General features: G+C 43.3%; 2 protein-coding genes across 7 annotated transcripts in view; both read right to left on the bottom strand.

Moving 5' to 3' along the window:
* Nucleotides 1-7,389: 7,389 nt before the first annotated feature.
* On the bottom strand, nt 7,390-43,298 carry RPS6KA6 (ribosomal protein S6 kinase A6). 5 transcript variants are annotated; one of them, XM_041396418.1, is made up of 22 exons: nt 43,244-43,298; nt 35,794-35,853; nt 32,041-32,157; nt 29,352-29,433; nt 28,483-28,563; nt 27,900-27,979; nt 24,921-25,027; nt 24,619-24,656; nt 23,442-23,584; nt 22,628-22,698; nt 21,250-21,338; nt 20,764-20,828; nt 19,221-19,323; nt 18,064-18,188; nt 17,653-17,775; nt 17,114-17,203; nt 16,323-16,481; nt 15,662-15,823; nt 15,185-15,261; nt 14,371-14,488; nt 13,189-13,329; nt 7,390-12,337 (listed from the first exon to the last, which is right to left on the bottom strand). In XM_041396418.1, the coding sequence occupies exons 1-22, from the start codon at nt 43,259-43,261 to the stop codon at nt 12,212-12,214; spliced, it is 2,175 nt and encodes a 724-aa protein (XP_041252352.1). In that variant the 5' UTR covers nt 43,262-43,298; the 3' UTR covers nt 7,390-12,211. The 5 variants fall into 5 exon arrangements, with proteins under 5 accessions (XP_041252352.1, XP_041252351.1, XP_041252350.1 ...); XM_041396417.1 differs by having other exon boundaries at nt 17,653-17,778; XM_041396416.1 differs by having other exon boundaries at nt 24,916-25,037.
* A 22,069-nt stretch (nt 43,299-65,367) lies between these two features.
* Nucleotides 65,368-71,914, bottom strand: part of HDX (highly divergent homeobox) — a 35,941-nt gene continuing 29,394 nt past the window's right edge. For both annotated transcript variants that reach the window (XM_041396612.1, XM_041396611.1), the window contains 4 exons: nt 69,998-70,077; nt 68,342-68,425; nt 66,175-66,297; nt 65,368-65,962 (listed from right to left, as the gene is read on the bottom strand). In XM_041396612.1, the coding sequence (XP_041252546.1) occupies nt 65,837-65,962; nt 66,175-66,297; nt 68,342-68,425; nt 69,998-70,077 (413 nt within the window). In that variant the 3' untranslated portion in view covers nt 65,368-65,836. The remainder of the gene's footprint in view (nt 65,963-66,174; nt 66,298-68,341; nt 68,426-69,997; nt 70,078-71,914) is intronic.

Below are 71,914 nucleotides of genomic sequence, written 5' to 3' on the forward strand. Positions count from 1 at the left end.
GCTGGCAGTGGGCAGGGAGCAGGTTTTCCTGACATCCCACCACGGGCAGCCTCCCTCCATCCCGCTGGCTCCGTTCCCTCTGCCGGGCTGCCTGGGAAGGTGAGGAACAAGAGACCCGTGCGGTGCCACAGCACCCTAAAACAAGCGCTTCTGCCAGCATCCCTCACTGATCCACAGCAAAGAGACTCCCAAATTCCCCCAGCTGCCCCAAATCCAGGCACAGTCCTGCCCTTCCAACCTGTGGCTGCTCCAAAAGCCAGCGTGCCGGCCGTGGCCCTCTCTGGGGCTGCATCCTGCTCCACCTGAAATGAACTCATGGATTCAGCCTCACGTCCCACTGTGTTTGTGGGGTTCCCAACGAAGGAAGGAATGATGAATTTGATTCTGTGTTTGTAGAAGGCTAATTTATTATTTTATGATACAATATTATATTAAAGAATACTATACTAAACTATATTAAAGAATACAGAAAGGATACAGACAGAAGGCTAAAAGATAATAATGAAACTCGTGAGTCTTTCCAGAGTCTGACACAGCCTTTGATTGGCCAATAAGTTAAAACAACTCACGTGAAACCAATGAAACAATCGCCTGTTGGATAAACAATCTCCAACCACATTCCAAAGCAGCAAAACACAGGAGAAGCAAATGAGATAATATTGTTTTCCTTTTCCTCTGAGGCTTCTCTGCTTTCCAGGAGAAGAATCCTAGGTGAAGGAATTTTTCTAGAAAATATAACTGCTACAATGTCCCTCCTCCAAGATTAGCCAGAAAGAGAAGCCATTTTTGGCAGAGTTAATTAAAGTGGGGGATGAAAATGCTGGTTCAAGGCAATAAATAATGAAACTAACTCTTAGGTCAGCTGTGATGTGCTCACACAATTCCTGACATCCCTACAAATCAGCCCAGATGGAAACGTGAACCTTTCTAAAGGACAAGGGATTGCACTAACAGAGTGAGCAGGATCGTTGATATTCTGACATTTGAAATATTCAAAGTGAGGAGAACTTCTCTATTTAAGTGTCAGCCTTAGTTCAGCCAGAAACTCTGCACCTGCCACAGCAAACACAACTCAACCTCACTTTTAGGATCAATCACCCCTTACAGAACATCATGTGTAAGTCCCACACCATCTAAACACTAAAAAAAGAGGTTTTTTCCCAATAAACCAGCAACCTGAGTGCCATCCTGGCCACCTTCACCCTGAAATTGCTGCCAAACAAAACCTTCTGCCTGCCTAAAACAGACATCCCAGGTGAGCACCTGCCTCTGCTCCACTCTCCATTTTTGTGTCATATTCAGTAATTTGCTTTGTTTTCCTCATATTTAGGATTAAGTTATTACATTTCCAGATATTTCCCCATAGACATTTTCTTAAATAGCTTATGTTGCAATTGTAATAATCCTTTGGATGGTCCAGCTGATTGTTCACCTGATTTCTTTTCACTGGGGTAGGGCTGTAAATTAGATCTCTCTTCTCCAAAGTTTTCTTGGATGAATGGTTTCATTAAAAAGAAAAGAAACAGAAATCGATTCCAGTGTTCAAAAGGCTTCAAAGAAAAATAATTTCAAAGTAAAGAGAATTTAGGAAATTTCAAAGCCCAGAGGACTAGGACTTAATCATTTTTCTATAAATCCTAGCTTAAAAATAAGGGAGAAATACAGCAGGGTAAAGAAACTTGCCAAGAAATGCAAAAATTTCACAGGTAGAGATTTTCTAGCGTTTCTTTCCTGATGATGCTTTTTAGAATAACTTTATCCTCTAAGCATTTAAGAATTTTTTTTTTGTTGTTGTTTTGTTTTAAGTCTCCCTTTCTAGTCTCCTCCAATTACTGAATTCCATCTGGCCTTTTATCCCTGCATCCCAAATAATGTTTCTGTCCCCGTGATCAAGCAGCAGGACTCCCAGGTCTCAGCTCACCTTGTTGGCTCTCCAAAGTTTTGTGTCTTCTGCTGAGGAGGAACAGGGGCTGTGAGGTGCAAACCCAAACCTGCTCAGAGCTTACTCCTTGCTGAAGAGATGCTGGGATGTCCACGCATTTGCGCCCTCCCAAAAAAAGGGAATTTTGGAAGGAGTCCCTGTTTTGTTGACCCCACTGCTGAGCAGGAGTTTCCTACAACAGGAGCTGCTGGAAAACACTCCTGCTGAACAGTCTCCAAAGTGTCACTGGCAGCAAATCATCCCCTTCTGAGCCCTGGGTAATTTGTGAGGACGTTTGGGGACCTGTGCTGGGGCATAAATCACTGGCAGCACACCATTGATTCCTGGGGAATTTCAGTGAGTTCACTCTCAACTCCAAACAATTACCACTGGGCTGATTTCAGAAAATGTCTCTTCCCTTGGGATGAAAGCATCTAAATCAAGCTCAGTTTCAAGCCACAAAAAAATTAATGGCAGGTGTTGCCATCCCACTGTGCAGGGAGCTGTGCACATAAATCCCACCTCACGGAATTTTACACGTCACACAAGCCCCAGCTCCAAAATTTATATTAAAAGCTCACCTAAAGTATGAAAACCTCATTCTCACAATTGCATTTTCCCTTAAAGAAACCCCAATATATTAAAATAACCAGAAAGGCATGGGCTTATAAAAACATGTATCTTTGATGTTGTGTTATCCCAGGGAAAGCTTGGATATATCAATTTTTAACAGGGTAAGGTGCTGCTCATCCAGGGAGCTGGGGTTCAGAGCAAAGTGTCTTCACAGCAAGTTCTTGTCACCACCTTGTCTAAAGGACACAAAAAATGGATTGGAGACTCCTGGAAGGACTCATGGAAGAGCATATGGCCACAGCAAAACTATTTGTGATTTAGTAAATTATTCCAAACTTCAATTGATCCACTTTGTATTTTCCTTCTCTTTACTTTCCAACAATTTAGGGCACTTTTAAAAAATTAAATACAAAGGCCTTTGCACGTTTCAGAAAATTAATCACTTTTGGCATTTATTAGCTATTCACTTCTGTCTAAAACATGTTTTATAATTCATTAAAATACCTCAAAAATTAAATTCTTAACAGCCGTAGGCCCAAATTATATTTAAGTAAGAAAATTAAGCACAGTAATAAATAGTGAAGAATTCTGAAATATTAATTTGGCCTGTAGCATTTCAAATGTTTATTTGCAATAATTAATTTGAAACCAAGTTTACATTGCCTTTGCCAGGAGTTTGCTGGGAACTTTGAGTTACGTTATTAATTTCCTCAGATCTGCCCTTATTCCCTCCCTGACAAGCACTGCCAGCTCATTTAAATTAATTCTTTCAGCTATTTTGGAGTTTGATCATTTTCCATGGGGCCCAGGCAATGAGCAAGCTCACTCTTCCCGGGCTGGTGCAGGGGGAATTAGCAGCTGGAGCTGTTAATTAACTTGAGGTTTATTTTCTGCTCCCTCCTCTGCAGCAGGAGCCTGAGCAGCACAAGGAAATCCCTTCTTTTGGGTTGGAAGGGACCTCTAAAATCCATTAATCCAACCCCCCTCTGCCATGAGCAGAACACCTTCAGCTTGATCATAATGTGATTTCTAACCTGGCAAAGCAGGATCTTAACTAATTTTTATTCCTTAATTGTTGTCTTACTATCAGAATTTAATGAGAGTTTTTCTATCATACAGTTTACTCCAGATGCTGAACCCTGGAGTCTCAGAGCCTTTTAAATTGCAATAAATTTCCTAATGAAAACAGTAAACATGCACAAAGTTCTGTTTAAAAGCATACAGGTGTTGAAGTAAAAAGAAAAAAAAAATCACTAAAAACATACACTTGATCTCTACTTGGATCCAAAATATTCCTATTTACCTCAAAAATTGCTCTAGATGAGAAACTTCCAGATTTGCCTGGTGCTGCTGTTTCCAAATCAGAAGTTTTTGTGCTTGGCTGCTCAGGAGGAGCAGAGGAAGGGCTGCAGAGGGAAGTCCCACATCCCTGGATCCCTGTCCTCCCTCCTGGACGGAGCAGCCCCCCGGGATGCTCCCACCAAACCCAGCCAGAGCTCCGGGAGAGGCTGGAGAACACTCCCAGGCACGGGGTGGGATCGGTGGGGTCTGGGCAGGGACGGGAGCTGCACTCGGAGATCCACGGGGATCCCTCCCCGTTCAGGATCATCCCTGAGTTCATTATTCCTGCCCCTCCTTTCCCAGTACTGGGAAATCCCTGCCAAGGTGTGACCTCTGGGCTCAGGGAGATGCTCCAAAGGCTGGTCCTGCTGGTGCTGCTTCTCTGCTCCTGGAGCAGCAGATGTGAAGCTGTTTTAAGAAATTCTTCGGGATATGGAATGAAGGGATCACACAACCACATCCCAAAGGCAGGAAAACAAGAGAACCGGGAGAACAAGACATTCTCAAGAGGGGAAAATAATAAAATAACGAAACAAATTAATTCCAATAGCGCAAATGAACTCCCGTTCCCGGCCGTGCGTCCTTCAGCCGCGGTGAGCCCTGGGGGGCTCCAGGCGGGATCGGTCCCGGTGGGAAGGCTCGGGAATGCTCGGGAAGGCTCCGGGGCCGCTTGCGGGGCGCTGCCTCCATCTCCTGGGTGCTGCGGGGAGCGCAGCGGCTGCGCCGGGACCTGCCCGGGCCGGGCACGGCAAACGCCGGGAATGCCGGCAGGGCCAGCGCCGGGAATCACCGGCACGGCCAACGCCGGGAATGCCGGCAGGGCCAGCGCCGGGAATCACCGGCAGGGCCAGCGCCGGGAATCACCGGCACGGCAAACGCCGGGAATGCCGGCAGGGCCAGCGCCGGGAATCACCGGTATGATAAACACCAGGAATCACAGGCACGGCAAACGCCGGGAATGCCGGCAGGGCCAGCGCCGGGAATCACCGGTATAGCAAACACCGGGAATATCGGTATAGCAAACACCGGGAGTTACCGGTATGGCAAACACCGGGAATATCGGCATAGCAAACACCGGGAATGCCGGCTAAGGCCAACGCCGGGAATCGCCGGCACGGCAAACACCGGGAATATCGGCAAGGCCAACGCCGGGAGTTACCGGTATGGCAAACACCGGGAATGCCGGCAAGGCCAACGCCGGGAATCACCGGCACAGCAAACGCCGGGAATGCCGGCACGGGGCCCGCACGTCCCCGGGACAGGGATTGCCCGGAGCAGCACAGCAGCGCCCGCATCCCGAGCGGGTTCGGGGCCGCCGTGACGCTGCGAGCTCCCGGTGCCCGTTCCCCCGGAGAAGGCAATCATAAAGAACGGCATCCCCTCTCCCCACGCTGCTCCTCAGCCCTGCCCGTCGCTGCTTTCCCCCATGGAATGACTGGATCCAGCCCAGACAGGCAGAGGACGGCACAACACCCGTGTGTAACGCCTCGCTACAGAGCGGCTCCCAGCCCAGCGGCCCAGACCTCCAGGCAAAGCTCTCGGGGCCAGGCTAGGGGCACACCCGGCCTGTGTCAGCACCCCACAACTGCAGCTACACCAGAAAAGGGTTGGTGACTCACTAAGATGGGAAGGGACCTTAAAGCCCATTTCCTTCCACTCCTGCCATGGGCAGGGACACTTGCCCTGTGCCAGGCTGCTCCCAGCCCTGTCCAACCTGGCCTTGGACACTGCCATGGATAGGACAGGCACAAGGCCATCGGAATTATACTGTGCTTCCCCCACAAAAGCCTAAAGAAGCAATAAATCCCCTTAAATGAAGAGATATCCCTCCCTCTGTAATTCCAGCCATCCCTAAAGAGACCAGGACACGAACCTGGATGCTGAGGGCCACAAGAGACCAAAATACACCTGTACAGGAAAAAGGGATTTGCACCATCAGCCAGCATTAGGGCATTACACTTGTTTAAAGTCAGCTTGGTACAGGATTGCTCTGGGGTAAAGCTCTCTGCAAGCCAAAAATCAAAGAGCAGGCCCCAAAACAGCTCTGGAGAGTTCAAGGCTTGCTCCAAGGCTGGAAATGCAAACAACCCCAAGGGGAGGGAGCTGCAAGGGAGCCCCTGCCCAAATAGAGCCTTAAGGGGCTGCAGAACTGACCTCACCTCTACCAAAAGCTTTCTGTGTCTTTCAAGAGGCCCACGAGAAACCCCAACCTCTGAGAGAAGTTCCCCAGAGGTTCTGGAGGGAAATTGTTAAGCAAAAGTTAAAATAAATACAGTTAAATCTGTATTTTGGCAAAACTGCCAGCAGATGCTTGCTCCCTCTTCCTGCTACAGCTGGGGCAAGCAAAGGTGAGAACATCTTTACCTTAAAACATTTTGCGCCCCACAAGAACCCAAAAATGATGTGGGAAGGTGCCTCTTACAGTCATAAATCTTCAGAGATGAATCATGGGGAAAACAGCTCCTGAGAACCAAAATTTGAAGGAAAACAAAGAGCAGGATGCAATTAAGGCACATTGTGGAGTGTTTTTAACACCCAGCTCATCCCTGTCCTTGGTTTCTCCAAACATGCAGTCAGGCTGGTTTTTAATCCATGCCTTATCTCCTCCCACCCAGCAACACCTTCACCAAGCCTGCAGATCTCAATACCCGAGACTCAGGGCTTTAAAAAATTATTTTAGTGGTTTTGTCCAATTTGTTTTTCTACCTGACTTGAATGAAATCAAACCATGAGAATGTGGGAAACGTGTACCTGCTGCCTCCTCTGTGGCTCCAGTTCCCCCCTTCTTCTGCCACCAGTCTTGTGTGAGCAAACAGCACCTGGGAGATGGACCTGAGGCAAAGGTGGGAAAACCTTCCTGTGCATTCAAAAGAATAAAGTATTTATAAACCACTGTGAATAGCAGCAGTTATCAAATACCTCGGGAGGATTTGAAACCCAGTTTTTAATGTCATTCCTGCCACTTGTAATGCAAGTGTGTATTTTCAAAGGATCAGATCTTTGCAGGAAAATTACTTCCTCTTAATATATGGAGTCAAACTTCATAGATTTTATTAGACAAATTTTATAATTTTATATTTAAAAAGCACAGAGGTAGATGATCCCACCCTGAGGTAACACATCAATCCTACCACTGAATGTCTGTTTTGCTGCAAGTATGGCATGAAACACTTGACTGAGTATCAATTTATAAATAGCTCTTGATGTATGTGAGATTTTTGGCAAGGTTTATGAAATAATTCATATACATTTAATTTAGGAATGTTTGCTCATTGTTTTTTATATCCATTTGAAAAATGGATATAGAAGCAAAGCGAACTTCCAAAGCAGAAGTGATGGATTTCTGTCAATTACCAAATGTCCTGAATTTGCAACCCTTTTATTCTAGTACTCAAGGAACTGCCAGCTAATTAAAACTGTACCTTTATGATTATTCAGGGAGTTTGACAAAAATAAATACAATTCTGATGTTGTCTTTGGTGTAATTGAAGGCAGCAGTGCCAAGAGAAACACCACTGCACTGCCAGACCCAGCCTTGCAAGAAGAGGAGAACGTAGTACAATGCAAACTTTAATGTCAATATATACAGAGCTTTAAAGAAAACATTTCTTTTAAAATTAAATGAAATAAATACAGTATGATACAAAATCCACAATATGCTTAAGAGAAGGAAATGACAGTTACAATATCTGATAACGGGGACCTTGTGTAGACTTTCATCTTTGAAGTACCTCAGAGAGCATGGAATTCATTGCACACTGGTCTCAATTAATGCCCTTTATGGAGATTTAGCCACGTGCCAGGAGAGTTTCAGCTCTAACCAGAGCATCAGTGCAAGATGCCAAAGTGCTTGGGACATTAAGACAATGCAATTAATTAATTAACTAGCAAACACTGCTCAAAAGCCTAATGAAAAACACCCAAACCTGAACACTTGGTTCTGCAAAGCAGATCCACCTCCAGCATCTTCGAGAGAAAAACCCCACAAGAGAATTCAGGTTATTCAAACTCACTATTGGTAATAAACTATTGCCCAAAAATTAATAATTAAGATATATAATCAATTATCTTTTAAAGCTTTCAGAGAAAGTTTGTTTTCATTACATAGGAAAAATCTCAAGAAAACCAGCTGCTGATGATTTTGTGGGAGACTTGCTAAATATGCAAATTATTATAATATTCAATCAGCTTCAGACATAATATTAAGGGTGAGGGTTTTCAAATTTGTATCAATTCTTCTATTCCCAAGAAACAGCAGCCTTTGGAGAAGCAAATATTTAAAAACAACTGGAGCAGGGACAGATGTTGATGCAGAAAGCTGGTGTGGCATGAATGAAGTGCAGGGGTGTTACCAACAGCTATCAGTGCACACCTCAAAGAGCTTTGGAACAAACTTTTAAGGAGAATTTTAAGTTTTTAACCCTACACAGCTCCTGTAGGATTACAGGACTCTACTATGATCACAGCTTCAGAAGTTCTCTGGAAAGTCTGAGAAAGAAAAACCTGCTCCTACCTCTCCTCCCACAAGTATTTGCAAAAATTTAGTTCTGGATAGGACTGAAAAGCTTAAGTGCTACAGAAATACAAAAAACTCTGTGTTTGCATTGATGTTTTAGCCTAATTTCACTGATACAAACCAGGAGAATTATTATAACATTGTGTAATTAATTTAACACAGCTCTACAGACCAGTCTCTAAGTACACTGCAAGGAACTCCCACCTGCTGAAGTTTGTTAGAGGTTATTTTAACTATTGGACAGCTGAAGATCAGCTTTGGAGAAGGAATTAAAACACGGAAGACAGAATTCAAGCTCAACATGACTGACCTGGGTGAGGTTTTGGATGCCTTCTCTGGCTGCAAGAACATTCAAACAAGAGGCCTCAACTGAAGAGCAGGCTCAGCCCCCTGCACCTCCTGGCATGGGCAAGGGGAATTCACTGATTTTGAGCAAAATGGGAAAAAGAAGAAAACCACACAAGCCACAGATCAGGGGCTGGACTGCACCCGAGCAGGGAAGCTCTCAGGAAGGGCCCTGTGGCCCACCGTGGTGCCACTGCAGTTTCGGGATATGGAACAGGAATACAACAGAGCTCCTCACTTTATATCCAAGGGATAACTAAAGGTACAAACTGAGATATCCTGGGGTGAAAGAACAGCAAAAGAGGTCCTGAGCTCACTCCAGCTCCAGTGGGAATCTGTTTTCTCTGTGCACCAGAGCTGGAACTTACTGATAATGATCATCACCCAACACCAGAGCAGGAGCTTTTTTAGCAGGAAGCCATGGCCAAAATATTCTATCATTTAAGATTTAGTTCTGTGGAAATTCCTTTAGTCTGAATGCCTACTTCAAGGTAATTATGAGCCTTTATGAAAATTTGACTTTTTTTTTCTAACTCAGTAAGGCAGTAAGAACATCACCAGTGTGTAAACTTGAACTGTGCCCAGATGATATGAAATAATTTCCACCAACCTTTCACTGCAGCCAGAGCACTTTCCCATTACCTGCTCTTCCATCTCAAACCTTTAACTGACAGCTCATGAGCAGACCATGCTACTTTAGATATCAAAACCTAAGCTAAGCTGGGAAAGAAAGGGATGAGAAACATGGAATTCCCAAAGGAGCCTCACAAAGGTGATCCTTAAATACAATAAAAGTAAACTGCAAGTGAACTCTGTGTTCCTGCATATCCCAAATATTTCCAGGACTGATATGCTGAAATAGAGGAAGGGAAGATTTCCCCCTAAATAAGGATTATAATTGGCATACCAGGGTACACTGGCCTGTCAGATATAACACATCCATATGTTTTCAGACAGTAAGACAACTCTGTAATGTTGCTTTTACCCCTGGAGTGCCACTTGCACAGAAGGCCAGCAGTGACATAAAACAGGGATAACTTTCCAGGAAATGTTTTAAATACTCAGCAATGAATCAGAACATCCATCTTGTTTGTGTTCTTTTCCTCTCACCACCTTTGTGCTGCACATCAAGAACAACTTGAGTCCCTTCAGCTGCTTCCAACTGCTCTTGTGCAAAATGCTTTTAAGGTGCTTATTCTGTGGTGCTTCTAAGCAAGCTAAAAGAAAATACCAACAGAAACACTGTTAAATGATTCATGGGTAAAGCCATTAAAGACCAGCTGCTGCCTTACAGGAAAGCTGAAGACAATTCAAGTTTGACATTTTCATTGTGTTCCAGGCCTTGCATTACCTCTTTATCCCCAACTCAGCTTTTAGGACTACATTTACCCACAGTACACCTTGACCTGGGCTCAGGGGGTTTAATGTCCATCACTTTTGCCTTTTTTGGAGTGAATTCAAATTCTTCTGGCAGTCATCTTTAAATTTCCATTAAAATGACCCTGACAGAATGTCAGACAAGAGGTTTCCAAGCATTGTTGCTGGAAAAAGTCTTCATTAAGGAAAAGGAGGATAAAGCAGCTGCAAAAGGGGCAGATTTTGTACTAAAGAATGAGCTTTCCAGGAAGCAGTTGTGGTCTTTGATAAGTTTTCAAGCATTTCAAACAGGCACCTCAAAACTAGGCACAAATGGCCCCTAAAGCTTCCAAGATCTATCAAACACTCAAGAAATTCCATCTGGTGGATGTTCTGTGTGACACAAAGAGCACACCTATGTTTGCTATGTCATTAAGTCTCAAATCTACATATATTCATACCTAACTATTTGGCCAGATAATGTCCATCTTCCCCCACCACAACAGAAGAAAGCAGCTTATCTAAAAGTACTTCCAACACCACCAAGTCCTCCACAGGAATAAGCAAAAACCAGCCAACACCTCTAGTGAGATGTGAGTTATCACCACCACTCCTGGTGCTTGGGCCAGAATTCCCCTGGAAGTTTTTTTTTTTTTTTTGCTGTCTCAAAAAACTGATTTCTGTCAGCCCTGGGATCTTGCACTTGAAAATTCAATGATGACAAATGAGTCTGAACTATGTCTGAGTTTTGGTCACTTCACAGCCTAATGTCACTAATATATTCAATATTTATAATTTATCCTGCTATGTCACTACAACTGCTCAGTGTCTACAACTTTTGAAAACACTTCTAAGTGTATCTCTGAATGAACTACCAGCAGTTAGCATTGGAGTCAGGAAACCCCAAGGTAATTCTGGCCCTGAAATGAATTTCCTCTCCATCCCAGCATCTGGGAACAGCTGAAGTCCTAACAGCAGACAGAGAGGGTGAGTGAGTGCTGGCCACAGGATGCTGAAAGGAATTTGTCCATAACTGTGAAATTCCTTGGTCAGAATTCCCTTATCTGGGCACACAGCAAGGCTTATTTATTTTCCCAAGCTACCCCTACAGTTAGGCAAAGAGAATTTTGCATTTCTGTTCTGTAATATTTGTACATGCGGCGAGAGAGTCAGAGAGAAGCAACCTTCTATTAAAAAAATCAAATAAATAAAAAATAAACCCCAAGTGCCAAGTTGGTTATAATAAAGTGTCAGTTTGTCTCATATGCCAAACAAACCTAATATTTGGTGCATTTAGTGGAAAGACTGCTGAGGAAAATAACACAGTAGTTGTATTAATGGATGGGAAATGTAAATAACAAAGGATTGAGCTGCATGATGCTGTTTTGAAGTGGCACCAATGTTTCTGAGAGCCTGAATTTTGACAGTTTATGCACATACTGACTTTCTCCAGCTCAGTGCAGGACACAATTTGTGGTAACAACCAGGAATGTTCATTTTCCTGTTAGGGACCATAACCAGCATTTCTTTTGGGTCACAAGAGGTCAAATTGAAGTGCAGGATCTTGCACATCCCTTTGGTTTGTATTTCCACAGAAACTCCTCAGTTACTGGCACCATGCAAACACAGAGCTACCAAATCAACAGTGATTAATGAACTCTGGCACATCACATTGCCCAACTCTGCATAATAGTCATGGACAAGGGAAAGGAATTGAGTTGAATCAATGGAGTGCCCAATTACAAAATGAAGAATTTGCCCTTCACAGCAGGGTCTGAAGGTGTGAAGCAAGAAAACTCACACTGACACTTTATGTACAACTTGGTCATTGGCAACGGTCCCCTAAACCAATTTTTTTTTAACTGAACCCAGCAAAACTATACAGAATGTGAAAGAATATTTGCAACAGATCTCAAAGGACAGTGTAGAGAAATTCATTATGGTGTACCTGATGTTCAAATTAACTTAACAGATACGGCCTGTAAAACAAACACAGTATGAACCTGTGGATTTTTTTTTTTCTTTTTAAAAAAAGGACTTTTACAGAATTCAAGTAGTGTAGCAGGAAACCATAGATGCCTTTTGATCACAGGTCAGGCAAAACAGAGCCACTTGTTGGGTTCCCCCTTGCTTGTGTCTGCTCAGGTGTCCCAGTGGATCTATAAGTCTGTGGATGTGAGCTTTTTCATGCTCCGTCGCTGAGCTAAGCTGGAGGCTGCCACAGGCTCCAGCACTGGCTGAAATGTCTTGTGATTCAGTGCAGAATATGTAGCAGCCATGGCTCCCTAGGGAAAAAGGAAATATGTAATAATAATTCATATATGTAGAAGTTTTAATCAGAAAATAAAGCAATTAAACATTAAATACTCAACTAACTCCATTAAAACCAAACAAGACTTATGCCAGGTCATGTGAATTCTCTGAAGTTTGTTAGGAAAAAAAAAAATTTGTTGTTGAATCCTTCCCATGTCTAAGCATGGGTGTCTAACACTTCTTTCCCTTTCTTTCTCTTTCTTTTGTATCTCTTAGATGTCACCTGCTAATGTAGGTCAGAATTTGTATCTTTCAAGCCAGATTAGCACTAATTTCTCAAACACAGCCACTTCAGTGGCCACGCAGGTCCTGACTTCAGAGACAGCTCAAGAAGTACCTTACAGAAAACACACACAAAAATCTCTTCCCCTACACTGAAGGGGAATAATTATTAAGAACAATTATTTACTAATTTAATTTGTAGAGGGACTTTATACAAGGATATGTAGGGCCAGGACAAGGGGAATGGTTTCCAATTGCCAGAGGGCAGGGTGAGGTGGGACACTGGGATGGAATTGTTCCCTGGCAGGTGCCCAGAGCAGCTGTGGCTGCCCCTGATCCCTGGGAGTGCCCAGGAAAGGGCTTGGAGCAGCCTGGGCTAGTGGAAGGTGTCCCTGCCAATGGCAGGGGGGTGGATGGGCCAGCTTTAAGGTCCCTCCCAGCCCAAACCATTCCACCATTCCATGAATTTGTCTCACAATGTAACTTTAATGTGTTGGTACTATGGAAAACAAACAGAAAAAATGAGCTTTCTGCCTGTAGCTCTAAACCAACTAACTCCTTGCACAGCCCCCAGCTGAAGCAGCATCCCAGGTGGCTTTACCTTTACTAGATGTGGGGCATCTTGCCTGTTGAGCTGGTAATGAGGCAGCTGGTCCCTACAGGCAATCCAGGAATGCTTCAGCACCTGCTCGGCCGTGTACCGCTGGTGGGGATCCACGTGCAGCATGTGAGACAACAAGTCCTGCAGGGAAGGGAAACACAAAGATTGCTCAGTCCACAGCCTCTTAGGTGGCCTTTAAAGCAGCAGGGATGGCAGCAATGAGAGAAGCACCCAATGTGGAGGGATTAACACAATGCCAACACACAGAGATCAGCAGACAAACGGGATCATTCTGTGCCCTGACACTGCAGAAGGCTGAGAACAATGTGTGGTACTATTGGAGCAGCTCAACAGAGCCAGCCTTGACTGCAAAGCAACTCACTGTTGTGCCTTTCATGTTTATTATGAATATAATCTTTAAAAGACTAGAAAGCCTATTCCAATGTAGCAGGCAGATTTTATGGAGGAAAGCTATTATTTGCAAATCTCTCTCCTTTTTCATTCTGCACTTTGGGCTCTGCTGCCTCCTTACTACAAATGAATTCAGGGACAGTGAGACACCAGCAAGGAATTTTTCCTTCAAGAAGCCACATAAAGCATAAAGCCAGCAGCAATGGACACTTGTTTTTGCCTGTTAGAAGCATTAGCAACAAGCTACTGATTAATTACAACGTTGGTCCAAAGGAGAGGTGGGTGGGAAGGGCACAGAACAGAGACAGCAACAGTTTGAAAGAAAACCAAAATATGAGCAAGCTGACAGAATGTTCCCTTTGTTTTAGGTACAAAATGTGAAGCATTCTTAAATACACAGAAGTGAATTTCTCATGCTAAGACAGCAAGAGCCAACAAGCATTCTGAATCACTCCTACTGAAATGAACAATAGTGCACTTCCAAAGGACTGGGAAAAAATATTTAAACATTAATATTTAATATTAAGGCTGATCTTTTTAGAAGGTAGCACTGGTGATTAAGATACCCACAGAGTGGGTCAACACCATCCCAGGGAATCTATATTCATTACAGATGGAGTCTTTAAATAAAATGTTGGAGCAGATATCCTTCCCTGCAATAAAGTCTGCAGATAATAATAACAAACTACACTTACAGAGCAGTCTAGCTGATAAGGCTCAGTAGATTTCATTGGAATTCTACAAAAATATAAAACCAAAACACATTTACACCTTTGCTGCATCTGAAACAGTGTCCCAGTTGCCTCCACTTAGAGAGAATTTTCCACTGCCTATCCGTACTAGGATCTCCTCAGGAGTATCATTGGGACCATTGGCAAATGGAGTATAGCTGGGGAGAGAAAAAAAACAAAAACAAAAACACCTTGTTATAGATAAAAACTGAAGAAATTAGTAACATCTCGTGAACCAGAGCCAATATCCCACTGCCAACAGAAGCATATCACAGAATATACACACATACTATTAAATATTAATATTTCTAATATTAAAAGGGAAGTACAGATTTATCAAGAGAATAATTTCCAATAGACAGGATTTAGCCATAAGACTAAAAGCCTGCTCTTTTTCTGCTAGAGAAGAATTCAGCAAACATCTCTCATTTGGCCACTAGATGCTTCCTAGAGCTTCATCAGGTTTGGATGTTGAAGAAACTCCAGAGATCACAACCCAGAGTGTTCTACACAGGCATGCAGCAGGGGCAGGAGACACACAGTGAGTAAAGGGGATGGGGTGGGAGGACAAGAGGCTGGAGGGTAAAAAGAAACCCACCACGTATTTTCAGAGACTCCATTCCCTCCTGAAAACTGGGGGAAGTCTTTGGCACCCCCAAATCCTGCACTGGGAAGAGAAACCTAGATCCTGCTTTGAGCTAAACGTGGTTTATTTGGCTTTGACTCACAGCTGCCTGTCCCACCTGTGTGTCTGTGTCATTCCACAGCCAATGCCTCACCATTTCTATGGAAGCAAGGATTCAGGCAACATTCTGGGATTTAAGGTAAACAAAACAGCTCAGAAATATTCTCACCCTGCCAACATTGTGTAAAGGAGAACTCCCAAGCTCCATATGTCACAAGCAGCATCATATCCCTGTCTCATGAGAACCTATGAAACAAAGAGTGTTAAACACTTGCCATATATTAGAAAAAACACCCCAAAACAACACCACAGCCTAAGGAAGGGTAAGACTATCCCTGGATCATGGCAGAGATTTGATTATTGATTTTCTAATATACAGGTTGCAGTAAACACCAACAACATTTCTTGTTCCCAGATCATCTTTTAAGATTTTCACCAGGCTCACATCTTATTTTTGAGGGTGGACTCTGCTGTTTTTAAAGCAGGTTTATAATAAACACATGCATCAGTGTTTAAAAAGCACATATGATTATATTTAAAGAAAAGTAGCAGAATTGTTGAGGTTTTTTTCCAAGCATTGCTAAAAAGCTTTAGCATTTGATGTACCCAAAACAGCACAATTAAAACACAGAGCAGCCTGAAATACCTCTGGTGCCACAAAGTTTGCAGTGTAGCAGGGAGTCAGAAGTAGTCCATTTTCTCCTCTAAGTTGTTTTGCAAATCCAAAATCACAAATCCTGATGGAATCAGCATTGTTTGAATCATCAGTGTATAAAATATTACTGGGTTTAAGGTCTCGGTGCACCACCTTTAAGCAAAGACATTTGAAAAGTCATAATTTAGGAGGAGCAGGTACATTTGTTGTAATTTACAACTTATAAAAGCTGTTCTCTAGATGAATATACTTATGAGAGAGTTTTAAACAATTATATAACTTTAAATTACCCAAAAATTCTAGTTCAAGTAATGCAATAAAAACTCCTGGCTCATAATGCAACTGGAACAAACACCACCATTTGGCAACAAGGAGAGCAGGACAAAAATCTGCAGTTTCACAAAATGCAGGGTCCAAAGGCTTTGCCAGCATAACAGGGCGAGTTGTTTCTATTATTCACCTTTGTGATAAAATATAAAACCTCTTAGCATGAAAACAAGCCAAGCACAGCACAGAGGGCAAGGGAGTGGTAACTCCAGAGCTGTGCCAGGGCTGGGGGTGGGAGGGCTCACTCACTCACTCCCTCACTCACTCCCTCCCTCACTCACTCCCTCCCTCACTCCCTCCCTCCCTCACTCCCTCCCTCACTCACCCCCTGGCAGTGCAGGTAGTCCACAGTCTTGGCAATGGTGAAGAGCACAGCGCTGGCCTCCCGCTCCGAGAAGAATTTCTGCCGCAGGATCCGGTCCAGCAGCTCCCCCCCCTTCATCAGCTCCGTGACCAGGTAGATGAATCTGCCATCGTCATACACCTGGGGAGAGGTTTAACAGGGCACTCACCCAGAACTCACACAGAGCATCCTGACAAAGGCAACATCTGTAGTTACACATGTCCATAAATCCCCTCCTCCCACAGGAGAGGCAGCACAAACAGCAGGGGCTGCCAGAGCAGGGAGTGCAAGGCAGCTCCTGTGTCATCCTGGGAGCTCTGACTCAAGCTGTTAATTCATCACTCTCAATTCAAGTCGTTAATTCATCACTCTGAGTTACATTTTTTAGTGTAAGAGCTGCTGCTGGAAGAGGAGAGCAGCCTCACACTCCTGGCTGCTCTTCCCTCCCAGGGCCATTCTGGCACAGGCAGGACAACATGCAGGCCACTGCTTTCTCAGGTTACCAGCACACTGGCTGCTCCTTTGAAACAAGAAGAAATACAGCATTTCTAACATTTACATCACTCCTCACTTCAAGCAGGTTAAACAGCCTTTAGAAAAATTAATATCAGGACAATGTTGTGTTTTGAGACAATTCCTCTACTGTTACATACTGCTCTCCCAGAAGATTTTTCTATGTAAAAGAAATTTAATGGATTCCAGTAAACTGCCTATATCTGCATTTATTTTTTCAGCACTGTCTAATAAGAGGCAGCAGAAAAGGAGGTACATACATCCTTTAAAGTAATAATATTTGGATGTTGCCCATAACGCATGAGAATCTCGATTTCTTCTGAGGGATCCCTTTTGCTTTTATCAATTATCTGCAAAATATAACAGAAAAAACAACTTGCATAAACAAAATCTATTAAATAACGACCTTTTTTTTGTATTTATATTCTCATTTCAACATCAGAATAAAGAAATTCTAGAGTTCATTACTTCTTACTAATCATTAGCAATTCATCCTCCAGCTTCTCATCCCATTTATTAATTTCTTGCTCTATCCTTGTTAAAATTCTATCATTAATGCAGCCTGTTCTGCTCCACTGAACAAGGAAATGCACTGGACTGAAGCATCACTAATTCCCTGCAGCCCAGTTCCATCCCTGTGAATCTCATTTTGTTTCAGGTGTTCCCATCATTGTACAGTATTTTCAGCTTCCAAGACTGTAACTTATAAACTCATAAAAACACAGCAACTGGAAAACTCACAAATCAAAGTTTTCAAACCTACTAGCCAACATTTTCAGAGTGGAATTTATGGCAATACCTTCACAGCAAACTCCATGTTTGTAGCTATGTGGACACATCTCTTGCAAACGGAGTAGGAGCCCACACCAATATCTTCCTTCAGCTCATAGACATCAGTGAACTGCGCACTGTTTCCATGAAGCTGCTTTAAAAAAACACAGCAAAGTGGTTATCTAAAGCAACAGGATTCTCTTTGCCATTACACTGCTACCAACAGCAGAAGATTCTCCTGCTTGCTTATGATTTTTCTTTGAAATTCTTCCTCCAGAAAAACAGTAACTCACTTTTTAAAATGAAAAATATCCCATGGAAGTATTTAATGAGACCCATTTTATAATGGTCTCCTTAACAAAGCAAGAACAACTATAAATACTAAACACTGGTCAGTCTTTGGCATGCCAAGGAAGTTTCCCAAAAAGCAAAGCATTACCTGGACTATGGGCAGGATATTGGTGAGGGGTGATATTTTATGGTCTTCTACAGTAGTAGTTGCAACAAAACTAAATCCCTTGAAGAGCTGGTGGGCGTTTGCACTGGGTGGGACCCCTGGAGAATCTGGGGGCACACAGACACACAGGATTAGTGTGGCTACAGCCCATCAGGGCCATTGCAGAACATTCAGGAGAGGTATCTTACAAAAACCATCTTGAGGGAAGGGAAGCAAGCAAGAGGAACACCAATTTTAAATATCAAATAAAACTTCTGGTTTGTTATCTGTGCTCTCTTACTTTAGTAACACAACCAAGTATTCCAGGGTTTCATCTAAAAGGAAAAAGCACTGCAGGAATTTCTGTATGAACACATGTTTTAAGGAAGAAGATTATTGAAACAGAACAACTTATGGAAAAGAAATAAAGATAATTCTCTTGTGCTCAACAGCTTTGTAACATAGAGCAACATCAACAGAATGTGCTGCTCCAGTGGTGAATGAGCTGCTAGCAAGGCACAAATGAGGCAACAAAAGAATATCCAATTAGTAAATCTCCACTGAAAAAATATCCCTGAATTATTCGAATTAAGTTTTCCTCAGGTTGTATTCTGTGCTCCTCTGAATTCACTGTCTGAAATCTCACAGCTCAGTAATTTTGTTCAATTAAGAGCACAGACCTTCTCCAAACAATCATGAGAAGAGGGTTTAAAAGCTGGATGAAGCAGGAAAGAAAAAACTCACAAAAGAAAACCTGAAGCAGACCAAGAAATAATAATGATAATAGTTAATGTTTCTTAAAGCAAGGCATTCTCAATGCAATACTGACCCTAAAAAGAATCACTGCTGCAATCAAATTGCGTTTACTTTAATATTCAATACTTCCCCTCAAACACTGCATGCCTGACTTGAATCATAACTAGAAACCACAGTCCAGCTTTTAATATTCCATTTGTTTTTTTCTTCCTGAGTCACAGATTAGCAAAATGTTCAAAGAACAGAAACCTGCTGAGGGGAACATCCTCCTTCAAAGCACTGGAACCCTGGTGCATCCTTTCCTTTTAACTTTGTCCCTCCCTGGCTTTTCTGTTTGTTGTTTTAGCATTAATTTGACCCTCCTGTCCCACAAACCTCACCCATTTATAGCCATGCACAGTTACCTTTTGGTGTTTTTGCTGTGAATTCTGGATCAAAACAGAAAGTATCTTCTGGCTTTCCAGAGGCAGGTTTGAATGGAGGTTGAATTTCTCTTCTGAACAGTTTCTGAAAGAGAAGGACGAAGATTTATGGGTCACTGAAGCTTCCATGGGTGCTGTTATTTTGTCAAGATAAAGGGGAAAGGACAAAGATCTCAACCCATGTCAGGCATGTCCCTGTGGGCAAGGAACTTCCCATTCTCAAAGCTCTATTCCAGGTGTTTCCTAATCCACCCAACTAAATCAGGGAAAGATCTCAAATCTGCAATAAATCCCATCTGCAGCTAAGGAACAGAAAACCCCATGTCAAAAGATGTTGAATCCCCCATGCAAAATTCAGGAAGTTCTAAGAGCATTTCCTTGCCATTTTTCTCCTCCTTTCAGATCTAGTTTTTGCAGTTTTTTAAATTTAACCTTCCTGCAGAAAAGCATACAGTATATTTTACTTTCAAAAAAACAAGCCAACAACCAATCAAAACCAAGGAAAGGGGACCTAAATTCATCCCAAAGAACTCAAGAGGTAAAATATAGAAGTGTCATAACCACCACCAGAGAGGAATCAATACAAATTGTCAATTAAAAAAAAAAAAAAAAAAAAAAAGAAGGAACTAGAACTGCTGAGCTTTCAAAACTTCCCTGCTGGTATTTATTTCAACATCAGTCCCTTCAAAAGGAAAAAAAGTAAACAATCAAGCCAAACAAGACAACAGCTGCTGAAGCATATTCAGATAAAGCAGTGAAGTTTTACTGTTGCTAAAAAGTTGTTGCTGAACAGACTCTGAGGTAGCTGCTGCACGAACACAGCTAGGAAATCACTTTTCAGAAATAAATACAGGAGATAAATAGATGGATAATGATGAGGGGCTTTGAAGAAACAGGGGAGCACAGCACTGCCCTGTGTGGCTGCAGCTCTGCCAGCACAGCCACATCTGATTTGTTCCATCAAGCACTCACAGCAGCCTCCCAGCAAAGGGGGATTTATTTCACACACAGCACCTTGGCTTTGAGAACCCCTCTGGCAAACACAGAGCATGAGAGAACCACAAGGTGCTGCTGAGAAACTGAAGCCAGGAGTTGTGAACTTGTAGACTTTGGATCATCTTGGAGCACTTGAGTTCATTCCCGAGCTGTGACTGGCATGGGAGTGATGCAGAAGGAAGCCCAGGACAGTTACAGCCACAGGGAGCACTGGACAGACACTTCCTGCAGGATTCCTGGGAACACCAGCAGCCTCTCCCAGCTACAAATGCTCTAATGGACCATTTCAGCTTGAGAATGCTGCAACTCTTACTTATCTAAAAAGTAAATGCACAATTTGTAATTAATAGTCTCTATCTGCAGTAAATACTGCAGCTCCAGATGCCAAGGAATTAGAGAAGCCAGGATGTGCCAGTCAGCAGTAATGCAGTGTTTGCTGTGCCCTATTCAGATGGAAATACTTCTTCAAATGCTACAACACATAGAAAAATTAGCAACAGCTTTATCATTCAGATCCTTTTGTACTCACATTCCAGTCAACAGTAGAAAAAAAAGGATGTCTCTTGATTTCTTCAACTCCATCTGACCCAGCTCCTGAACAAAAGAAAAACTGTATTTAACACACTTTTGGGCAAAGTCTTTGAAGACAGTACTAAAAATTAGTTCACTTCTAAAAAGTTTGCACAGACATGGTTATTTCAGTGAACTGTGAATACAAAAATATTCCAAGGATGTAAAATACTCAGGGAGGCAAAGAGAGGACAAGAAGCCCATAAATACAGTGTCAATATTCTTTGCTGGGACACTGTCAGAGCTTTGGCTCACTCCTGAGTCACTGATCCCACATTTTGACCATTCCTTGGCCAAACCCTGGAAGCCATGATCCAAACTAACAGGAAATGGTACCCAAATGTTACTGATCACCCAGAACTTCAGAGTCTCTAGCAACTGCTTTTCTTTGAAATAACAAGTTAGGCTAAGCTGACTATTTTAAGATCCAAATAAATGAACCAACCTAATCTATTTGATGGGTTCCTTTTAAACAACATCCTCAGGAGACTCTGTGCTTCAGGGCTGAGGAACTGAGGCATTCCCAGCTTTGCTCTAGAAGAAAACAGAGAACAAGTCAGAGGAAGAAATTTATCTTAGTAAAAACTGTCTACATATATTTCACTGCACAGTTTGATGTATCAAGGATCTATTCCAAAGCCTTGTAGAGAGCACATACTTAACTCATCAACTTTTTAAGTTTCCTGTTACAGGAGTGGTTTAAAATAAAACCCCACAATGAACAAACACATCAGACCAAAACCACCAAACCCCACCCAAGCAAGCTTTTTGCTGAAACAGAGTAAAATAATTATCTTAGGAATATATAAGTATTTCATTTCAAAGGTACCTTCATGTCACCAGGAGGTTTTTACCAAAATAAGTACCAGTAACAGAAGAGACTCACCAAATCCCCAATTACCTGCCCTTGAAGTGATTGCTACTATTCCTCCAGGGCACATTGAGCCATCATATAAAAGCTCACTGACTTTAGCATTTATTGTATTTAATGAAAACTTTATTACCATTCCTGCCAAGGCAGGAAATGCTTGTGCAGAACTGCAGCATCTGGGAGCTGCAAGGGAGGCAGCTCGTGGTCTAAGCCATCCTTTCACAGGCAGCACCACCATGAACTCCCACTCAGGGCAAGCTCCAAGTGCCCTGTGCTGGGAAGAACAGAGTTTCTCCCTCCTCCCCTTCCCCATCACCCCTCAGAGGGCCCAAGGCTCTGCCTGTGCCAGGAGGAAACTCTCTGCTAGCTGAGCACAGACAGATGAGAACATATTTGCCCAACAGCTCCACTCCGTGAGCACCAGCTCACCCAGTTTGTCCAGTCCAGCAGCTTCTGTTGTAACTGGGGCAATTTAAGATGAGAATTTGAGCACGTAAGGGCTCTCCACACATCTGTACACAAAGCAACACCTGATCACCTGCTGCTTACAAAACAAGGTGTGCTGTAACATTAGCAAGGGAGTGTAACAACAACAGGAGTGTAAATCAAGCTGCTCTCAGTCACTGCACTGCTCTTATCTTTATTATACGCCTACAATCAAAGTAGAGACTCATCCCTGAGATTTTAATTGCTGGGGATACTTAATGGTATTTTACAGTCTGGGATCTAAAGCTTATCAAGGGGCTTTGCTTTTTGCTCCTGTTGCAGCTCCGTGCTCTTAGAATCATAAAATGGTTTAGGTTGGAAGGGACCTTAAAGCTCATGTTGTTCCACCCCCTGCCATGGGGACACCTTCCACAAGACCAGCCTTCACATGGAGTTATAAAAAGCTGTTAAAACATGTTTAAAATGACATTTTTGGACTTCTGAAAAAGGAAGGAGACGTACTTACTTCAGTATCATATTCATAGTCTCATTTCGATCTTTACCTTGAAACGGCAGGGTACCAGTAAGCATCTCAAACTGGAAAGAACAAATGTTAATCAAAATCAACACTTCTTCCCCCAACTGCTGAAACAAAGTGTTAAACACTGCACTCCTTCCTACCTCTACACCACACTGGTTAAACTTTGAAAAGATTATGGAAGTGTTCCCAAATCTAAAATTCTGCTCTCACTTGCAGTTTACATAATGAGAACAGTGTACATGATGATGGAGAAATATTATACATCAAGAAGCTACTTGAAAGTAATAAAATCTCCTCCACAACCAGTTTTAGATGTTGCCATAGTCCAAAAGGTAAATTCTAGAACAGCAGTTTACTTTTCAAGTCCATCTCCATGTCAGGCTGATGCTCTAACACACCCCAGGAAGGGCAGAAGTGGCAGCAGTTACTGGCTTATCTCACTACTCCACTCCAGCATTCCTTCCACAGGCTCACTCTCACAGAAATGCCATTCATATTCCTTCAAACCAAGCCTTCAAGTCTGTTTTTAAATTTAACTATCAAGTAACATGCAAAATAAATCTACAAAGTGAAGTCTCACACTGACTACAACTGTTTCAACTACTAATGGACAACAAAGGATTTTTCAGGTGCTTGATAAACATTCCTTAGAGGTGAAAAATCCATTTCATTCCACCCAGTAGCAATTCAGCCATTGAACCGTCCCCCTTACCCAAGCATCCCTAACCAGGACTGGACAAGCTTATTCTAAGTGCATTTGTGTGAGCTTAGCAAGGGAAGCAAGAGGCAAATACAGTACCATGAGGACCCCAAAGGACCACCAGTCAGCACTCTGGTTGTGCCCTCGCCTGTTTACCACTTCAGGAGCCATGTACTCTACAGTACCACAGAAAGAATAGGCCTTCTTCTCTTGGTCTACTGATTCCTTGCTGAGTCCAAAGTCTACAACAACAGCACCACAAGAATACAGCCAGTGAAGAATGTCAGGGGAACACAAATAAATCAACAGATGGTAACTCAAAATGCAAGTGTTGAGAGGTTTGGGTTGGTTATTTCCAGATTGTAATTAGCACAGCTCTCCATGAAACAAGGTATCTGGAGAGAGTACATTTCCTCTACTACACACCTCCAAAACCATTCTAAAAGTCATTAAAATCATGATTAGCCATCAAAGTTATTACTGAATTAACTCGACATTTGAAATCCTACACCTTTAGAGCTCTCAAATACTCAGAAGTTCTCATTTTCTCTGTTTACTGCCTGCTTTATTCACACAAAAAATTGGATAAAAGTGAAAATCAGTTTCAAAGGGAATGTGGCCTGCATGGTCTGGTCTTACTGAATGACGAATAAATAAAATCACACTAAAAATATTGGTGTTACATAAGGCAACATGGTTCTGTAACCTGCCTCAAGTTCAGCACAGAACAGCCCTGCATTCCCAGAGTATTTCATTCCCAGAACACTTTTTTCCCTATTGTGAATACACAAGTCCTTGACACTGGCTCAGCTCTCAAACACCCTTTTTTCACAGGAGAAAATGATTGCTCATCAATGATCCCATCCATTATTTCCACTTTCAGAAGGAAGTGACAAATTTAGGATTGGATTGTGTTTAAATATAGCAGAATTTTAAAAGGTATGCATTTCATAAACCTGATTTCCATCACCATTATTCTATCAAGTCTTTGAGGGTTTGAAAAACATTTTCTCTTAGAATCTAAGAGCAGTATCTTAAATTAAAAGATGAAATCTCTACTACAAAATCATCACCTTCAATCTAATTTAAAGCTTTCAGAAATTTATAGTGATTTGTTTTCTAAACAGTCTTTTATATACACCATTTTTTAGAATATATGTATTTGGATTGTTCCTCACAGAACTACTTTCTGCAATTTCACATGCAATTAAAATTGATAATACAGAAACTCAAAAAAACTTATTTACAAAGAGCTGTATGAATGAGTGGTGCCTACCTGTTAACTTGATATGTCCTGCTTCATCAAGCAAAATGCTGAAAATTAAAATTCACATTCACCAAAACACATAAAGATCAATGCTTACATAAAACATTTAAAATGTAAGTTAAAAAAATTATGATACCAAATTCTGTTATTTTTAACTAGCTAGTATTATTTCACTTAAACCACAGATATGTGGTTTACATTTTGTATTTGTTTACAAAGTCTTAACAAAAATTGTTTTAATTTTTTACAGTGGAAAAGGCAAAGCAACAAGCAAAATACACATAATAGTGGTAAAATACATTTTACTTTACTTTTCTGGCTTCAGGTCCCTGTACACAATTCCCAAGCTGTGAAGGTGATCCAAAGCAAGGGCCAGTTCTGCGAGGTAGAATTTCACATCTTCCTCTGTAAACATAACCTAATAAGAACTGTATAGATTTACCTTCTGATCTTGTCTTCAGTTTTTAAAACTGCAATCTAAAAAATATATACTCCTGTCTGCCTAGATTTCAAACTTAGTTTTGAAAGTCCCTTGTGAACTCATAATTCATGAGTTCAGCCAAGAGAAATGATTTACTAATATCTGTTAATTATAAAGTACACAAAGAACTACCTGCAATACTTAAATAAAACCATCAGCATTACTGCAGAGCATTAATTAACTTTTAGATAATAAATTAATTGTTATATTTGGTGTAATTAACACCCAGCACTCCACCTGCCACAAACCCAGACAGTTTTCCACTGCATCATAAAATTTAATACATGGCTGCTGTATTGGGTGAGTGTGAATTCACATTAACAAGATTTAGGAAAAAAAAAAAAGTGCAAAAATGATTTAGGAAAAAAAATGGAGAATAAACCACTGGTGGCAATAACCATGACAGCCTGGGAGTTGAAGAACCTGCTCTGCTCTTAGGAGAAAAACTATTAAAGAACCCTGGTGAGACACTGAAATATTGATGCTACTCCTCGAGCAGAGATGCACTTCTGTCCTCAACACTCCACAGGTTGCTTTAATTTAATATACAAAAACTGAACCTGCTTTGGCTCTTGTCATCTGCTATAGATTACTGGAGGAGCTTGGAATCTTTAAATGGCTGGAGTGAATTTGGGCTTTAAGGGAACTATTCTCTTATTTGCTGAATCCAGCAGGATTCCAAGCTCTTCCAGTAATTTGCAGAACATGACAGTAGCCAAAGCAGGCACAGTTTTTGTATACTCAATTAAAGCGACCTGTGGAGCATCTCTGCTCTAGAAGTGCAGGGCAGCCACTCAGCTGCCATGGAAGTGCCTGGGCTCCCTGGTTCCTGCCCCTGCTCTGCATGGCTCAGGTGTGATCTGCTCTCCAGGCTCAGAATATTCCTGATTTCCATAATGACAGGTGCTGACCTCGGTGAACAATGTAGCTGTGACACTTCACACACAGTGTCACCTTCACACCTCTAAAGATCAGTGCCCATGCTGGGTTTCACCTCTTTCAAAAGAGCAAAGGGAAACCTTGGATTTCATTACTCCTTGGATTTCATTACTCCTTGGAGCAGCCAAAATGCAAATCTCAGGAGATAATGATGCTAAATGCTAATCTGCCATCTCCCCATAATGACATGTAAAGCTGTTCTCTGGGTCAAGTCAAACATGATGCAAGCCAGCTCCATTAAATATTACCAATAAGAACTTCATTACACACTCATCTCACTGCCACAGCTGAAACTCTCATACCCACTTTAGAATTTAAAGACCAACAAAATAACTTCAATAACTTTAATAACTTCATACTAAACCACATTAATTTAAAATAATCCTTGTGTGCAAAGTATGGAGTGCCACAGGGAATTTATCCTCATGTGCATTGTCCATAGGCTGTGTTTTACCACGGACTTTTGAAACCACCTCCCATTCCCACCAGAAAACAAAAACCTGATTTTTTCCTATCTATATACATAAAAGCCAGTACAAAAGGTAACTGAAGTGTTGCAAAAAACAGGTGGAGTCTTGGCAGTAAGAAAACTTGAGAATTACGACTTCTGGCTTCCCACAGGGAACACATCCCTCTTTCAACCCCCAGCATGAGCCCTTATGGACAACCTGGCATCCCTCATTTAGGTGTTCCATAGGGGATAATCCCAGCTGGCATAGTGCAAGGGAACAGCTCTTCCTGCTCTTCCAGATTTCCCTCTGGAATTAGACATTCCATATCAAAGCCTGACCTCATGCCTACCTCCTGCTCCAATAACCCAGGACAAGTCAGTCACTTGAAGTTTTTAACAGCCATTTTAGCTTCCAGATTAATTAATTCTGACCTCAATTCTTAGACATAATTACTTTGCTACCAAGGTCAGCTTCTAACAAATATGCCTTTAAATTCTCTCTTTTGCCTGTTCCTAAAGTAAAATCTTTATTTTTATGAGAAGTGTAAGGGGAAAAAACTCTCCTGGCCTTACATACTGGGAATAAACAACCTCCTCCATGCCATGAAAAAAATCAGATAACACAGTTTGCTCATTTAAGAAAGTGGCTTTTCCTGTGCTTTGGCAATATAAATGGATTTACAGTGGTGAAAACAACTGAAAACCTCACTTGCTGTGAAGCTGTTGAGAAACTGCCATTAAAAATTTAGATCTTTATAAAAGGTTTGCCAAAAGAAAATAACAGTCTTCTAAACATGTTCGTAACACTTAAGGTAACGGGTAATAAATATTTGATGGCAAATGTTTTAAAAAAATAAGAGTCTGTAGCTGTATCCCATTCCCTCCTCTGGAGCTCTCCCTCCAGGAAACAAAAATAGAAATGAAAATTCAAGGTCCAGTTGTGTGTCAGGGCTGGATGCAGGGGAGTGGGCTCAAAGGCACTCTGTGCTCCCACTTTGTGGGATTCAGGATGAGTGTTTGGATTGCAGCAGCAGGCAATTTTACAGTGCAGCAGAAAGCTCTCAGGGCTGCAGGATTCCAGGAGCACCTAGGCTGACTAAGAGCATGAGAACTACACATCCCCTTCCTTTGGTGCTAAATATTCATTTACTTCAGTTGTGTTTCCAAGCAACAAAACATTTTTAGACAAAAGAACTGTCCTTTGCAGATGCCAAATTAAAACTTGGGCTACTCATCAATACACACTCGGGTTTCTTAAGGATAGAACAGAATTCAGAATATGTAAGGAAAGCCCAAAAGTCATTAAAAATTTCACTATGACAAGAAATATGGGGGGAAACAGGTTTAGAAGCCAATCCTGTACCAACAAAACCCAACCCCAGTCTAATAGTGAGTGGAGATAAAATTTTAGGTACTTACCTCTTTGGATAATCGTGTGAATACATCTCCTCCCCTGAGAAAATCCAATATTAAATAGAGCTTCCCTTCAGTCTGAAAGGCTTAAAAAAATTTTAAAAAGTAAATAAAAATCAATAGTTGTATGACAAAACTACAAAACACATCTGAATGCTTTTACAACTAGGAAATTTCAGTCATGGGCAATACTTTTGCTGTGGAAGTGAAATAATTCAGCAGCACACAAAGTAATTTATTGAATGATTTTCTTCACCGAAGAAAATCTTAGTCATGAGAGATGATTAAAATAATGTTATTTTATTTCTCCTTTGTCAAATAGAGAAGCAGCAAGGACATCAACTACTCTGGTTTGGTTTAAATCAATGAAAAGTACAAAACCTCTGCAGAACTTGAACGTAAAGATTGGACAAGTTCTTACAAGAGAGCTCAACCTAAAACTTTTCTATGGCTATGTATTTACACTCCTTTTGTATTTTCCCAAGTTGCTATAAGCTAATGTGAGCCCTGCAATAGTGAGAGAGAGCAAGAGCAGCTGTGCCTGGAGCAGGGGAAGGAGGGGCAGCAGAGCCAAGGGATCTGTACCAACCATAGTGCAGCTTGACGATGAACGGGTGGTTCACTTCCACCAGGATGTCGCGCTCCATCTTGGTCCGGACCCTGTCCCGAACTGAGGGAGACAGGAAACAAAAAAAGTACACAAATGCATTTAGTACAACACAGAAAGGCTTTGCTGGCTGAAGGAATCTCTTCCTTCATCACCTGATTTGTTTTTAATGTTCAAGTCTCCCACAAAACTCCTTTCAGACAGCAGAACTCGGGTTTGTTTCCTGCCTGTCCCAACTTTCTTCTTAGCTTCATTGTATTTCCAGCACATCCCCATATTTTGTGATAATCCATATTGCTTTCAAGAAAAAAGCTCCTATCTATGTTCCCAACTTCAATTTTTGAATTAACTCTCTGTCCTGAATATACAATATTTTTAAGATTACTTTTTCCACTTTAACAGTAACAGCCCTATTTACACACCGTGGACTCGCACCCATTCAAGTGTCTCCTGAAAGCCAAAACCCTGAATTAAATGGTTCTGGCTCCTGGAACAAGGGAATGACTTAATTTTAACCACAGCAGAGTTCTGACTTAACAAAAGACAAAAGGAAAACTGTTTATGAAATTAACTTGTTTTCATATAATGAAAAGTCTAAACAGAATTAAATAATCCAATTTTAAACTTTGAAAGAACATTTCTGACCACATAATTAAAGCTATCTGGCCAGATTTAAAATAATACTTAAACATGAACTCACAAGTTACTAAAAAAAAAAAAAACAAAAAAACCAACTCCTGTCAGAGAAGAGTTATGAACTCACTGACAAATATTTAAGATTTATAAAAAGCTTTTCAATACAGGTGCACTAAACCCCATGGTCCAAAGTCTCAGTTGAAAGACAAACCTACCTTTTAAAGAAGCTTTTTTCAACACTTTCATTGCATAAAGCTGCCCAGCATCAGGCCCAATTATCTTCCTCACGAGGAAGACCTGGCAATACAAAGCCCATTTTTAAATCACTGCAAGCTTGGCAATCAAACCCAAACTCTCACAAAGCATTTGCAAACCTCCCATTAATGTCAGGCAGCTTCCAGTGCTCTGGACCAAGCACACACCTCTGAAGGAAGAGCAAAACTGCATTCCTTGATCAGATGAGAGCTGCAAAGCACCAAGCTCTCTGCAGCATGACACTGGCCACAAACTTTGGATTCTTTCCTGATTTATCACAGAAGTTCTTACAGAAAGATGTTTCTTTCTGTCATTTTCTTGGAGAATGACAATTCTGCCTGGTCTGCCACCTCCCAAGAGGTTTTTGAGGTTTAAGACCCAAGTCTCAAATATGAAACATTCATTTTTATTAATGAATTCTGTACAAGTGGTGAGATGAAAGCAAGGAAACCTCACCATTTAAGATCAAAGCACCCTTTCCCTCTGGAATAGCAACTCCAACAGGTTTTTCTACTTTTTCTCTCCAGAAGAGTTTTAAAGATAGATGGGATACAACTTGACACTGAGAAAAGCATATTAGATAAAGTATTGCACTACAAAAACATGGAGCTACGCTAATTTTTAACCACCAGATCTTCCAATTTACAAAATGGTTTGATGTGCTCTTACTTCTAAATTGCTGTTCTTGTAACAGCAATTATTAGTTATGAATGAATAAGTTTTGCTTACAAAACAGAAAAAAAAACCAACATACAAGTCACAAGAGAAAGCCAAGAGCTCCCTACAATTACCTCTCTGATCTCACCTTATCCAGACTTTCATTTACAATTAATTTATTTATATATAAAAATTATATCTGTTTTTTTTTTTTTCAATGATCTTGTCAGATTTTCCATTCTAGAATCTGAAATGCAAGCACTGTTATGACTAAGTTGTACAAGGCTGGGAAAGGGGATGTTTTTATTTTAAGCTCTGGTTAGAAGAAAAATATCATGTTTCAAGGTTGTCTGGCTTTTTGTTTTAATAAGTTTTGCCCAATAACTGACCTACAACACTGCTCTCCTATAGGCCAAGGTGATAGAAAATAGTAAAGGGAGTAATTTGAACACCAGCAACTAAGGAAACAGCTGCAGATAAATACAATTACAATTATAAAATATTATTAATAAGCACACAGGAATATTTTAATCTTAACAACCAACAACCTGTGAGGACATCAGGAATTACTGTACAAGTTAAAAATTTTAGCTAATAAGACCCAAAATAGCTGCAAACTGCTGAAGCACCACCTATTTGTTTAATTTGCAGACAAATCCTCCAGAACTCCACATGTGCTTTAGAAGGCACATCATTATTGAGAGAATGAAGAGAGAATGCAGTAATTGAGGAGGTTTAACCCTTTATTTCTGTGGAATTATTAAATTCTGCACTGATGTCAAAAGCAGGCTCCAGGAAACCCCCCTGGTGTTTCCCAAGCCCAAAGGAAGGACCCTGGGAGTAGAAACTGGGAAGGGAAAACACCATGAGGGCAACAGCCACTGATCCTCCTGGTTTGTTTTCTCTTTTCACTGGAAAGAACAGAGATAAAGAGCTCTGAGCTCAGGTGTGCAGCACAGAAGAGGCACTGCCAGCATTCCAAAGCTCCAGAGCACATCTGGCCCAGCTGCTGGGATCCCAAGCAGGAGCACTCCTGAGGCTGGCAAAACCCTGAGCTCTGGGAAGCCAAATCTGAGGCAGGGCTGGCTGTGCCAGCTGTGCTGAACCCTCAGGTGACTTCAGACATCTCAAATCAGGAGGAATAAATATATGGAGCCTTTTCACAGGCTCCTACAGGGAGAAGTGTGTGAGGGAATTGGCAACCAACATTACCAGGTAAGTAAAGGAATGTTTCTGAAACCTCAAAATACTAAGAAATATTTGAAGTCTGTTCTCTACACAATCACTTAGGCACAGAATGCCTCCCTAATGTCAATTTCTTCCTCTCTCACTGTACTCTATGCAGAGGTTTGTTCCTGCCTAGAGACACACACAGAGTCAGCAGAAGAACAAGAAAATGGGAATAAATGTACAGCTGATTGACTACTTTAGATGTTGCAAAACACGTAGTTTGAGTCTGGTTTTAAAGAATTAATTACCTTCCTATACACTAGGATTAATATTTCAACTACTGTGTTTCAACACAGTGACAGAGATCAGATTTTCAACTTCATTTCTGCCAAGTGACACCCAGTGGCACATTACGAAAGAGAAATATTGTAACAAAAACCCTGCCATGTTTCTTCTCTGTGCCATTTGAATAATTAGTGTCTTTTAGCTGGAGATCACTTGATAAATACAGCAAACTAGAAAAAGTAAATAAGCTGGGAAATGTATTTCAGGTTAAGTTCCCAACTGCCACAGTCAACGCCCCTACACCTACATAAATACAGATTTTGTGTCTTGAGAAAAGCCAAACTTTCCCAGCGTGTCAAGTCCCATCACCAAAAGACAAACCAGCATTTCCTTCAGAAGGTTCTGTGCATGGCTCTGGAACAAGGCTGGGAAAGGATTCCATTACTCAATACATTTTCAAACCTTCCCAGCAACTCTGCTGGCCACTATTTCCCTGGAATGTCTGGACAGGTCTATGGAACAAGTTTATCATCTTACCTTTCCAAATGATCCCTGTCCAAGAACCTTAAGTAGTTCAAACTGTGCTGGGTCTGCTTTCTCACATCCTTCTTTCACATGGTGTGTAATAGGAATTTCTTTCACACTTCCTTCATCCTGTAATTTCAAAGCAAACAAAACACAACAGTAAGCAGGCCTGCAGTAACTAAGTCTTGCTAAAAGTGCATGTAAATACCTGGATTTCTCTTTGTTTAGTTTTATTTTAGTAAAATATTTGAAATTCTAATAAGGCTTAAAGGAAAACTGCTCAAATGAAGAATTTTCCCATCCATCTCTTCTTAAACAGATGCATCTAAAATTTCTAAACTGAAGGAAAATTCTCAAAGAATGCTCATTTCCGTTTGCCATAAATATTTCAACTACAGAAAAGCTGGATTATTTTACATGAAAGGAATATATGCACAGATTTTTAAACCAAGACTTCTGTGCTTCACCTCTGCTTAGCAGCTTTAGTTTTCCCAGTGATTACTCTTCTCATCTTTCCCCCTTCCTGAAATAAGTCTTAATGAAAGCCAAATTGAATTTCATCATTTGGGGTAATTATTGCTTTTCACAGCAGCAAATAATAACTCTGGTCATCCATTTGTAGCTGGAGGAACAGGCAGCATTTGAAGACCATAAATAAGAGATGAGTCATCTTAAGGACTCTGAGAATTCTTGCATCCAAGAGAAGAAACAGCTCTGGGGTGCAGAGCTCCTGGGAAGATTATCCTGTGTGGGGACCTCCTTCAGACAGCTGAGGATAATTCTGAGCTGGGTGAGTGATTTAATGTTCTCTTGACTGTCTCATGTCCCTCTCATCTTCAGCAAAGCAGGGCACAGCAGCCCCAGTTGTGGAAAGACAAACGTTCCTGATGACACAAATCCCATGATGGATTGCAGCTTTTATGGTGTAAGAGAAGTTTCTGAGAGCCAAAACAAGCAAGGTGTCAAAATAAGCACCCTTGAAATTAAAAGCTGAGGCCCACAACAGCAATCTCAGCTTGCAGGTGGAAAAGGAGCAGCACTCTCAGCCCTAGCAAGAAGATCAATAAAGTTCTTGTACACAATGAAATCACGAGTGAAAATCCCATCTGATTTGCATGACTTCACTTTTGGGGCATCAAATGATTATCAGCTGTCTCCTATCCTCTCTTCAAGCCTTCATTTTGAAGCTTCTCTTAGCAGACACCAGAAACCACGCCACCAACCTCCTGTGAGTTACAGCCCCTCGATGAGAAGTGCAAACAGCACCAGGAAAGGACCTGAGCACTGGATGGCACAGCTGGGTTTTGGAAATAACACTATTTTGTAGTCAGGTGAACTCACTGCCCAAAACAGTGCATTGAAACTTCTACTCAATCAGCTTTATCACAGTTCATACAGAAGCACCTGGATGAAATTCTGGTTTTACAGAAATTCAGAGCAGAAATCTGCTCATCTGAATTTGTACATGCTGCAGTAATTAAAGAAAAAAAAAAAAAAGAAGCAATCATCACACTGCATTAATTGCTTCTGCCTTAATTGCTTTGCTTGTCCAGAGGGGAATGAGAGTTCAAACAAACATCTTGGTATATTCCCAAACTGTAGTCCAGCTGTTACTGCACAGGAGTCCTTTCCCCTCCCCTCTCTTATTTCATCCTCCTTCTGGGAAAGGCCTGTTTGTTCTGCCTGCTTCCCACACAAAGGTGGGTATTAACACCAGACACTGCTGGAAAACAAAGTTAACTCTATAATTCACAACCAAGCCACTTTATTTTCCTCTTTGGTCACAAACTCCATCACACACTGATGACACACTGTAAAATCCCAACTTCTCCTCATCCATCCCCCTTGGTGACTGTGCATTTATGCACTCAGAGGGCAGATACACCTATCTTTTCGTTTTCCTTTACTTTTTAAACACATGCCTAATTTAAGGCAGGTAAGAACAGCAGCATTTCGAAGTCATCTGATGACAGATGAAAGCAGCCAGTTGTCTAATTACACACCAAGTTGTACAACAGACTTAATGGCTGCTTCTTCCTATGAAATATGTAAATATTCTGTTTAGAAGCCTTTTTTCTTCACCATCCTAATTTGTATTCCTTAACACCGTGAAACTTTGCATGAGAAAAGCTCTTTAAGAGTTCAGCCTCTCCTGTGTTTATCACCCACCTCGAGCCATTAGCCTGTGACATCACACGTGGTTGCTGAGGAGACTGAGAGGATTTCTAAATGTGAACTCAGGAGAGAAATGTTTTCCATGCAAATAAAGACTAACTTGAGATGGATTAAATGAGGGTTTTTTTTTTTTTTATAAAGTGTTTTATCTTCACAAAAGATGTCTATATAATTTCACTTACTTAACTACCATTAAGGTACTAAAAATTGGCATGACTGAGGTGTAAGAGACCTCTTCATCACTGCCAAGGAGTGAGCACACAGAGCTGAGCAGCTCCACGCCACTTTCATTTTCATTTCTACTTTGGCCTCCACGAACTACAAATTTGGTTATCTCACTTTGTGTTCTACTGCTTGAGCAGCAAATTTCTTTCCAAGCTGAGGCAGCAGCTCCCACCCAGTGGCCTTGCACAAGAGGGAACTCAACCTTTCCCTGCTCCCAGCAGGTTCACCAGGAGCCAGGGAGCCCAAGGAAACACCGGGATCAGTCCTGGCTTTGTCACAGCTCCCTGGAATGTGGCTCCAGGCATCCCAGAGCTCAAGCAACCTCCTCATCCTGGCTCTAGAGCAGCAGAAAACTCAGACAATCCACTGCTCCTTTCTTTGCTACATGTGAGACCACTCTGACACTTTAGTTACCTACTCCACACCAGGAAATGTCCAGGCACCACGTGGGTTTGTGCCCAGGACTTCATTCTCCAAAACCCTTCCTTATAAATGTTGTTAGTGTAACACAAAGCAGTGGTTACAGCTGGTGACAAGATCCCCTTATCCCACAATCCCAGACTGGTTTGGGTTGGAGGGACCTTAAAGCCCATCCAGTGCCACCCCTGCCATGGCAGGGACACCTTCCACTGTCCCTGCTCCAAGCCCTGTCCAGCCTGGCCCTGGGCACTGCCAGGGACTCTCTGGGCAGCAGATGCCTTTGTGACCCTGCTCAAAAGCACAAGGAGAAGTGTGATGAGAAATGCTGGCCAGTGTTTCCATGGGCAGTCAGGCATTCCACCACACACAGGAGGAGCCTGAAGTTTAGTCCAAGGTTTAGCCAGCTCACAGAACACTCATCTTCAGCATCTCCTAAAGAGGCACTGGGCAAAACCCTGCTCAAGAGGGGCTTACCTGGGATATTTCTACATAAAAGCACAATTAACATACTGGTGTACACATTAATTCTGCTCTAAAAAAAAGCAGAATTAAGTACTTTTAGGCTGAAGGTACAGCAGCTACTCAAAAAAGTACAAAGGCAGAACAAATATTGCAGCAAGAGCAGCATTCAGCACTCTGTATGAAAGGTCCCAGGTTGGCCTGAGCATTTCAGAGGTTGAGGGATCAACAAATGCTCCCTCCAGCACAGGGAGTCTTTCCACAAAGCTCTGCCTCATGCAGCAGTTTCCCAAACAAGGCATTTACAACAGTCCCTACCCAGGTACTAATTTCCAAAGTCATCTTTGAGACTTAGAGTCTCCTCAGATGTTGTCCAAATAAAATGAAGGGTTCAGAAGTTATTAAAGAACAGGGAATGCATCAATTCTGCTGCAACAGGAGGTCATGCTAATGAGTGGCTGAAGTGAGCAGGAATCAAACACTTACATGGTAGGAATATGGTTCACCTTCTTCCATAGGCTCATCTGCCATTTTAAGGCCATTTAGCTGCAGGAAAAAAAAAAAAAAGAAAAAAAAAAAAAGAAAAACATCATTAACACCCAGCAATTACAAATTAATAAGAGCTCAAAATTCGACCAATTTACATTTCAGAGCACACAAGTGAGAACTGGTGGTGGGGTTGCTCTAATTTAAAGCTGTAGTTTCAAACAAACACTACTACTCAGTAGTTATATTTAGCATCTCCCTTATGTATCATTTAGCATCTCCCTTTGTAAATGCCATCATTATTATTATTATGCCAGTGTTATTTAATTGGGATTAATTTAAACTCCTTTAAAAGCTACAGATACCACTCCTACAAGATGACACTAATGCAGAATTCCTCAGTTATGCATGAAACTTATGCTGCAGATGCTTTTCAGAAACCTAAAGTCTTCTAAGGAAAATTAATTTGCAGTTTAAAGGGAAAAGATGCAAAAGTGATTCCAAGCCTTTTTGAAAATACCAAGCCCACAGCTGCAGTAAAAAAAAAAAAAAATTAAACTCAGTTTAAGCACTCCCTAAGTCACAAATAATTCAGTGCTGAAACTAAAAAAAAACCAACCAAAACCCAGAAATATGAAGGACATGCTCTGTTCAGACATGCAAAGCAATCATTAAAAACTGGAAATACCTGACAAAAATGGGTGAATGCCATTATGGATTTTGCTAGTAATAATTGCTAATTTATTTATATATTAATTGTTCAGCACCTCTACCTTTATATGGCACAGGTCTCACACTAAAATACTAACTAGAAATGACAGAAAACTCAAACTTTGTTTCCTGAAAACCAAGTTGGACCAGTTAAATTCTTAGTCTGGGTAATGACTTTTTTTCTTGTACTTCTGAATTTTTCTAAAATCCCTGCCTAAGATACTGGAAGATGGTGTTGCTGTCAGCATGGGAGTTGGTAAAACACAGCACTACAGAGAAATGCCCCCAGATTCCTCTGCTCAGAACCAAACCCAGAGTCTGGAGGAAGAGGTGGGGCTGCAGGGACAGGTTTGTACCTCAGCTCTGTCACCCAGGCAAACCCTCAACTGCTTCCTCTGCTGCTACAGACTCCTGGTTGGAGCAGAGCTTTTAAGAGTTAACTCACAAATTAATGCTTTTGATAAAATTAAATCTCCAGTTTTTGTAGCAAGATACTGGCACTTATTTTTGGATTATATCCTCACTGGAGAGAAGAAAAAAAAAGCAAAACAGATAAACAAATAAAAAAATAGCAGAAAGCTTCATTTATTTTCACTTCACAAGTTTCTATTTATGATAACTCAGTTTAACCAATGGTATATCCAACCCATGCCCCTCATTCATCTCTCATGTGTTGCCACCCCAAATCCAACAGGCAACAATCACTCCTGCATTACCCTGGGTCCAGAAACCAAAGCTACTCACTTGCTACATAACTTATTTCTTTTTTTGCATTTTTTTTTTCACAAATTAGACAGTAGGAGGGACAAGACACTCACTATGGTTGTTATTGTACAAATCAAGTGAATAAATCCAGAAGTGACACCAAAGTTCAGCCCAGCTCTGACCTCCAACCTCATTTCCATGCAATTTCTTTTCACAACACCATAAATGACATTCAAGTGTGAACCAATGTGAAGCCCACCAAAATTGTCCAAAAAGCTTATTTGGACCTAGAAATAAACTGGGTTTCTACTGCAGAAATGTAATAACATTGTTCCTTCATGGACCTCAATTCAAAGTGATTTTATTGTGCATTTCACCTTTTCTTTCCATAAAGATGGGCAACATTTTCCAAGTTTTGTTACTTAAATTTAAGCTGTGGAACCAACACTACAACCAGAAGAGCTGCAGATACACTGATACAGATACAAAAAATGGGGCTGGAATGGGGTTTTGAACCCAAAATCAGTGTGTCATTTCATCTAGGTTGTTCCTGAGAACACCCTTTAGTGCACTTTCAACTTGCTGGCAAATCCAGTACACTAAGCTATTGGATTTTTATGGCAGGTAATCATCTTAATTAACAATTTCCTATCGTACACTTTTCCCCTTCACTGTTGCTCCTTGGTTTGTGTTTGTTTTTTCCTGTCCAGTCTCTCCGTACTGACACAGACTGGGACACCTGCCCATTTCTAGTCCAAAGAATTTGATGTTCAAGTGCATGAATCTGCTTTTATTTCTTGATACACACAACTACACTTCTGCCATATTTGTTTATAAATCCTGGTCACTGTCCATTAAAAAAAACCACAAGGAACAAAAATCTGCAAACTTGTTGGAACAGAACCCAAAGTCTGGTAGCTTGTTAAGTAATTCAGCTAAAAAAAGTCAGTGACAAAAATCAAATCATTACTGTCTTGTACAGTCACTTAATTGGCTGAGTTTCAATAACCAGAAGCTGGCAAAAAAGAAAAGTGACAGTTAATACTTATTTCCCACCTCTGTGGAAACCAGATACAAAATGCAGCTTCCACAGCCAAGTGAGGCTCCTTTTAGTGATTTATTCATGAATATTCATGCACAAACATATAGAACAGAACAATTTTAACCTCTAAGTCATTACTTACTAAATATCTACAAATGCACAAATTTGATTTATTATTGTGAATTAAAAAGCAAAGCTCTCCATAAAAAGAGCAGGTGAAAGAAGCCAATACTAAGATTGTGAAGGAGATTCCTTCATCTTTCAGTCATTTTGCTGTTCAGTGCTGCTCAAGTCCTACAACTGAACATTTTAAACATTAACTCCCATGAAAACACAAACTGAACTCAGACATTTAGGCAAACACTGACGACACTTTCCAAACACACAATCTGGAAATGACACAAAGTACCCCACATTGTTGATTAGTAAAAAATAACAAAAGGAACTATGTAAATAGATGAGCTCAAAGTTTAGGTCAGAGCACCTGGCAGGTCAGACACTTTTGCAGAGGTGCAGGCTGAGGGTCCCAACAGCCTGGCAGGGAGAAAAGTGCCTCTGGATTAAAATGATCCCATGGCTGGGACCATCCCTGCTACCTTGGGAGAATATCTAAATGGCTGGGAAAAGGCTTAATGACAATTGCACATGTTCTTCCTCTGATTAGTACAACAGAACTATTCCCAGTATTACCAAAGATTGGAACCATCTGCCCCCCCATATTAAGGATGTTTTCACTGTTTACATGGTAAATTCCTTAGGACTTGGTGGGTCTACAGGTTTGGGTTGAAAGAAGCCAGGCAAAAGGTCAGCAAAAATGCCTAATCCCAGGAAAAGCAGTGGAAGATATAAAGCAGGAGCATCCTGCCCTGGTTTTACATGTTTTCACTGAGGGATTCAAAGAGAATTTTAAAAATTCTAGAAAAAGCAGAACTGGGAATTTTATCATCATACTATAATTAGAAGTAAAAAGCAGTATTCAGCACCAGTCACCTAAAATCTTGTCTGGCTTCAAACAGGTAAAATTCTACCCAAGGGTCACCAAGAGCTCCTGTATCCTCCACAGCTCCTCCTTCCCTGGGCTCCATTTGGGAAGTTACTGGGGTGTTCCCAGAGCTGCACCCCAGTTCTCCCACATGAACACAGGAATACGTAGTTTCCTTCCCCACAAACAGAAGGAACCCTTCAAGTAGTTATTTCAAAATATTTGAGTGGAAGCTTACATCAGAAATCCCAATTATGTCAAAAAGTCTTTGAAAAAAAAATATCCTGACAGGACAACCACATTTGTTCCTCATTTATTTTTAATTACATCTATAAAGAGTTTGCACCATTAATTTAATTAGCAACACACTGGCCTACTGAGGATTTCCTGAGCTAGGTCTGAGGAGTTTGAGGGTTCTGGGCACATCCACTCCCCACCTACACAAACTCTGGGCCAGCCCCACTCCCTCAATTCCCCCCACAAAGAGGCCTCTAAACTCCCTCACGCTCTTTAACACACCAAGTGAACAAAGGGGATAAAGCAATCTAAAACACCTGAAACCCATAATCAGTTACTAGGGAGAGCTACAAAGTTCTTTTCCTGGGGCAAATAAATCATACATTCAGACAGGACACCAAACCTTCAGCAACATATAATTAGTGATTTTAAAAGAACGTTTTGATCCTTCCCATTATCAGATCAAGGGAGAATTACGTGTGCCTCCAACAAGTCACAGCTCTGACAAGACACAAAGCTGACCCCCAAGCACAGGGATCACTGAATTAGCAAAGGACTTGAGAGCTTTTCATTCCTGCCTGTGTACATAACCTTAACTCCAGAATCAAAGGGCACAAAGCAGCCAGTCTGCAAATTATATTTAATGGCAGGTAATTCTAGAAGAGGATGAGACTTAAACTTGAGGAAAGCAACTATTTCAAATTTTATTCTTAATGTAGTGAAGTACTACATAAATAGCAGAATTCTACCTCTGATGAGTAAACAAACCATGCAATTCTTTAGGGTTCTTGTGAAGTGCTTCCAAAGGTATCCTGCAGGAAGCAAGACGAGCTACCCGTGACAGACTCCCGGGTTCCTGTCAGAGACTTAGAATACTACAGCAGATTTCCAAAATTAATTTCAGAAGTGGTATACAAACCCACCATCAATATTACTGTATTGCAGCATTCAGTGCATAAAGACACTCATTGTTTTCTCTTTAAGAGCATTAACGTGCAAACTTTTTTTTTTTTTAAAGGCAACTTGTTCTCCAAGATCTTTACAAAATCTGTGCACTGTTGCAATGGCAGAGGGCACTCAAATTAGGGGCAATATTTTACTTTCTCTCCTCAACAGAACACCAGGCGATTGTGGAGATTCTGAGAGATGCACTGAACTAGGTAGAGCTGAGTCATCCACGTCACTGCCAGTAATTACTCACAAAGGAGTTATGCAACTCCTAACACTGACAAAATTCAGTGGCCTTTGACAGACCGGGCTCAGAACGTGCTCCAGAGGATGGACTGAAAACACTGGCCAAAATCAAAGATGTATTTATCTCAACTGGCAAAGGGAGCAGCTTATGCACAAGAGCAGCAGAGCTCAGCTCATGAAAAATCCTTTCCGAGGGCAGCAACTTTGAATGCAGCCCCGTTTTCCAGCAGAACACTTTAGTTTTCAGTCACTTTTTTGTTTCAGCCTTGTCTTGCTTGTCACAATCAGGCAATTAAGCAACCGGTTCTTGAAGTATTTATTGCAAAAATAAGTATTTGAGAAGAGGTTGCATTTATGCAATTCACAATATTCATGTCTTGCAAACAGCACGTGCTTACAGCAATTACAGAGCTCGTTGTAAATGCAATCCTCCCAGTTCAAGGGGCAGAAAGTGCCCAAATTCCTGTATTCTGCTCAATTCCAACTATTTCTGTATTTCATTCAGCTTGGTCAGTAAAATGCTAATGTTTACCTTCCTGTTTCTTTGTAGACTGTAATTACATTTTCATAATCTACAGCACTTGATTATGATCAACACCCTCATACCTATTTTTATTACCATGGAAATACTTATTAATCCAGTATCCAGGGGGGAAGAAGTTCACTGAATACTTGAAGCTTTAACTGCACAACATTAATCCTTCCTACCTAGGCTTAAGGAATTCCCAGAGTCACAAAACAGCTTCAAAAGTGACACTGTCACAGGAATATAAACACAGCACACAGCCCCAAATCCTCAGCACTTCAAAGACCCCCCAAAAAGGGCAAAATAATTAAATCCCGACCTTCAATAATTTCTTCCAAAAGTTCATGCCGTTCTTGTCACTTGAAGCATGAAAATTTGTTTCCTACTTTCAAGATCACCTCCTGTCCTTGCCAGGTGTTTTTTTACTCCAAGTCAACACAAGTGCTACTGGAAATGCACTTACTGCTAATAACATAATCCTAAATTTAGTCACCAAGCAGAGTCTCAGAGAAAACCCTTCCTCGGATTTTTCCTCCTGTGCCACAGCTGATGGACAAGAGCACCAGAAGGCACAAGTTAATCTTCAAAATAAAAACCTATTTCACAGTAGCTCTGTTGACTGTAGTTCCAGCAAGGCCAAGGTCAGAGATCTCTCAGACTGCCAATACAAGGCTGTAATGAATACTGTGAGCTATACTTAATTCTGTAAAATCTAAGTGAAAGTCAAAACTAAAATTCATTTTGACATAAAATGCACCTTTGTTGAATCCCCAAGCCGCGTGGATGGAGAAACCCAACAAGTGAGAAGTGCAGCACACCCCTGAGATCACTTACAGAAGGGGTTATGACAACACAAGTATTTGTTCCTGTCATTTGGGAACTCCACACTCAACTTGAAGAAACTGGTTTGGCACAAATGGGCTGTAAGTGCTACTGGCCAAACCTAACAGGGACACAGCAAACACCTTTTAATCAGAGCACGACTGGAGGAGCTTCACACAGACCTTGGAAAATACAATTTAAAGAGCCTTGAGATACTACACACACAGAGCCCTTTGAGCTGGACACCCCTGCCCTGTGCTTTGCTGGCTCCCCTTGGTGGAGGGGCTTGTCCAGGCAAAAAACACCCAGGGATCACATCCCACTTCAGCTGCAACACTCTGCACTTGATTATTTTACCACTAATAGATCATAATTTCCAAGTATTTCCTAAAGAACTGATCAACAGGGCCAACAAAGTTCTCAGACCTTCGCTAAGTTTCGTACCTCAATTACAATAAACTGCTTTTACAAACAATATGAACAAATAAACCTTAATACTTCTGCTGACTTTCTGATATCTGATGCATACCCAGTAATTAAAGCACTTGGCAGTGGTACTAAAATTCCCAAATATTAAAAGCACTAAGAAATCTGGGGATTTTTTTCCCTTTTAATTTTTATCAGGAAAAAAAAAAATTTCAACAAGGACATCCTTTCACTCTTGCACATTTTGTACTTTGAGATGGTTTTGCTACAGACCCTTTTCACTTGCAATAAGAAGAGTCTGGTGCACTACAGGGAGCAAGTCTGACCAGTTTTAAGCAACTTTGTTTAGATAACATCTTTTGTGTGTCTAACAGACCTAGGTGTAATCTTTTATTTGTCATAGCTGACGATACCTGATACGCAACCCTTCACTGCTGATTTCAAAGTGCCAGAGTTTTAATACTCAAGCACCACGTTCTGCTGAGGCACAGGAATCATTGCAACAGAACCAGTTTTGCCTTTTATTTTCTTTTACATTGCATTTGCTCTTTGCTGATGAAGCACCTGGAGCACTAAGCAATACCTCGAAGTCGTCCCTCGTTCTTTAACACGTTCAAGCATCCAAACCTCAGCCAGGTTCTCTCTGCTCGTTGTGCTTATGATAACCAACGCAGAGTTAGTTATTCAACGTTTGCATCCAAACCTCAGCCAGGCACTCCTGGCTCTCTCAGGTCGCTGCGTGTACGGTAATTAATGTATAATTATTCCAGGAAAAGGCAAAGGCACCTCCGTAGTGACAACCCACCTGGATGCGCAGCCACATTAACGCGAGCAAATTTCCTGCAGAACTTAAAGTAACTTTTCCCAGGAGCTACGGCCATAAAAGTGAGTTTCCAACCCCTCGGAGGCTCCGTGGGGAGGGACACCTGTGACACGAAGCGGCCGGGAGGCGACACAAAGCACCGGCCTCCCCGGGGCGCCGGTGCCGCTACCTCCACACGTGTCACGGCCCGCGCCCGGGGGGCACGGCGGGGCCCGGGGCGGGCGCGGGGCTGCGCGGCGGCGGGGAGGGGGGGGAATGACGCGCGGTGACGTCACCGGGGCTGCGGGCGGCGCCGCCGCCGCGCTGAGGGGGATTGGGGATGAGGGGATTGGGGATGGAGGTGAGGGATTGGGGATGGAGGGATGGAGGATGGGATTGGGGATCAGGGGATTTGAGATAGAGGAGGTTGGGGATGGAGGGGTTGGGGGTGAGGGACAGGTCTGAAGGGGAGTGGGGTGGATAGATTAGGGGATGAGGGAGAGGCGTGAGGGAATTGGAGGCGAGACGAGGCTGCGGGGACAGGTCTGAGGGGGATCACGGCTGAGGGCACGGCGGTCAAGGGATTGGGGATGAGGAGCAGGGGTGGTTGAGGGGACGCGGGCTGTCAGGGATCGGCGCTGAGGGGCACCGGCTGCGGGCCCCGCGCGGCGCGGCTGTTCCTCCCACGGAGCTGACAGAGGAAAAAAAAAAGGTTGGGGGTGAGGGACAGGTCTGAAGGGGAGTGGGGTGGATAGATTAGGGGATGAGGGAGAGGCGTGAGGGAATTGGAGGCGAGACGAGGCTGCGGGGACGGGTCTGAGGGGGATCACGGCTGAGGGGACGGCGGTCAAGGGATTGGTATGAAAGGCTTGGGGATGAGGAGCAGGGGTGGTTGAGGGGACGCGGGCTGTCAGGGATCGGCGCTGAGGGGCACCGGCTGCGGGCCCCGCGCGGCGCGGCTGTTCCTCCCACGGAGCTGACAGAGGAAACCCAAAAGTTTCCTTCGGTGTTGTTGTTTTTCGAATGTGCGAGGCGTGGGGACAGGAAGCGCGGGCGGCGGGGAGGCACAGCCCGCTCCCCGCGGGGCCGTGGGCTGCGGGAAGGAGCCGGGGCGGCAGCGGAGCCGCCTCGCCGCCCTCACGGCAAAGCGGCCCCGACGCCTTTGTGGCAGGCGGGTGTGCGGGGAGAAACGCGGCAGCACTGCCCCACGGGGGCAGGAGAAGGAGCGTGCGGGGAAAAATAATATTCCCACTTCACCGCTCGATTTCGGGAGCTGGATGGCACTAGATGATGCTGTCAACAGGATGCTTTTAAAGGATAGAAAGCTGCCTCAATGACAGTTTGTATTTGGACGTGCTGCATGACTTACCAATAAGCCCTGCCCTCTAGATAAAGCAAAGACTCAAACCGTTCTTAATTGCCAAATAATTTCTATGAAATGAGCACAAACAAGGGAACAAGCTGGTGCACCCCATAGCTCACACACTTTCCATGCTGATTTTTTTGGCTCAGAAGTCAGCCAGTGCACAGACAAGCGTAGGATGCTGTGCTGCTCCAGTCCCTGATTAAACCTGGTTCCCAGCCCCTCAGAGTTCCCATTCCCTGTTCCCTGTGGCTGAAGAGTTGCCTATTGTCCATGTGTCACTGCAGCAGCAGCCAGCTGGCACCTCAGCATTTCCATTGCAAGCCTATTTTTAAGGGTCTGGAACTCAACCACGGAAGACAAATGTTTTGGAGCGTGTACCGGGAATGCTTGTCCTTCAGAAAATAAAAATCAGGTGGGAAAGTGGAGGAGCAAAGTCACAGGTAGTTTATGCCAACAAATAATTTATACTTTAAATATAGAATTGTTCAGGCTGAGTCACTTTATTTTTGTTGTGGTAGGAACAATTTGCAGGCTGTTGGTGCACACAGCCATATCCCAGTGCCTCTGCTGGTGACACTGGTGTGGCCAAATCTGTGAGATTACATCTGCACATACCTCATCAGTGCCATCAGGCACTTAAATTAAATATAAAGGAAATCAAGTGAGAAGTGAGTTTTGAAAGTTCTTGGAGTACTCAACAAGAACTTGTGTCTAAAACTCTTGTGGCAGATGCTGTTTCCTGCATCTGACTTCCCCCATTGCTCCAAATAATAACAGGCTACAAACAAGTGTTCTGCATCCCCAGGGATTTGAGAAGTTCAGAGGAAAGCAATAATTAAGGGAGCTAGGATTGTTATTTGTGTCAAAGGCTAGAAAAGGGAAATTATTATGTATGTAGATATAAGAAAAAGGAAATTCAGAATTTCTGTTATTTTAGGTCTCACAACCAAACAAGCAACCAGCATTCAATAAAAAGGCAACAGTGTGTCACTAAAATGTAAAAATTAGCAAGATTCCCCTCAAATGCTCTTTTACAGAGAAACAAACCATCAAAAATACATTAGCAAATCACTGTTTTAGGAGGACCAGGGCCCCATGTCCTGGGTTTCAAATGAATATTTTGATATTATATACCTGGATATTATATGCCCACATTTCTAGAGCATCTAATCTGCCCGTAGGGATATCAGATCTCATTTGGTGCCCAGGTTTCAGCTGGGGGTATCACATCCCTGCTGTGCAATTTGCAGCTGAATACTTCTGACATTTCAGCACCTTCATCTGTTCAGCAGGTTCTGCCCATTCCATTCCTCAGCAGGTCCTTGTAGGAGCAGCAGGAGAACCTCTGAGGGACTTTGATTAGATGAAGGGTTCAAAATAATTACTATCTTCATATAGATTCGCTTCAAAATTAATTCAACAGTAAAGTTGCTGAGAGTAGTATTTTACTGAGCCTAATAGGAAAGGAATAAAAATAAAAATAAAAGTAATAATAATATAGTAATAAATGGGATCTACAGCCAAAATTCAGCTTGTTCAGTACCAGTAGCACAAAATCCAAGCACTTTGTTGTCCCTTTTATGCACCTGCAGCCACCTGACAGCATCCATACTTACTTTACTTATTCAATTTCCCTGAAAATCATCAATCACAAGCTTGAACATATGAACAACAGCTTATTTATGAATTTTAAAAATCCCTGCACATTTCCTGATGTCATCCCCAGCAGGACACTTCTAAGAAAGGCCAGTTACAGACTAACGTTCCCTCTCCAGTTTTCTGGCAATCTGTAGCTACCCTAAACAGGATTATTTCAGAAGAATCCTGTAAATTTTATGCTCATTCACCCAGCAAGTTTTCCAGGAAAGGAAAAATAAAAATATTGTCATCAGGCCAGTGCCTTTTGTTCCCCTCCTTTCCCAGCTTAGTGACACTGAAGCCAAAGCACAGCAAGGGCAGCAGAGCTTTCCCCTGGAAGAGCTCAGGAAGGAAACTGCAAAAAGCAAAGTTTGAGGAAGCTGCTTGTTCCATTTTTGCTTGTTCCATTTTGCTGTCGCAGCTCTGGTAACGCCCCTGGAAGGGAACAGGTACAAATTTGGCTTTGGGGGTTCAGCTCAAGGCAAGCTAAACTCTAGGATTGATTGTGAAGCTGGTTTGGGGGGGGATAGTTAATTCCTCAGGGCGAGTTTATTCCAGGTCATCATCGTTTCACCTTTAATCTGTTGTACAGTACGAGCTCGGCACATTTGCAGAGGCAGAGCAGCACAGCCCTTCCCTGTTGTGGGGATGAATGCTCCTGGGCACAAAGCACGTCCTGTTCGTGCCGCTCCTCTCCTACCAGGAGGGAAAACAACTGTCCTGATGCAACAAAAATGTGTCCTTGTATCCTTGGGTCCCTGCCAGGACTGCTCCAGAGCGGGGACTGCTTCACACAGAGCCTGGGAGCTCTCATGTGGGACAGCTGTGGCCTCTGAAATGTGGAAATCCTCTACACGCAGAGGAAATTGCTCAGGTCTAAGGAGGTAAACACAGCAACATTTTCGCCATTTTACACACTGATATCACAAAACCAAACACCTGATTAAGATTCCATGATTAAGTCATGGAACAGCATCATGACAAAACCTTCAGTCCATGCCATGTTAGCCCAATACCAAACATTTGTATACAGATTGAGTCATGGAACAGCATCATGACAAAACCTTCAGTCCATGCCATGTTAGCGTGAATATGAAACAGAACTGTGAGAGTCCATATCCCACCCTGTATATCCTGATATTTAAAATATGCACCTAAGCCAAGCTCATGTATGTGTATGCACAGAGATGTGGTATCAACTACAAAGAGTGTGAACTCGTTAAACAGTTTATTGTGTGCTTTGGAGTCACGCACTCGAGGGAGCAGCCAGAGCCTCTCTGTTGTGGTTATGTCAGAGTACAAAGTGAGAGGGAAGAGGCCCGTGGTGAGTCCCTGCCTCAGCTTCATTATATCTCCCCATCTCATCTTTGTGCTTCTGTAGCGAGGTTTTAAATGCTCACTTAGGGATAAAAAAAGGAAGCCAATTGGGAGATGATGCTCCCAGATCAACACCTTAAGAAAGATCTACTATTTCATTCTCACCGTCAAAGCAAACATATTTTGGGGGATATTTTGGAACCGCAGGACAGACTTAGCAGTAAATTTTGCCACATTTGTCCAAAATGAGCTCAAGAAATATCCCAGCCACATGGAAAATACAATGAATTTATCTCTGCTGATCACAGTGCTTTGACAGTAGGAGATGGAAACTGCACATGGGCACGGTGAATGAAGAGCCTACTAGACTTATTTATGCTCGTATATACTTTTCACTTAATACCTCTTACTTTTCCTTCATTTTGAAATGCATTTTGAAATGAAATGCCCTATAGTTTATATTTTACCCTCAAAACTGAGTGAATGCTACAAACCAGACAACTGACACATCTCAGTTCTTCTCTATCCTCAAAGAAAAATAGAAATTAAAGATGCAGTATCCTGTCTCCACACTGGCCAGGAAAGCAGATGCCAGACAGAGCCTACAAACAGGGTAAGCAATAGCTAAAAATACAGCTCCAGATTTGTGTTCAGGCTCAAGCAATTCGGGTTTCATAAACCAAGGGTGAGATCCTGCACAGAACAATCTTGTGGGATATTTCTTCCATCCTCTTGCCAAAGTTTTTCGGAATATCTACAATTAAGTGATCGTAACACCTCACAAATTCCTCCTTTATCACCAAAGTACCTCGCTCTGAGCCTGCTGCTTAGTTGGATCTGCTGTTCTCTGGCTTTCTATTGCAAGGGAGAGGGATTAATCCCCCTGTGCACATTTGGGATTTCACACAGGAGTACATCCCACCTCCCCCCTCCCACCAGGCACTGCTCTGCTCCCAGGCTGGGCATTCCTGGGCTGGTCACTCACTCAGAGCTGAAGAGTGGGGAAATTCCCGTTTCTCAGCACACATTTTCACTGCTCATTTGGAATAAACATAAAATAGTTGGCAATAATGTGCACAAATTACAAAGAGAAGGAAAGTAACGAGCAGCTCCCCAGGTCCTGTGGGAAATGAAGGGGACTCAGAGCACACCACGAGGGCACAGCAGGGATGGAAGAGCAGGGGGCTGGTTTTACACCCCATGGACCCCAAGCTTTGTGGGCACTTTTGGAGTCTGAGCTTAGGAAAGCCCAGCAGAGACCACAGGAATCCTGCAGCCTCAGGTAATGGCTCAGTGAAAACCCCAAGGCCCAGCTTTGTCCAAGCTCATCCTAAGGACGCATCAACAAGAATTTCTTTGGTAATCCATCTCTTTCCAAAAGCCACTGAGAAAACATGACCAAGTGTATTTCTGATAGAAACTCCCAAGGTTAGCTGAGCCAAGTGCAGTCAGAAAACGTAATTAAATACTGAAATAAGTCACTGCAGCAGTGTGCACACACCAACAGATGGCAAATCTACCACAAGCAATTGATCCTTTTTTTAAAAAACCCTGAATCTCACATACTTTTGTCTTTTTCCAGAACTTGCTTCGTTATAGTTCTTCAAACCTGATTTATCCTTGAAGCTGAAACCAAGCTTGAAAAATCCAACTGGAATTCAGAGCAAATTTCGCCTCAGAGCGCAGAATAAACCACCATGATGTTCCAATATGCAAATGTATCAACAATGATGAATACTTAAGGGATTGATTGCATCCAAAATCATCGTGATCTCCATCTTCAGGGTAGTTCTTGTGACAGCAGAAGGTGTTACTTCTGCAGTGAGAGAGAGCCAAAGATGTTGCCAGTGCCTAACTTTAGCTAGGAGCCCACATACCATGCCTCAAACCAGTATCCTAATCATCCCAGGTGAAAATTCTTCCCGTTTTGGAAGATTATAATTAACTTCCTACTGAGCCATGCTTAGAAAAATGCCTCAACCTGAAAGATGAAATAGGAACTTAGTATCTGTCAGAAATAATTCAGCAGTAGCTGTTTGTGTCTTGCAGCATAAAGATACAGCTTTAAAACTATATATTTAGAAGTTGTTTTCTCCTTATTGTGTAACAAAAGGACTTGACTGGATGAGTAATAGCTGCACTGCTGGAGCAGGGAGGAGGTCGTGAATGCCACTTGAGGGATATCAGTTTGGCTCTTCAGATAATTGCTGCAGCAGCAGTGAGTGCTGAAAGGGTCCCCACTGCTGGAGGGACACAGATCCACACCCTGCCAGCCCCTGCTGCCCTGGGGCTCCTGGGGGTCACCACAACTCCTCTGCTCTTCCTTCTCCACCACAATCAAGGTTATTTTCCAGCCGTCTTGACTTTGCTCCTGCTCCAGTTGGGGCACAACTTGACTCATCAGTTCTTTATTTGGAACGCACATCACATTTCTGCACTTCATCAGTTCTGCTCCCAGTGAGGTCACACATTTGTGGCCATTCAATACTTCCTGCAAGTGTCCAGCTCTCAGTTTCACCTTTTCCCACTGCCCTGAGTCTGGAGCCACTCTTCAGCCAGGGATGCTCTTTGCAGCCCTGTGACTTTGGGTTCAGCAGGACACAAGCTGAGCACATTCTAGAATATGTTTCAGAATTAATCTCTTAAGCCAAACTTCTTTTCCCATTAACTCTGGTGACAATATTCATAATAATTTCAATGGGAGCATGATAATTCTGTAAGTAATTGCTATCAGGAATTTAATTTAAACCTCATTTGACTGACATTTCTTGTTTGCAAGATATCTATTTTAGGAACAATGTCTTGCTAGTATATCTCTCTTCATCTTAGTCATGACTGATAACAGAATAATCATCTCAACCACTTTTCTTTTCTTGCATAATGGCTTTACTGCATTTTTACATAGCAAACACACAAGAATAGAAACAATTAGACAAATAACAGTATTATATGTAGATGAGCAGGTAAGTGACTAGAACTAACTTGAAACTCTTTACTAGGCTGAGAAGCCTCTCGAGCCACAATGAGATTGTTGAAAAGACTAAGGAACAATGCAAGTTGCCTCTAACTTGTGTTTCCCTCAGCTGGGGTTTCCAGGTGTGTTAAATACAGAATGTCAACACGCCAGAACTCCAGCCTGCTCCTGATTTCGCTGCCAGAAAGACACTGAGGTGCTGGAGTGAGTCCAGGGAAGAGAACAGAGCTGGGAAGGGGCTGGAGCACCAGGAGGGGCTGAGGGAGCTGGAAAGGGATCAGACTGGAGCAAAGGAGGCTCAGGGGGGACTTTGTGGCTCTGCACAGCTCCTGCCAGGAGGGGACAGCCAGGGGAGGCTCTGCTCCCAGGGAACAGGGGCAGAAGGAGAGGGAACAGCCTCAGGCTGGGCCAGGGGAGGCTCAGGTTGGACATCAGCAGGAATTTCCCCATGGAAAGGGTGGCCAGGCCTTGGCAGGGGCTGCCCAGGGAGGTTTGGAGTGCCCAACCCTGGAGGTGTCCAAGGAATGCCTGGATGTGGCACTCAGTGCTCAAGGTGACAAGGTGGGGATCGGTCCCAGGCTGGATTCCATGATCCCAGAGGTCTTTCCCAGCCTCAGGGATTTTGGGATCCTGTGTTGCTCTGCAGGAGCTCACTGCCCATCCTCCAACACTATCCAATAGCAGAACACTGCCAGCAGAGTCAACACCGTCCCAGTCACATCCAGGACAAATCTGAAGCAGCAATTTCCAGGCAATGGATCTTTAATCAGTGTCTTTCCTACAGGGAAATGCCACAAAACACTTTTCAGGTCATTACCTTGTTCTTACTAACCAACAGCAGCCACGAGGCAGCCGAGTGCTGAGGAAGGAGGGACAGGGCTCACCACCACTGCCACCTCTTTGTCATATTTCCTCCTTTGCTGTGAATCTACAGGGACAAGCACTTATGAAGAGTCTTCAGTAAGTTGAGTTTGACACTGAAAGAGTTGCATCTCCTGTCACTGAGGAGCTGAGGCATCGATGTTGCTGTGGCAGAACAGCTAAAAGGGTTAAAAATTGAGAGACAAGCAGAGTTCCAGTGATCAGGAAAAAATCCAGTCCATGCCACGTGAGAGGCAGATCCTCACCGCCCTTAATGGAAGGGTTTTTAGGAGATGTTGTGAATTGGCTTCAGTGAGAAACCAGAGCACTCAGTGGAGGAAACATCTCACAGGATGAGGTCAGACTTGTAAAGAAGGGCTCTTACCCAGCCCAGCCCAGCAGCAGAGGCACAGAGTGAGCAGAAACCACCTGTAAGGATAATTCTGGTGGGACACCTCAGCCTCCCTAATGAAGCTACAAAACCTCAGCTCCAGCCTGTGTTTCACCAGTTTGTGTGTTTTGAAGCAAGCTCAAATAATGTAATTCTGAGCATCAATATTTGCCTCCTAAAAGGAGGAGGAGCAACCTCTGACTTTTCTTCCTGCAACAAGCACAGTGTGGTACCACCCCTGGAAGGCCAGCAAAAAGCACCAGGGCAGGACTCTTCACAAGAGGAGGATCTGCTTTTTTAATGCAAAAAAATTAATAAGCCTCACTTTTAAAATCTGCTAACAGTAATCTCGAGGAAAAAAGAAATAATGCTGGGTTTGTGTGGGAAGGAAGCAGATTTAAATCTCAAATGAATGACGTACCTTGTTATTACAGGAACCATTGAAAGAGATATTCAGAATTAAAATACTTCCAATATTCACAGCGAAATATTACTTTGAAAATTTTCAAGGATGGATAACTGCACATAAACAGAGGCAGATGATCAAGGGCTGAAGATCAAATTAACTCAAAGAAAGAAGTCAGCCTTGTTAAATAATATCTAAAATTGTCCCTGAGCTCAGCAGCGAGGGCTTGAGGCAGCGTGTGGCTGGGAGAGCAGCAACTTGGATTTACTGCGAGATTGTGCCTTTGTGAGTGCCACAACTGCCTTCAAAAATGCCTTTCAGAAGCACATGAACTCTGGGAATGCCTCAAAATTTAAATTAAAACACCTTTCCAAATTTTCAATCACCAAACAATGGGTGATTAAGCACAATCATTAAGCTGACAGCAACAGAAGTAACATATTTCTTCCATTATGACAAAGTCCTCATTGCTTAATGCATTTTAATAAGACAATTATAAAGTATTTTATGTTGCACCTAGCTATTAATATTGGTTCTTTAGCACTCCAGGTAAAAGATGTTTTCACTCAGAGATGATTCCATCTGTATTAATGCTACAAATAAAACTATGAACCCATTTTATATCAATTAATGGCATTTTTTTTACTCAGTTGACCCAATGGATTCAATTAATGGCGTTTTTTTGCACCCAATGGACTCAATCAATGGCATTTTTTGAGTGAGGGAGATGAATACCTGAGCACAGAACCAGCAGGAGACCCCCAGACCCCTTAGATAAGATTTTAATGGGATAAACACATGGTATCAATTTTCTGTACAGAACATTTTGCCATAAATATTTTCTCCACAAAGGATTTTTCCTCCATAAAACGCCACACTGGTTGCTCAGCATTTCCCTCTGACTCCCCTCGTGTCACTCTGATGGATCTGCTGAGAGCTGTGGAAAGCTCAGGGGAGCCCAAAATTGTCATTCCCTGTTTGTCCGCCTCTTTGTTTAACTCCAACCCCGCGGTTCTGGCTTCCTCCAAATTCTCTTGGAGACTCTGGGAGCTGCTGGCTTGTCACGGTGACACCTCTGCTTCATTCTGCTCCACGCAGCTGGAAAACAGGGAGAGCTTCCCTTGGCTGCTGCTCCCATTCCTGGCACGGCCACGGAACAGGAGGAATTCACACAGGCTGGGAAAGCGCCTGCCAGAACAGCTGCCATGGCACTGCGGCTCGGCAGGGCTGAGATTTCCAGGGAGGCACCAGGATGGTCAGAGGGATGGAGCAGCTCTGCTGCAAGGAAAGGCTGGGGGAGCTGGGGCTGCTCAGGCTGGAGGAGAGATCCCATCGTGGCCTTCCAGTGCCTGGGGGAGCCCGCAGGGAAGATGGAGAGAGGCTGCAGGGGTCTGGAGAGCCAGGACAGGGGGAATGGCTTCCCACTGCCAGAGAGCAGGTTAGATGGGATATCAGCAAAAAATTCTTCCCTCTGAGGGTGGTGAAGCCCTGGCACAGGGTGCCCAGAGCAGCTGTGGCTGCCCCTGGATCCCTGGAAATGCCCAAGGCCACGCTGGATGGGGCTTGGAGCAACCGTGGGCAGTGGAAGGTGTCCCTGCCATGGCACTGGATGGGCTTTAAGGTCCCTCCCACCCCAACCCATTCTGTGTCCTGTTGACACCTCCCAAGGACTCGATTCCCTCCTCCCTCAAGATGTTTTTGAGCTGGAAATCATGGTCTGAACTTTTACAGGTGTCCTTAACCCCTCACTGAGCAGCAGGCTGATCAGCCCTAAACACACTTATAAGCCTCAATGGTTATATTGTAAATAACAATACACCTTGTCACCCAAAGTCACCCAAAGGAGGCACCCAAAAAGCATAAATTCAAGTTACCAAAGGTCAGCTCTTGGCATGAGAAAGCTGGAATAACTCAGTTTATCCAGAGCATGAGTGGGATCTGTTCAAGCTCTCATACACTGGACTAAGAAATGCTTCCAGCAAAAATATTCATCATTGTAAAACCTTTAGGATATGAAAAAAAAAAGGAGTAACTCAACATTATTAGTAGATAAGGGTAAAAACAGCTTTTAAAACCTCTTAAGCAGGGGATTTTGTAATGGATTGTATTTTAGTTTTTGCTTATTACTACACTGCTTTCAATACAAATTATTTTGTGCACGGATTTTCCTTTCCTTGCACGCATTCCACTCCTAAAACATTCCAGTGAAGAGTCCACAACATGCAGCTCATAGTGAGGCTTGAAGCAAACAAAAAAAAAAAAAAAAAGAAGGTTGGGTTTTATTTTTTCCCTTATTGAGCTAAAAATCACCCATCACGCCAGCCCACAGCTACTCCCACGGGCAGCGCCGTCAGCGCTCGCGCACCCGCCCCGCGCGGAGCCGCTCCGCTGAGCCCCGGTGACACCAGGGACACTTCAGGTGACACTCCAGGTGAGTGCTCCGAGCCTTCTGAGGGGCCAGCCAGGGCCACCCCAGCCTTGCTGTGTGCTGCTCCCATTCCCAGCTGCTCCTCCTCTCTCCCTCAGGATCTAGGTGCTCATGGCGGGCACTCTGAGCATTCCCAAATCTTCTCCTTGTTCTGCCGTTTCCCTTTCTCCATGGTGCACTTTGTGTCTCAGTTTAATCTTTGTTTTCTGCAGTTCCAAGCTGGATTGGTCCTGTTCCCTTCCTGCTGTGGCCTCCTGAGGCTACACATGCTCAAGGGATGGATGAAAGGAAGATTTCACGGAATCCTCTAGGCTGGAAAAGAGCTCTGAGGTCATTGAGTCCAGCCTTTGGCTGATCCTGGATCTTGCATCTCCCTCTAAGTCCAAAGGAGGCCACAAATCCAGCCTTTGTTTTATCTCCATTCTTTGTGTATTTCCCGGCTCGTTTGGGCTAAAACAAGGAAAGCCCTGCCCTGCCCAAGCTGGGCTCATGCCAGGCCTCGGGATTGGAGTGTTCCTCTTGCTGGAGAAGCCCAAAGCAGGAGTTTGGGAGCTCTGCCTCTCCAGGCACTTCCTGTCATTGCTGCTCAGAGCTGCAGCCCAGGATGGGGTGCCCTGTGTGTCCCACATCCCAGGCTGCCTCTGCCTCTCCTGCCTGTTCAGAGCTGTCCCCTCTTGCATATACACAAGTTTTCATTCCAGGCACTGAATCCCTGAGCTCACAAGATGTGTGTGCAGCTCCAGGACTCATAATACTCAACCAATTTAACCAATATTTCCACTTTTTTTTTTTTTTTTTTTTTTTTTAAATGGACATCCAGAGTGAGATCACAGGAGTTTCCTCTCTCTTCTTTGGAAATTTCCTGAATCCAGGAAGCCAACATTCACTGCTGGAAGGGAGTGATTGATCCCTGTGTGAGCCATGGCAGTGGTGAGGAAGGACAGGAACAGCAAACAAAATGTCCCTCACCTGACTGGACCACTCACAGCCCCTGGGTGGGAAATCTGGAATCACCAGTGAAGGAAAATCTGAAATCAGTCTCTAATTACTGCTCATGGCCTGGCTGCTCACTGGAGCTGCCCTGAACCCCAGCGAGGTGGAGCAGCAGAACCTCTGATGCACTGACCCGCAGTGACAAACTGATTTTGGGGTGACTCAGAGGGGTCCCCAGCCCCCTCAGAATTCCAGGCACACCCCCTCCCCTGCCAGCCATTCCCAGAGCCCATCTGAGCGTGGCTATAAATACACACCCGGCTCATCCATCGACATTTAAATATAATGCACTGCCAGGGAGAGGGCTTGGAAATATCTGAAGGATGTGGTATCTTGGAAACCGCCTGCCTCGAGTCGCCCAAATCAATTACAGAGTGAATCAACACATGGCTCCGGCGTGGGAGCAGCGAGCAGCTGGCACTGCCACCCGTCCCTGTCCCCAGCCCTGTCCCCAGCCCTGTCCCCAGGCTGGGAGCACGGCAGGGAATGGCCCCGGGAGCCCCAGCTGCTCCCAGCCCCCAGGAGCACTCCGTGCTTTCACAGCAGCTCAGCTTCTAAACTAAAGAGGGGAAAACCCACTGAAAATAATCTGCAAAGGTGATAGGAGTCTTCATTTGGGAATGTTTGCACGAATTAAGGGTGTTTTACTAGTTGCTCATGTTATTTTGTCAATATTTTCTACCTGTCTTCAGGCCATCAGCAGCAGTCTGAAAATTGCCAGTCCTGCTTCTTGCTGAGGACACAGACCAGAGCAGCGCCGAGCCAGCTCAGAGCCTTCCATGGCAGCAAGAAATGGCATTTTCAGCCTCACGCTCCAGGGTTTTGCATGAAAAAGATTAGATTAATTACTCTTTTAAAGAACGAAAAATCAGAAAATCATATATTCTCAAGTGTGGTCATAGAACAGGCAAAATTTGTCCATCCTGTTCCCATGGCCCAGATTAGGCAAAAAGACACATTCCAGTGGGATTTTTCCCAAAAAGGGCTAAACCAGGGAGCCTGAGCCAGCGTTCCTGGGCTGGGGGCAAACCTTGCTGCTTGGCTGTGCAGGTGTCTCGTGAGGAGCCACAACCAGAGCCCACCCAGGAGCTGAAATCCTTCAGCTCTTTCATTCCTCCCTGATCAGCTTTGATTCCTTGGCCAGGCTCTGTAAAAAGCCTGAAATTTTAAATAATGGTCCAAAAATGGGAAGATGTAGCCGGCAGAGTGTGGGTTGCTGAGAGAAGAGAAGGCTGAGCTAAATATTTGGCAGAATTAAGCAAACCAGGAAAGACATGTGGGCACAGAGAAATAATTCAATATTCAATTTCTGGCAGAATTCATGAAATCTGTTTATAGTTCGGATCACAGTGAGCCATTTATTGCTATTATGGGAATGAAGGCCTGGGGGGGTTTGGTTGGTTGCAATGGGTTTGCAACTGTGAAATGATTAACAGAACATTAAATTCAGGTTAATTAACCCATGGTGCTTGACCTGATGGGGTGTCTGCTCCCAGGTGCCACTCCAAGGTTTGGCCTTCCCAAAAAGGGCTCTCCTGGTGTGGTTGCTGCTCTCTGCTCTGTCCATCCTTGAGGGGGTGGGACCTGCTGGGTGACTCCTTCAAATTCACTTCAAATTCCCCTGAATTCTGACCGAGCCCAAAACCTTGGGAAGAAAGAGGTAAAGGGCTTTTAATTGAAAATTTCCACATTTAACAGAAAAGAGGAGACTTCCAGGGAAAATTGAGGCTGGGCAGAATTTTTCCTTCAAAAAAAATCAGATGAGCTTTTTCTAGTGAAAAAATTCTACACGGTCCAAGATTATTCCAGATTTCCAGGAAGAAATAACCAAAAAGCAAGATCAAATAGTAGGTAAAATTGAAAAATTTCACATTTCTTGCCCTTCCCTCCCCTCTTCCTTTCCCACTAACACAACAACTGCAAGTAAGTAACCAGAAAACACCTTTTTTCCCTAGTTTCTTTCTTCTCCCATGGCTCTTTCCCTTACTCCTAGCAGCAGGAGCATGGAGCTGGAGTGGCCACCCCAGCTGTCCCTGCTGGTCACACATCACCTCATCCCATGGAGCAGCTTCGGTGCCCCCAAATCTAAATCCATGTGGGGAAATCAAACCGGAATATGCTCCTGGAAATTAAACTGGAATATGCTCCTGGAAATTTAACTGGAATATGCCCCTGGAAATTAAACTGGAATATGCACCTGGAAATTGAACTGGAATTTGCTCCGGGTTTATGGCTACACCTTCAGTCTGATCTCAGTCTCCTCTTCACTAAATGCCAGATTTATTTTAATATTTGATTCTCCATTGAGACAAAAATAGTTGTTCATTCTGAAATGTGAAGTATGGGGACAGTTCAAGGCATTTTTCTCCAGTTCCTGGGGTTTTTGCCACCAGGTGGCAATGGAGCTGCAGCACCACCCGACTCGCTTTTTTCCCAAAAACCCGACTTGGTTTTTTCCCAAAACACCCGAGTTCAGGGTCCCAGGAACGATTGTTAATAAATCTTTAGGGTCACACAGATTTAACTCCTCTCCATCCACCTCCTCCCTGGTTTTACCCTCCCTCTCTTCAGCCGTAATTCCAAAGCTGGACTGGGCTGAGCTCGGAGTTTAATTAATGAGGATTGTGGAAATCTGCGGGGCAGGAGAGGAGCCGGGGAGCGTGAGCCCAGGGGAGCCGCAGGACGCGGCCACCGCCACCTGCCAGCCCGTGCCACCAAAGGCGGCCGGGAGCTGCGGGATGCGGGAAGTGAGGGATCCGGAATTGCGGGATGCGGGAATTGCGGGATGCGGGAGCTGCGGGATGCGGGAATTGCGGGATTCGGAATTGCGGATGCAGGAATTACGGGATGCGGCAATTGCGGGATCCGGAATTGCGGGATCCGGGAATTACGGGATGCGGGAATTGCGGGATCCGGGAGCTGCGGGATGCGGGAGCTGCGGGATCCGGAATTGCGGGATGCGGGAATTGCGGGATGCGGGAATTACGGGATCCGGGAGCTGCGGGATGCGGGAGCTGCGGGATGAGGGAATTGCGGGATGCAGGAATTGTGGGATCCGGGAGTTGCGGGAATTGAGGGATCCGGGAATTGCGGGACCTGGGAATTGCGGGATGCGGGAGCTGCGGGATCCGGAATTGCGGGATGCGGGAATTGTGGGATCCGGGAGTTGCGGGAATTGAGGGATCCGGGAATTGCGGCACCTGGGAATTGCGGGATCCGGGAGCTGCGGGATCCGGAATTGCGGGATCCGGCTGCACTTCGCTCCCGTATCCCTGCCCGCACCAAACCCTTTCCCGTGCGGGCCCTTCGGGTTCTCTCCCACCGCTCCTGGGCTGGAATTGTTCCAGTCCTGCCCCTGGGCTGGAATTGTTCTAGTCCTGCCCCAGGGCTGGAATTGTTCCAGTCCTGTCCCAGCACAGCCGGCTGCTCTTCCAGCCCCACGATCCCTCCAAAGCCATCGAGCCCCAGCTCCAAGAACTTTCCCCAATTTCCATCCACGTGGATTGGGAGAGGTCAGAGGTGACGGGATTTAGCTCCGGAGATTTTTAACTTAGGGAATGCCAAGGGATGGGGTGAAAAGAGACCAAAGAGCTCAGGTTTGGCTTAAAAACAGCTTTAAAAAATCCACACAGCTGAGTCCCCTCCGCTGAGCCGAGCCGGGTCCGTGCTGGGGACACAAATCCCATTTTGGAAGGGACATTTCTCTGCTTCTGGGACACAGGGCTCAAAGTTCCCTGTAAAAATCCACTCCTGAAGAGCCACTCCATAAATAATAAATTAATTTATATGGTGGGAACTGAAGAATTAGGGCTGAGCCCTGGCAGGGATTTAATTCTTGTTGTTCTGAACAGAACTGAGCATTTACAAGGCCATTAATAAAGACAGAAACAGAGAAGTTCATATAGGAAAAGGAGTTAGTTCACCTTTATTTCATTTCTCCATAGTCCCAAACTTGACAGACGTAGAAAAATATCCTTGAGTCAGTAGACAAATTTACCAATGCTAAATAGCCCTTTTCTCTGACCATCCGGGCCACCCTAAATACATTTGTACAAGCATTACTTCAGGGGGTTTCAATAAAAGGTTCTTCTAAACTATAAACAATAAACTACAGAGGAAAAACTTGAGCTACCAAAGCATGCAGATGAAGGGATCTTCCAAAAATTCAAAAAAACAAACAAAAAAAATTAAGAAAGCAAACCAACCTTGAGATGCATTTGGAGGAGAAAACAAATTAGGACAATTTCAGGAAAAAAAATAATTAATTAAGAGAAATCAAAGCAAACTCTGTAAAGGATCTGTGGATAAGTTAAAATATCTATGGCACAACTTTTCACCAAAAAAAAAAAATTAAGGCGAAGACCAACGTTTTATATAAAAATAGCTGAGCAGGCTTCTAAAGCAGGAAATCAGCATTTCCAATGATGACTCTGTTAATACAAGATTATAAATACCCTTTATATACACAGAAAACCAACTCAGTACAAACGCCTGGACTGTTTCTCTGGGCATCTGGCACTGGAAATGCCCAGATCAGGGGTCCTGGACCATAGTGGAGGTACTTCTGTTGAAGGTTTGTAGTAGTTTCTTTGCTACACGTACTTGATACAAATCATAAAAATGAAATATAAATAGTGATTTTCACACAGAAACTTAGGAATATGCTCAGGTTACAAAGCTTAAGGAATTGCCCAAAAGGAAATGATAAAAGATTTGAAATCATCAATTATCCTGTTTTGTCGGTGAAGGAAAACATCCAAGTTATACAATAATATTTAAATTTTCAGAATTTTTTTTTAAATGAAACTGATTCCTACAGTGAAAATAAAGCAGAAGTTATCACAGCAGAAGATTCATTATCTCTTCATAAATACAGCAGTCGGTTTATTTGCCAAGATCACTTAGAAATATCATTATTATGGGCATTTTCTTAAATTTCCAAGCCTAAAAGTTACCAGTTGCAAGGACACAAACAATAAACCATATTTGTGTTCCCATGGATGTATTTGACTAATTTTCAGAACTATGCAATTGATATGCAGCAAGACACAAAAATAAGAGCAAATGAAATACATTTGAGAAGAATTCCATTAACATTTCAAGTTAAAATACCTTTGTAGAGCTACTGTGATCAAGTTCAGTGTATTTGTGCACATTGTAAATCTGCATCCATGTGTTCACACACACTCAGTAATTCCAGAAATAACCCCAGAAATTACAAAATTCCTACTGAAGAAGACAATTTCCCCCCAGCACAACTCAGTGGATTTGCCAATAACTTTTTGAACTGTATTTCACAAAATCTGCAGATAAAGCAGAAGCTCTTTTTTTCCAGAAACCTTTTAGTTCATTGAAATTTTCTTGACTAAAACCCAGAACCTTCATTTCTGCCTCCTTTGTGCCTCAATCCCTCCATCCCCCTCGTGCATCCTGCCACCCTTCCCTGAGCTCCAGGGAGAGAAATGTGATGGGGGAAATTCAAGGAAGTCTTTTCAGATGAAACATAAATACAAATGTGGTCTAAATCTACCTTTGACCTCAGTTTGTTACTGACCCATTTTCATTTAACACTTCAAAATTCTTTCTACAAGGTTGCTATAAAGTTATGCAAAAAAAGGAAACTGAAACAAAAATCTGTGGAGGTATTTATGAGCTGTGATGTCTCAGAAAGTGTAAAACCCTTCTCCTTACAGTGCTGAGATCACTGACTGCTCTCTCAGATTAAGTCATCTGATGCACTGAGCAACGTTCCAACAATCATTAATACCAGAATTAAGGATAATACCCATTTCTCACAGTAACTGCACCAAAACCAGCACAGCCACCCCACCATCCTTCAGCTTTAACAGAAATATTTTCTCCCATTAACATGCTAAGCTTTTCTCCCTAATATTCCATTATTTCCTTCTCCACAGACTGTGATGAGCACAAATACAGAAAAATAGCATTAAAATAAGAGCAAAGCAATGGCTCACACTCAGCAAAAACCAAACACAAACTGAAGGATGCATGTTGGGAATAATTTATTGCCTATAAAAGGTTAAAAAAAATTCCTAAGTTCACATTTTCTGTGTGGGTTTAAGGGGTGTCACGTTTCAGAGGTAGCATTGTGTAAAATGTAAAACAGAGCTGGAAAAGAGTTAGTGACTTCAGTAACGTGGGAAACTGGTCCAGAGCCAAAGCACTGACCTGAACTGTTTTCCTTCCAGAAACATCCTTGAACACCTCCTTCAGCCAAGAGCATTTGCTCCTTTGTGGGAGAAGAGCCCTCACAAGCCCAAGGCTCTGCCCCGTTCCTGTTGCCTTCTGACCAAAGCAGCTGCTGTTTCTCAGAGCAATAAATACTCATACTCTAAACTCCTGCCCTTCCATGGAAAACACCCATTTTGTAGTGCTGCTTTGACTATTTTCCCCCCAAAACTTTTCAGATTTCGCATTTGGTCAATGTGGTAGAACATTCTTGATTAAAGGAACCAACCAGCACAGTCCAGCTGCTTTCTCTGCAGCCAGGTGCAGTTTGCTCACTGACCAACCCAGCTTTGCTCAGGCACCTCCCAGCCAAGCTGGGAGGATTTGGGGCAGAAAAGGCAGAGTCTGGCCAGGTTCCAGCCCTTCAGCCCCTGGACATCAAGCTTTGGGCTGGAACAGGTTATGAATTGCTCCCGTGGCAGGAATTCTGCTATTCCCTTCGTGAACATTCCTGTCCCTCAGCCTGAGAGCAGAGCCAGCAGAAGGTCAGTGTGTGCAGGACTCTGTGCTCAGTGTCAGGAGATCCCCCAGGGGAGGGCAGATCCATCTGGAGCAGGGATTCCCATTCCCAAGCAGGATGTCCAGGATGCTGCTGGTTTGTTCCAGCCCCTCACCCGTCTGAGCCCAGCAGCACACACAGCTTTTCCCCTTGGAGAGCAGACTGTCCAAAGCTGCTGCCCAGTTCAAGGTGAGGAGAGAACCAGCACATTCTTTTCCTCACTCACAGGGCTGCAAAGCCCCAAACTCCTCCTTTATCACTTTTTATTGCCTTAGTGAAAAGAAATACTTGGAGAGATTAAAGTGCAGAACTGCCTCCAGGGCTGGGCGCTCCAGAAACCTTGTATGGTTCATCTGCTCAGGTACCTTTAAACCTGCCCCAAATTCACCTACTGGAGTATTTATTGTTTTATTGGAGTATTTCCTGCTACTGTTACTCCTGTCAGACCTATGGATGTGACTGAAGCATCACCTGCAGGGAGAGGAAAGCAGGCAGAGCTCCAGGAAACAGGGTTTAACCATGAGCAAACCTTCCAGCAGCCAAACCAGCTCCCCAGGGAGAGCCCCTGCTGCCTCTGGGTGAAGTGTCTGCTCTGGGCTACCTTCCCACCTTCTGAAAGGCATCACTGATGTTCCCATGGATGCTTTAGGAATGAACAATGCCAGGGAAGTCATTGTTCATGGACAAAGAGACTCTGCAGGATGGTCAAACATTGATACCTGGGCACAGAAAGGTGGTAATTCACACAGAAGTGTGAATTATCACTGCAGCAGGCCCTTCTGCTGCAGTGATAATTCACATTACAGTCACTCACTGGGACAGAAAGGGGGCTGATTTCAGTCACCCAAAAAAGCACAGCATGAGCCTCATCTCCTATGGAAGGGTATGGAATGATGAACTGCACTTACTGCAGGTGTTTGTCACCATCCTACAGACAGAGGAAACACCCTGAGCCCAAACCCACCCCAGAGCCACCCCCACTGCTCTCCAGCAACATTTAACCACCACTAATGGCAACAGCCATTGGATTTCTGTTGGAAATACACACTGACACTGAAAAAACCCAGCCAAGGAGCTGTGGAGCATCTTCCTCCCCAGATTTTGTTATTTAGGGATAGAATTTACACTCTTTTTTTTCCTGACCATCCTGTAGTGTTGTCAAGTGTTCCAGGCTGTTTTGTCTCCCCACAGAACATCCCCAGGGATGGGGTGGGCTCTGACTGCAGCTCATCTCAGCTGCACATCCAAGAGGATCCCAGCTCCCTGGAGAACAGGGACTGATATCACTGCTTGTATCTAGCAAACAGTTCATTCAAAATTCATTCCTTCGATTTGTTTGGATATGAAATAGCAGCAAGACAGCAAAGTAGGAATCATCAATGGAAGTTTTTCTTGCAGGAAGGCAGGTGATTTAATTGACCATGAAATTGAGAACTCCTGTTAAGAGTATCCTGCACTCTCTCATGGGAATTCAAGTGGAAGAAGCAGGAAAGCAGGGTCCAAATAGTGGCAAATCCCAGCACTATTTTATGTTAATTTCACAGAAAACAGGAGGTTTCATTGTCAGTGGCACAAATTTCCTGTCTAAAGAGAACAGCAATAGAAACCATTGTCAGCCTGGCACAGAAAACCCTTTATAAATGAGTTTTTCAGAGAATTCCAGCTCAGCTCTGTCCTCCCTGTGAAGGACAGCACTGTGAGCTCTGCTCACAAACCTCCTTTCCACTCAGAGTTTTAATGCCTCAGCTCACACCCAGGCCCAGCAGCCTGGAACTCTGGGCTTTCCCTGGGGAAGGGTGGCTCTGCTGGGAACTTACAGAACTGTACAGGGAGTAAAACTGTGAGACTTTTGGTTTTTCAGAACACCTTTTAAAACCGTTCCTGCCCTTTCTGCAGCTGGTATTTAACAATATTGCTAAAAGCTCCTCATGCCCAAGGAGAGGAGAGACTAAAAACCTGAAAGAACAGAGCTCACTACTGATACTAAACAGAAAGAGCTGTACAAGTGCTTAGGGAGGAACTGATCAGACTGAGAAAACCCTGAAACCTGAGTCTAATCCCAGAAATAAAGGAAAAAAAGGTGTTATCTCCCCAACACTCTGGATTTTCTGAGCTACACCTTGGACCTCCCACTGAAATTAAGGGGTTTACTCACTGCATGAGCGAGGATTCCCCAGAGTCAATTATTTTATTTGGCATAACATGGGAAGATCAGGTTTTTTACCAGACTGAAGCATCTGTGTGAAAAACGCTTGCTGAGGGATATCCAGGCTGGAATTGGAGCATCAATGCCATGGGCAGGCACCTGCAGCATCCCACAGAACCATCCTGGAGGAGAAGGGCTCCAGGACTGAGACCTGCCTTGGACTGGTCACCGCCCTGTCAACCACAGCAGCACTGCCTTGGCCAGGCATTCCCTGGACACCAGCACAGCCCCCTGCATCCACCTGCACATCTCTGCACAGCCTTTCCACCACAGGACTGAAGGGATTCAGTGCCAACAGCTCTGGGAAAGAAGAAATTCAGTTCAGCCTCTGCCTGCAATCCAGATCACAGTTTAGAAATGGCATTTGCCCAAAATTGCACCAGGCAGGGCTTCAAACCAGATCTGCAGAGCTCACTTCCAACACTGGAAAACCTTTCAGGATGCAATGCAGCTGTGGAATTCTGACTGGCTTGGTAAACTGGAGCAAAGTTTGTGGAAAAATACATAACCAAGAATTAAAATAATAAGCAGTATTTTAGCATTCAAGCTTTGACAAATAAAAACTGTGACTACAATCATTAAACTCTAAAGAGTGCAAACACCCAATCCCATTACTACTGTATTAGGAAGTTGTGTCCTGCAGGTATCAGGGTTCCCATTTCCACCTCATTTCTTCCAACACTTATCACTGCTTCTTTGCATTAATAATTTATTCATGATAATTCAATTTTTTCAGTTAGCCTTTCAAGGTTTTTTCAGCTATTTTGGTCAGAAAAATGGAAGATTTAACAATCTCAAATCAGAAAACTAAAAACACTTCAATTTAATTTCAGGTTTTCAAGCACAACTCAGAGAAAGCCTGTTATTCTATTTGGATCCCCAATTTTTAGTCCACCTACCTGAGTAAAAATGGGGAAAAATATAATAAACAGGCCTGGGGAGCACGTGGAGCTGGAGAACTCACCGTGTGTGTTTCCCACTCTTGCATCCCTGCTCAAAAAGACTTTGCTACAGAGCCAGAGCTGCTCTGGAGAGTCAGAGTTAATCCTACCCGAGGCCAAGCTGCTACCAGTGAACCCTTCCCTCACCCAGCTCTTTGATTTTCCAACCCCAGCATTGCCAATTCCCGGGCAGTGCAAGGCTGTGAGGAGCCAGAGCTGCCCTCCAGCACAGGCTGGGAACACTGCAGAGCAGAAGCCCCTCTCTCTGTCTCTCTCTCTCTCCTGCACCTCCCTGGGCTTTCTGCTGTGTCCTGCAGCACAGAGGCATCACAAGCTGTCCGAGGCGTTCTTCTCCGACAGCGACGAGAGGCTGAATGAGGTATCGTCGGGCTCCGGGGAGGTGTGGTTGAAATCCATCTCTTCAAGTTCAGGAGGTAAGTCTGAAAGCAGAGCCTACAAGGGAAAAATATATCTAATATATGGTATATGCACTATTAGGTGTGGGTTTTATGTCAGCGGTGATTTAAACAAAAAGTGTGAGAAAATTGTTTGAGTTTTTTAAACATAATTTGAGCCTCTGGAATAAACCCAAGGGAGGGACACAACACAAAAGGACAAGCATCTGTCAACATCAATTCTGATATTAAACCTGCTCCAGGATTTACCTGCTGCTGTTCCTTATCATCTGATTTAATTGCAAGTATCAAACTCCGGGTAAACGTCTGCAGCTCAAAATATTTCTGTTTGTGGCTCTCCAGCTGACTCTCGATGAACCTGACTTCTTCATTCTGTGGGGAAAGCACAGAGCTCTGGGAATGATCTCAGAACCATGGAATCCTTCAGGCTGGAAAAGCCCTCCAAGGCTGAGCCCAACCATCCCCCAGCACTGCTAAGGCCACCACTGACCATGCCCCCAGGTGCCACATCCACGTGTCTGTTAAATCCCTACAGGGATGGGGACAGGACAAAGCACTGGAATAACCACACCTAAACACCCCTGAGTCAAAACTAAACTATTTCAGTGACAATGACAACCAAAGCCCAGATCTCTTCCTAGAAGCAATCAGGGGGCTGAGAGAAGCGACAGCAAATAAATTCATTATTGCAGCAGAAGGCTTGACACAAAAACCAGGGAAATTACTTGAAAATTCCTCAAAGCTACCACAAATTAAAAGATAACATCCTCCAGCAGCTGGGTTTGATGTGGATGAAGTGTCAGCTCACCAAGCTCCTCAGGATCCCTCGGGTTAGAGAATAAACAGGAATATCAGAGAGTGACAGAACAGTTTGGAAGGGACCTTACAGATCATTCAGTCCCAGCCTCCACAGAGTTGTTTATGAGGCTGGAACTGGATGCAATATATTACAAAGTGAGGAAAAAAAAAATAAATAATTTGTGTGCTTTGGCTAAAAAAGCATTTTCCCAATCTATACTTGCAAATCTCTTAGTTAAAAATTCCACTACTTAAATGGAATTCCATTAAATAAATGGAAATAAGTATTTCCATTTATTCCAAGTATCTCTTCTCTTTCAAACTTAGTGGATCAAAATGCTAAACCTGTTGATTAGTGCAGAGCTAAAATTAATTTTGTCTGGTTATTCACTTTTGCAAAGATCATGAAAATCAAACTGTTTATTTAGGTTACAAGATCAAAGGCATTGCTCATTTTTGCAGAAGGGTTCTGCTTAATAGCACCAACTCATGAGAAAATAATGAAAAAAAGATGATATTAATGCTCACACAGGCTGGAATTCAGCTTTAGTTGACATGAAAAGTGTATTACATGTTGCTCTAAAGGTTTGCAACAAACCTTTAAAAATTATATTTTTGTTGGTTTTTCCCAGAAAATTCACATTTTTTCAGTGAAAGCCCTGCTCACCACACTGTTCCAGGTGATAACAGCTCTGGGAATGAGAGAGGAGTATTTGAGCTGCAATTCTGAGGCTTCTGTAAAAAGTCAGCTGAGTTCTTCCCTACGGATATTTAGCAGTTGCCTGTTTAGCTCTGGATTTCGCTCAGCCCGGGAAGAATTCAGATTTAGGCAGAAAACTCAGGGAGCAATCAGTGCTGTCAAACAAAGCCCTGGCTCTGCAGGGCACTGTCACAACAAGCCTCTCACTGCGCTGACAGGTGACATTAAGAAAAGGTCATTCCCTCTCCTGATTCATTCCCCGCTGCCCTTCCCAGGAAAACGCTGCTGGAAGGAGGAATTTCTGTTCTGGAGAGATGATCTGTTTATTATTTTGGTAATTGATTATTATCAGGAGAACAGACCTGGTTTCTTAGGGGAAAAAAATCAGCACTGGAGGTAAAAGCTCAAGAGAGGTGGAATTGTGGCAGCTCCTGGGGGAGCAGCACAGACACAACCCTCAGCCTTGCCAGGAAACAGGAGCTGCCAGGGTCCAGCTGCTTCTCCTCCCTCCCAGTGCCTCCACTTCCAGGCATGTCCTGGGAATGCCTTCTCCTCAGATGCCCCCACTCCAGCCAAGGATTCCTTCCAGCTGTCCAGTCCCTCCCAGAGCTGGCAGCACCACGCTGCAGGAACAGTGTTGCAGCATTCCGAGAACAGTTCTGCTGGGGTGGCTCCATAAATCCCTTTGTTGGGACACATGGAGGGAGCTGCAGCTCTGTAGAATTGGGGTTTTCCTGCCTTGATTTGGGTTGAAACATGGATAAAGTGGCTGGAGGTGGGATGAGGGCATGATGTGCACACTGGGAAAACAGCAGAGGAGCTCAGGATCCCACAGGCTTTTGCTGAATTCCTGACAGATCCAGCCCCTGAACTCCCTGGGGATTATCCCACTGTCCCTGACATGGCCCAGTCACTCACCTTGTAATCCAAAAGAGAACTCATCTGATCCACTTCAGAATTGCTGATCAGATCACTCTCCTCATCATCTAAAATTTCTATTTTCTGAAACAGAAGCGAACAGTTCATTCCAACACACAGAGGAGACAAACAAACGGGAATCCACATCCCAAAGAGTCAGGAGCAATGAAGGATGAAGGAGGAAGGATGAAGGAGGATAGATAAATGATGAAGAAGGAAGGAAGGAGGGAGAGCTCTGTGCTGGCTCCTGAGCAGCTCTGAGCCATGCAGCCCCATTAGATGGCAATCATGCACCTCAGCCAGGAGATCCAGCAGGAATCCAGTGGGAGCTGCTGCCATGGAGACTCGGGCTGTTTACAGAGGAGGAGCTCCCTGGCCCAGCTTTTTGACTTTAAGTTGCACATTTATCCCCTCACAGCCCCTGCTCTGCTCTATTGTTGCAAAGGAGGATCTGGAAGTTTATCCCTCTGGATAAACCAGCCCTCACAGCAAGTCCTGAGCTACTCCTGGCCTAAAGAAATCAGGGAGTTCTCCTCTGACCCTCCCTGGCCACATCCCCTTAGCTGCAGGGGTGCTGATCCCAAGGACACCTTCAAATGCATAAATATGGACATTTTCAAATACATAAATATGGACAATTCACAAAAATGTGGGGAGCTTTTTATACTGGGTTTCTAAAGACACCTAAAGCACAGTGTTCAGGCCAAGCTTAACACTGACTAAGACTCAGAAATACGTCCCAAGTTTTTTTTTTTTTATTGTTTTTAATTGTTTTGACAAGTTGTGAACATCTATGAACCTGTCCATAATAAGTTAAAGCAATTTTCCTATTTTTTAGGATGGTGTTTAACCCAGTGTAGGGAAGGGCCCCCACTGACCCAATCCATGTCCATGGATCATTCCTGAGGTTTTAATTCATGTTTTCCTGCAGCATGTGGCCCCTCCTGCCTGCACACCAGGAATTTCCCTGAAATCACTGGAGAAATCCTTCCAGGGGCATTCCCAGCTCTCTCTGGCAGACCCACCAAGCTCCCAAGCCTGTGCTGAAGGCAGGGAGGATAAAGCACATTTTGTGTGCTCCAGTGTCTGCCAGCCCAGCTGAATGAGTCCTGCTGCTCCATCAGACCCTCAGGAACACTGGGACTCCAATATTTTTGGTTTCAGACTCAGCTTGAGGAAGAGTCTCTAAGTAACTGCCAAACATTCACATTCCCCTTCTTAGACACACTTTTTAAGATAGGAGGGGAAAGAACTGATTAGAATTTCAAATAGGAAAACCTCTTATGCAAATACAATGTATTTTAGTCCAATTTTAAGTGCATTTTTAAGAAGTTTTGTTACAGTGCTTCAGAACAAAGTACGAAGAAACTCTTCCTTGGGTTTGTTCCATTGTTGTATCAAATGACAAAATCTGGGGCTCAGGCAGGTTGGGGAGCTGTCTCTTGGGCACCATCTCTGTAAACAATTTCTACTGAAGGTTTTAGGGTTTTTCCTGCTGTGTTTTAGAATTTTTAGTACATTTTTAAAACTCAAATAGGAAGGACTTTTAACACACACAACTGAAGCTATCACCTAGTGAAAAGCACAAGTGCTGGACAACAACCTCAACATTAATTAAGGAGTTATTAGTTGGTGGAAAAGGAAAGGTAAACATACCACATTATCAGCGGAAACTGGATTCTGGTCATCATCTTTATGGCCAATTTCTTCATTTTGAAGAGCTTCATTTGTCTCTTCTGCAGAAATAAATTGGTTTTGTCAGATTTCATTCCAATTTTATGCTGAAGGACCATTAATGGTGTTTACCACTAAATGTCACAGCAGTTAAATCCAACAGCAAAGTCATGGTATCAATGTCTAACCATAAACAGAATATCTGCCTTATTAAAAAGACATCTTGTCACAAGCATTTCAGGCCAACATCAAACCAAGTGCCACCTGAAACAACAACAAAACTCTCAGTTATTCTCTGCACCAAAACCTTCCCATTTTTAGGTTCAGGTTGGAATATTCAAAGGTAATGAAGAGTTTCACATCAGAGATGTGCAGAAGGGTTTTTTTAAAAATTAAAGTGAATTCCTACATGAAAAATTCTGCACTCCCTAAAATTCTGGGGTACATATCTAAATCCCACTTCCCCCTTGCAGACACTGATGGGTTTTGAACCAAAACTTGATCAGATTATGGCAAATGCTTATCCCCAGTGAACCTAAAGTGCTTTTTTTTATGTATAAACACTTGAAAACAGAGCAGATTTTACTCTGGTATTTCAACCACAATGCATGAGATGATTCCACTGACCTTAAAAGCCAAGGAGAACAAAAAACCCAAAAAAAGGTAAGTCTATTCACCCCTAAAATTGAAGTTTGTTTCTCATATTTACTTGACTTCTGCATATTAAAACATAAATCTATGACACATATTAAATATAAAGAGGAAAAGAGGGAAGGGGCAGCAAGGTTCAGATGATTGAGAGTCTGCACCCTCACACAAACACAGGGATAACAGGATTTCCCTGGGATTACCAAAGACAGGGAAATGTTTAGGCCAGACCACAGAGAGCCAGTTCATGGTTTTAAACAATTTCTAAGTTAAAAATCTCTACACTGAGCAAATTTGATTGGGGATTGTTTCAAATGAACTCAATGTACCACTGGTCACAGCTCCGTAGGACAGTTTGTGCCAGGAGCACATGGGATCAAAGGGAGCAAGGATGGGTGGAGGTCACTTATGGCAAATGCTTATCCCCAGTGAACCTAAAGTGCTTTTTTATGTATAAACACTTGAAAACAGAGTAGATTTTACCCTGGTATTTCAACCACAATGCATGAGATGATTCCACTGACCTTAAAAGCCAAGGAGAACACAAAACCCAAAAAAAAGGTAAGTCTATTCACCCCTAAAATTGAAGTTGGTTTCTCATATTTACTTGACTTCTGCATATTAAAACATAAATCTATGACACATATTAAATATAAAGAGGAAAAGAGGGAAGGGGCAGCAAGGTTCAGGTATGATTGAGAGTCTGCACCCTCACACAAACACAGGGATAACAGGATTTCCCTGGGATTACCAAAGACAGGGAAATGTTTAGGCCAGACCACAGAGAGCCAGTTCATGGTTTTAAACAATTTCTAAGTTAAAAATCTCTACACTGAGCAAATTTGATTGGGGATTGTTTCAAATGAACTCAATGTACCACTGGTCACAGCTCCGTAGGACAGTTTGTGCCACGAGCACATGGGATCAAAGGGAGCAAGGATGGGTGGAGGTCACTGGGTGAGGTCACTCCTCAGGGACATTCCAGGGCACCAGGAACTCTGTAACCCTGGCAGTCACCCCTTGGATTCAACAGCTGAAGGAAGCAGCTCCCTACAGCATTCCCAAGTCCTTAAACATTCATCCTCAGCTCACAGAACTGGCACAGCCCTAATGGCCTCCACCTACACACTGTGGATTCAATTAACACACAATTAAAGAAGGTGAGGCAATATGAGAGCTTTAATGATCCCTTTTGCATCACAGCACAGCTTTTTTTTTTTATATTTATACATTACATTTTAAAAGCAGAAG

Source organism: Onychostruthus taczanowskii, unplaced genomic scaffold, assembly GCF_017590055.1.
Source record: "Onychostruthus taczanowskii isolate IOZ18803 unplaced genomic scaffold, ASM1759005v1 scaffold13, whole genome shotgun sequence".
Taxonomy (NCBI): Eukaryota; Metazoa; Chordata; class Aves; order Passeriformes; family Passeridae; genus Onychostruthus; species Onychostruthus taczanowskii.

Excerpts from the sequence above, each read along its gene's own strand:
- RPS6KA6 (XM_041396415.1), bottom strand. Across the intron at positions 27,980-28,482 it reads CATCGTCAAGCTGCACTATG|CCTTTCAGACTGAAGGGAAG; the intron begins GTTGGTACAGAT and ends AATTTTTTTAAG. Across the intron at positions 13,330-14,370 it reads CTGTTTCAGATGCAGCAAAG|GACTTGTTGTCTCACATGCT; the intron begins GTGTAAATGTGT and ends CCTTCCCTGCAG.